The following is a 72,089-nucleotide window of genomic DNA, read 5'->3' on the forward strand; positions in this document are numbered from 1 at the left end:
TAATCCTGTTCTTCAGAGCCAAAGCAGGTATGGCCTGGCCGCGACTTCCACCTGAACAGCAGGACTAATTCTGAAGGTGATTTTACCTCCTCACCACCACCTCTGACTCATTCACAAGGGATATTTGGGTTATGTCCCCCCCGAGGGCTCCGTCTTGCCTGCCAAGATTGAATTGCTTCATATTGGGTCTAATTGAGTTAATTAGATCTTTGTGGACTAATGGAATTCACCTGCTAAGTGCTGTCCTTAATTGTACAAATTGAACCTATTGGACTCCGTTGAGTCCATTCAGTTCACTGTCATTTAATAGTTGCATTTTTCAAAATTTGTAATTGTTTTTTTGTTTTGTCTTATTTTGTTGTGGTATTTCATGCTGTGTTTGTGTGTGTGTGTGTGTGTGTGTGTGTGTGTGTGTGTGTGTGTGTGTGTGTGTGTGTCCATGTCATGCAGATAGATACTGAAGGTACTGAAACCTTTGTTTATATTTGTGAATCTATTACTCTCTATGCTGTTTTTCCAAAGACACTTTAGTCCAACAGTGAGATGTCATGGCAGGGTGGCCACTGCCCCGGGTTGTGATTGGACAAGAAACACAGCCAACTAGAAGTGGAATTGCCCAAAGGCTATTTACTTTCTCTGCTCTGGGGTGAAGGCAACCGGAACTAAAAACTATACAAAACGGGCCCCTCTGGTGAAAGCCAGGACACGCAAAGGTTTTGCCCAGGGCTTCTCCTCTGAAGGCACAACAGACTGTACCATTATTGCACTCATTATGGAGGCAATAAAAAGACACCTGGGCTGATTATCAGTGAACTCCAGGTCTGCATGCTCATCCTTGGGTCTGCCATGGTCCAGCATCCCCAGGTCCTCAATGTGTAGTGGATATGGGTACCCTCACAGAGCGCCAACTAATTATATCACATTTTTGTCACTTAGCAGACAGTCTTATTCAGAGTGACTTACATAAGTTATTATACACTTTATCTGTTTATGCGGCTGAATATTTACTGAGGCAATTCTGGGTTAAGTACCTTGCCCAAGGATATGGCGGCAGTGCCCCAACAGGGAATCGAACCAGCAACATTTGATTACGAGCCCTGCTCATTACCACTACACCACACTGCCTCTCTCTGGCAGGTAGAAACAAGGTATAATATCAGATCAATATCCGAACAAAATTGATCAATATCAATATCCAATACATCAACACTAATGCATCGGATATGGCTACCCTCACATGGGGCACCAATTAATGCAGTTAATCTAGTATTCCTCTTCCAATGTATTTCACTTAAATTTAATCCAGTGAGGAATTATTGATATCTGAAGGGAGAGGGAATTTGATTTGTACAACTTACTGCAAACTTTCTAAAGTCGTCTTACTGAGTAATCAGACAGTACAAGTCATAAACACAAATCACATTTATCCTCTGTCATAATCTTTACAAAATATAACGTAAATTCAAGATACAAGATAATCATAATAGCATAGATAGTCACTGCAGTTTGGTGTTTGGTATTATTATGAGAGAGAAGGAGTGAAAGGCATTGAGAATCTTTCAAATTAATGGGTTATACCCAGTCTTTGGTAGGCTGCCTCCTTGATTGGGCACGGCAGGAAGTTGGCCCTCTCTGTGTGCTGGGCAGGGATGGATCTCTGGCCCAGTTCTTTTGTGTGAGCTAGCACAGCTGGATCTCTTGCTCTCTGTCCCTCTTTGAACAGGCGGTCTATTTTTTTTTTCTTCTGTTGATGTTTTTAGTTCTCCTCAGTTGGACCCAGAGGCAATGCTCTGGGTCTGGTTTGGCTCAGAGTTCCTTCAGCTAAAGCTAAAATTTATCGTGTTTAGTTTCTTGTGAAACTAAGTCTCTCTAACCTAGTTTCCCTCTGAGGCTAGAGTGCTGAACAGAGGTTGGCACAATCTCACTCAGACTCTTCCTCAACAAGCTATCAAGACTTGAATTCTAGCTGTTTCGTTCACCGGATGCTAGCTTCCTGTTCTGGGAACAAAGAAAACACTCACCTTTTGGTGAGGGCTGAGTCCCTTGGTAAACTCTGGCAAAGGAGAGGAGGATCTGCACAAAAATTTGCAAATCTCTCAGGGATCTCCCCAAAGAATGTCCCTACATGGATGTCTCCTATATGTTGTCAGATAAGTCCAGTAATGGATTGAATGTCACCAGTGGTCACACCTCAGAAAGTGAGAAAGTGAATGTGTGTGTGTGTGTGTGTGTGTGTGCGCGTGCGTGTGTGTTTGCGTGTACACAGAAAATGGCAGGAGGGTTCCTTTATTTCTCTGATTTGGTGCATTTGGTGCACGGGAGGGGAATGGTTAAGTTCAGACAAAGACGCTTTAGGACATCAGCTTTGCCACATAGGCTTCAGACAGGAGCATCCCTCCCTCAGACCCCACATCACGGAGGGCAATGCACTAATGCAGTACATGTCCATAAAAGAGGCCTTCTTTTCTCACCAAGTGGACAGTGATGACAGGTCCTAGGTAGGAGAGGTGCTGATTATAAGGCGCGGCCCTTGTTCCTGGTGACAGAGACTAGGGAGCCAAATTAATACCACCGCACCCCCCCGCCCCGCCCCCTGCCCCCACACACACACACACACACACACACACACACACCTTTGAAGAGTCACCAATTGGCTGACTCACGGTGGGGCTTTCAGCCAGCCTGCCGCTCGCGGGTCGGATGTGAGAGTCTGAGGCCGAGCAGGCACCGCCCGCCTCCCTTTCACACAGTGAATTGTTGATGGCAGGGCCCCTGTTCCATTTCTGAAAGGAGACTGGTCTTCCCTGGGGTGGGGGTGGGGGGGCGAGTGCCACAGCTGGGCCCGCGGGCAGGAGGTTTGCCTGGAGCACTCCAGCGCACGTACAGCTATAGAAATGAGTTATGACCCACTGTGAACCGCACAAAAAAGAAAACAGCCGACTCTGTGAGGCGATGGAGACCGGCCCTCAGATACATGAAAGAAGCTCGAGTAGGTGCTCTGGGAAGTTAGACAGGTACCAGTCGTGTGAAATGTGTACAGTAAATTAGCACAGACGGGTGCCGAGCAGCGCTCGTAGCTGGCAGAGGCGTAGCTGTGACAGTCGTGTGACAAACGGTCAACAAATGGTCAGTTGTGTGAAATGTGTTCCATAGTGTTACAGGAACAGGTGCTCAGTATTCAATATTGTGGCAAGAAGAGCTTCCATGCAGTGAGATATGATAAATGATTAATGGTTCAGGCAGGAAAAACATGCCTAAGTGACACCAATCACTGATGTAGCTAGTGTGAAAACATTTATAGATCATTAGGGGTTTCACAGCTCTAAAAGTTAATCCACAGAGTCGGTTAATTGAAAACTGGATTTCAAAGCACTGTAGGTAGCCCCTGTATTTTTGTGGGTTGTTGTCCCAGAGAAGAGTGAGCTTAAGCATTGATGAACTGTTTGTGTGTATCCGCTCAACTCAGCTTGTGCTCTGTCAGGAGTTTTTAAAACTTCTTCCCTGGCCTCTTGTGCCCCTCCTCACACTGGCTCTGTTTGCCCTCACTACACTGACAGCTTTCCACACTGACACCGATGTTGCTTTTCTAAGAACTGAGGACCCTCCCTCCAGGATTCACAAGCCCACCTGGCTGTGCCTCTCAGACAGGGCCGTTCCGCAAAATCTGAACCGGGGCCAAACGGCCGATGTGGCTGATGCCCAGGGTTTGAAGATTGATCAGCGGTGTGATGGGGCTGTTAAGCTCAAGGTTTTATACTTGATGTGAGCGATAACAGGAAGGCAATGAAGTGAGCTGAGGAAGGATGCGATGTGATTATGTTTAAGAAGGTTGTAGACGAGCCGTGCAGCTGGCACAGGCAGGAAGACCAGCAAGAAGCAGTTGCAAGTTGCAGTAGACATGAGACCCTCCTCCGGGCCACACAAGCGAACCTAGCTGTGCCTCTCAGGCTGGGTTTTCAACAAAACCTGAACCAGGGCCAAATGGCCAGGCTTTGGTTATATGCACCACAGGTGCTTATTCTGGTCATGCTAGCAATGGGTTATAATATGAGGTGCCTCTACTATGATTCAGAGAGGGAGCTCCTTGGGTTTGTAGGCCCTGGTAAGTATCATCATTATCAGCGTTTTGATTCTACTTTCAGTGATGAAACAGCCTAAAATGTAGACATGGCAGTCTGTTTAAACTTGCACAGCTAATAATGAAATGCATTTTGCTTGCTGTGCTTGCACTTCCCCCCTGCCCCCCTGCCCTGCCCCCCTGCCCTGAGACCACTGCCAGTCAGGCATGCTGGTTATCAGTGCCTTTCCTTCTGGGAGAGGGTCCGAGGTCAAATCTGAAGTCAAGTCTAAATATTACATTTCATGTGCATTGTTTGTATAAATGTGCAATGAAGATTGCTTTTTTTTTTTTTCTTTTTCGAATCCGCGCTTTCTCCTGCTTGAACTTGCGCTCAGAGCTTAGCACCGGCATTATTGGTGTGATGAAACAGCCAAAGCAAGAAGAGCTAGCTCTGAGCGACAATTAAATAATTCAATAAGACCTTGAGGAGCTTACATTGTAACCATTAACTACAAGCTTGTTTCCCTCTGCAAATCAATTCATTTTCCCCTCTTCAGCTCAAGTCAATATTTGTTCCTTTACTAACAACAGTTATATTATCGTATAAGACACACAGCATATGGCTTGGAGCTAATAATAAAATGTTCACTATAAAAGAAAGGTAAGCCACATTCACAGGAAAAGTGTAAGTATTTTTCTAATGGAAGCTTTACTATTATCTGACAGCAAATATATAAATAAAATGGTGTGTCAGGGGCTGTTACATTACTTTACATTGCATTAATTTAGCAGACGCTCTTTTCCAGATCAACTTCTAGGGCAAGAGAACAGAAACTCCACCTGAGACAAAACCACCCAAGTTATATAAGCAACCGTGTCAGACCCGGTTAACAGCACTTCCAGACCAGCAAGTGCATACACAGCACTGTTCAAGCCTCGTTAAATTATGCCAATCTGAAACTAAGACAACCTAGCAGCTTTAGAAAGTCGTAAAATACATATAATACCATAAATCAGACACAGTGTCAGTACATCATACAATATCCATAGCTCCTGGCAATAGTACACGTAGATAGGAATTATTTATAAATAATTATAAATTAATAGAAGCAGTACAAGAAGGGGGTGGAGATGGAAGAGTAACTGAGATGCAGTCTGAAGAGGTGATTCTTCAGTCTGTTGGAATATGGCCAGCTATTCTGCTGTCCTGACCCCTGAGGGAAGTTTATTCCATTACTGGGGGACTAGTACAGACAGGCATTGTGGCTGGGAGGAATGAGCCCACCGGAAGGAGACAGTCAGTTGCCTCAAGGCTGTGAAGCAGAGTGATCTAGCTGGGGCTTAGGGTTTGAAGATTGATCAATGGTATGATGGGGCCGTCAGCTTCAAGGTTTTGTACTCGGTGTGAGCAATAACAGAAAGCCAGTAAAGTGAGCTGAGGAGTGATGTGACTACGTTTAGGAAGATTGTAGACAAGCCGTGCAGCTGCATTCTGGATTAGCTGTAGAGGTTTGATAGCACCGGCAGGAAGACCAACAAGAAGTAATTGCAAGCTGCAGTAGTCCAGACATGAGAGGACCAGCATCTGCTGACAATTAGTGTTGTGACACTAGGGCTGTTCGATTATGGCAAAAATCATAATCATGATTATTTTGGTCAATATTGAGATCACGATTATTTAACATGATTACTCATTGACTTTGGAAACATCCTGCGTTTATTGAACTTTTAGCCCTTTTGCATGTACAGTCACACCGGTGTGATTAGCCATTTAGTGCGTATGCTAAAACCAGTGCGATTCGAACACCAGATTGGAAAAATTCTAGCTAATTTTAGCTTTGAGGAAACAGCAACTTCACGTTTAAAAATATAGCAAGTGCTAAGTGAAAACTATGAGAAGCTTAATAACGCTAATGAAAACATAACAAACCATGTAACGTAATATGCGTGCTACATAGCATAAAAATAAGTTACATGCAAAAGGGTTAAAAAAAACTTGTCTTTTTAACAGTGGATTTTCTTGAACTTTAAATTCAACTTAAAAACAAATGAAAAGATAAAAGTAAAAAATGAGATACATAATTTATATTTATATATATATATATATATATATATATATATATATATATATATATATATATATATATATATATATAAATTTTCAATGAACAATGGGGCACAATGATCGTTTTATCTCGATTATCTTGTTTTCATAACTGAAAATAAAATTCAATTAACCGCCCAGCCCTATGTGACACTCATTGTCAGTGTTGCATGTAGATTTCTTCTCTAGTTTTTCTTGCCTTTTCTCCCTTTTTCACCCTTTTGGGATCACCAATTGAGCACTAACCTGCTTATCTCAAACAATATCTATACACCCACACAAGTGCTGAAGCACAAGAAATGCAATCCTCCAATACACTCAAACACAGGCAACGTTTTCACACTACAAATCCCACAGTGCATCACAGTGCAGAGAACACGGACTGACAGATAAGCGCATGTCCGTTGACACCATCCAATGGAATGTAATACCGCGGATTAATGTTGGGAGCTATGAATGCGTCGAATCCATCAAGCAGTCAGTCATACTGCACATTAGTGGCAGAGATGGCTTTTCTGCATCAGGGGTCTTTTTTTCAGGGTGTAGCTTTTTGTGCTTTGTGGCTTTGAATTTAGGTCTGTTTGAGCTCTCTCCTTTTTTGGCGTATGAATCGTGAATGAGAATGTACTGGCCCAATTTTTTGCAGTGAGGCAGCAGACTGTTCCAACAGCGTCACTAATTGATAAAATATTGAAGTTGCGAGAAATATAAAGTGGTATGTATGTTAATATTGAAAGACTGGACTCACATTACAGCTCTCCCTCAAACCACCTCCCCCGTTGGATAAAAAAACCCAGCACTGTACGTACATATGTACTCATTATTTCTTTCATTATTTTCAGAGTATTTTCAAATCATTAATGCATATCGTTCACTTAATCCCTTAGAACAGCCTGAAGAATTGCATAGAACAGTCCCTGAGATGCTTATTAAAGTCAATGAGGCAGGTAAATGTCTTTCCTTTTTTCTTTTTGCAGATGTGCTGATTTGTTAGCATGTCTGGGTGTGAAAACTGACTGCCGGTTTGGCGTTTTAAAGTAAAAATGATCTTCCCTGCCGTCTCTCTACCTCTCTCTACTTCTCTCTTTCTCTCTCGCTCTCTATTTCTCTGGCTGTCTCTGTGTTTTGCCCCTCGACTGTGCGTCTGTCCCCTGCTCATTGCTATTCATTATCCCTCTCCACCTGTGAGGTCTCTCCCCTGTGTTTACGTTAACGCTCTGCAAATGTGCTTTAATTGCTCTTTGGAAGGATTATTCATCTGCATTTCAAAGAACTGTTTGCTCTTCATTATAGACTCGCACACAAAAATTCCATTTAAATGCGGCAGTTCTCCTGATTTGCCACAGGGGGCAGCGCATTAAGGAGGCGTGTATGCTGAGTGTAATGTGGCATGCTAACAACTCCTTAGAGCAACAGGATAGGAACAATACGAAAAATCCAGCGATGAAAATATTCAGGACTGCCCCTTACAGACTGCATTAACTCGGTTCTTAGACGATCGGATGCTTTCTGCAAATCCTGTGTGGTCTGTACCTAAAGCAATGCAATGCGGTTTTGTCGATGCGGTTGCATGCATAACTGCACAACTGAATTAATGAGTAGGCCATTCCATTGATTGCTCCTTTCTCTGTCTGTGCCTCAGTGTTGCTGATCACTGTGGTGAAAGTCCCAGCGTGGGGACAAGTGTCAGCAGACTGGCAAGGTGAGCACACCGAGAGGACACAGACAAAAAAAACACAGTGCACCTCTTAAGAAAGACAGCACGGTGAAGTGGAGGAAAAGTGAGGATGCCGAATCCCTGAAGCACCCCATTCCGCAGCCTCTTGCTGGCTCTCATTGTTCCTTACTTTCTTTTTTTTTTAGAATTAGGAAATAAGGCCAACAGGGTTTGCTGAGTTTATCTGTTCAACCAGACAATCCAATTATACATGCTGAAGCCGCCCCAGACCTGGGTCTTTTGTTCTTCACCGAGTGACGACGGAGGGCAGGAAATGAAGAACCCAACAAATAAGTTGATTTGCATAATGGCTGAGGAACTATTTGAGGGAATAATAGATTCCCGGCCTCAACTTCATGGATTCTCTGGTCTGAGCTCTCTTCTCTCTCGGGTCAGGAGAGGGCTCTGTCAGGCCCTTCCTCACAAGCTCAGCCTCACCCTCTCCCTGCACTGCTTTGTACCTCACATGGGAAGAGAATCCGTGGATTAGACGAATCTCTTTACTAATTTGCATGGGAACGCAAGAGAGTGGGGGAGAACAAGGGAGAGAGAGAAACGAGGAGGATAAGGAGGAGAAATGAGAGAGGGAGAGAGAAACCAAGAGGGCTGCAATGTAAATTAAATCACGGTATTTGCATTCCCAAAGTGAAACAAATGAATCTACGTAACTGCGTCTAGTTATCTAGTAGAGTATAAATTACCCATCTTGAGAGTTACTTATTTGAGCTTTACTGATTTAACAACTTACTTACAGAGGGAAGGAGGTCAGAGGAAAAGCACTGCAAATCAACTTCCCATCCTCCCATGGGAGGAGAAAGGATGTGCAGCAGAGCAAAGATTAATAATATAATTGAGGGATTAATCTGTTAGTTTTTAATTAGTTAAGGGTTACATTATGCTGGTCAGCAGCTATGCCACACTGCAGCTCTCTCCTACCTGATGGCTTACCTGATGATTAGTGATTGGATGGGAGGCCCCCTTGGAAATCCAGGTTTGCTGATGGTAGTGGTGTTGGTGGTTCCAGTAGGGGGGAGTTTTCTCCAGACCAGAGAGAACACCAAAGCCCCAGTGCATCAATATTGGAGATTTTGGTTGAGATCATTTACTGTGGTCCTCCCATACTCTGGTTATTCAAAATCGCATGATACTTATTGCAAAGAGAAAGGTGTTCCTTTGTATGCTGGCAAATTCCCAAACTGGCTCTTTCTGCCTGGTTCTCAAATCATCCCTTACTTTTATTGGCTCAATAAAACCCTTCCCTTCCACCTAAGATGATGTATAATAAGCAAGATGCAATGAAATGGATGAGGGGTCTACACATTGAAGGCTTTTGTGGTGATTTATACCTCTTCACTATTAAGGCACTGAAGTCTATTAAAGGCCCTTTAACCAGACCCAAATTCCTTTACTATTAGTAGCAGTATTGTCATTACTATTATTTTTGTATCTCATCAAAATCTGACTTGGTTGAGTTCTTAATCTGTACTTTTATTGATTGGTGCTTTGGTGTATGTACTAACAGTATGCTATGCCAATAATGCATTTTGAAGAGAGAGAGAGAGAGACAGAGAGAGAGAGAGCAAGAGGGAGAGAGAGAGAGAGAGAGAGAGAACAAGAGGGACAGAGAGAGAGCGAGAGAGAGGAGAGAGAGCAAGAGGGAGAGAGAGAGACAGACAGAGCGAGAGAGAGAGAGAGCGAGAGAGAGGAGAGAGAGCAAGAGGGAGAGAGAGAGAGCAAGAGAGAGAGAGAAAAAGAGAGAGATAGAGAGAGGGATAGAGACACAGAGAAAACGGAGAGAGAGAAGAGAGTGTGGAAGGAGAGGAGAACTGCAAGACTAAGGTTTTGATGACGTCTTGTTAACATGTTCGAATGTTTTCTGTCCTCTAACTGTGGGACAGACTTACCTGTCTGTCAGCAGAGACCACATGAATGTTAGCACACTCCTGGCAGCCTGCTGTGTGAACCCTGAGTTCTGGAGGTGACACAGCACAGAACCTCTATTACATACTACGTTGTGAGCATGCACTTATGAGAGAAGCATTAGGAGAATTCGTAGGTCACTCGTCCCAGACATCAGCAATTGTCTTACTGCAGGCGACGGTTGCTGTACTGTACAGCCGTATCTATCTCACACCATATGTGTCTGTTGCCCGAGCAGCAGATGATACACAACAATGAGAAGGTCAATTAATTAAATTTAAAAAAAAAAAAAAAGCTGGATGTCTTGGTGAGAAGCAAAAACCAGGAATAATTACCTCACTGGCAGTATTAATCAACCAGAAAAAAAGACACTCAACACTGAGCAGGTCTCTTTTTCACGCCCCGGCAAAGATAGCAGCAAACAAACTTTCACAATTAGTGCAGTCGCACCACGCTCCCCTGACCTCTGACCCGCTCCACACTCATTTTAATTAGTACAGATGATGGAATAAAACCGCTGCTTATTCTCATTCTGTATTTAGGCTGCTAATTGGTTGTTGGCCTTCAGTGGGGGCTATGGTGTACAGCAGGTGTTTGACAGGACCAGCCTACTGGATGACAACCGATGACTAGCTAGATGCAGCTAAATTGGTCTCATTGTCGCCCTCTCCCGCTCCGTATTTAGCCACATCTTCTTGTCCTCCTACTGTGTGCCTGTCTGGGGATTTTGTTGTCTAGTCAGGCTGCACCAGTAAACTTGCGGTATGGCTTGAATAGGGCTATGCTCATACTGTCAGGACTCAGGCACGGACTCAGACGCGGACCACGAGTGCTCCAATTACAGGCGTTTAATAGCAGAATCCACAAACAAGCAGGCAGTCCAAAAAACAGGCAGGGTCAAAATACCAGGTAAGCAGTCCAAGGGCAAAACAGGGATCAAAAACGGAAACAGGCAGGGTCAAACCTTGAAGGCAGGCAGATCAGGCAATCAGGACAGAAGGGCAGGCAAAAACGAAGTCGAGGAACAGGCGAGGCAAAAACCAGCAAAATCCAAACAGGGTAAACAGGCGGGAAACGAGACAGGCAGAAAACACTGAAACGATCTGGCAAACAACACAGAGACAAGCAGGGTAGATATAGGGCTGGGCTGATTAGGAGATGGGAAGCAGGTGTGCAGGCAGGCGGGTGGAGACAATCAGGTGGGCGGAGACAGGGCGGAGAGCGGGGCAGGGCTAGAACACAAGGAAAACAAAGGCACATGGACAGGGAAAAACAAAAACACAACAGCTAGGGGGCGGGAGCCCTGACAGTACCCCCCCCCCCTACGGACGCCACCAGGCGTCACAGCAGGCGAGCCTGGGTTCCGGCGGTGGAAGTCCCGGATCAAGGCGGGGTCCAGGATGTCCCTGGCTGGGACCCAGCATCTCTCCTCGGGTCCGTAGCCCTCCCAGTCCACCAGGTACTGGAGACCACGCCCTCGACGCCGAACCCCCAGCAGACGGCGTACAGTGTAGGCTTGGGCTCCACCGATCAGGCGGGGAGGCGGAGGAGCCCGGGGAGCTGGGCAGAGAGGGCTGTGGACGACGGGCTTGATCCTGGAGACGTGGAAGGTCGGGTGGATGCGGCGAAGAGAGAGCGGGAGTTTCAGCCGGACCGCTGCGGGGCTGATCACCTTAGCGATGGGAAAGGGACCAATGAAGCGGGGAGCCAGCTTGCGGGAGTCCACCTTAAGGGGCAGGTCCCGGGTGGAGAGCCACACTCGCTGACCCTGGCGATAGCGAGGGGCCTTGGAGCGGTGGCGGTCGGCAAACCGTTTAGCCTGAGCCACAGAGCGCAGCAGCGTGTGCCGAGCGCGTCTCCAGGTGTGGCGGCAGCGTCGGATAAATGCCGCCGCTGAGGGTACGCCAACTTCCTCCTCCTGGGCCGGGAACAGGGGAGGTTGGTAACCCACACAACACTGGAACGGGGAAAGCCCTGTAGATGCAGAGGGCAAGGAGTTAACGGCATACTCCACCCAGGGAAGGTGCTGGCTCCACGCTGACGGTTCCTGGGACGTCAGGCATCGCAGCACCGTCTCCAACTGCTGGTTCGCCCGCTCGGTCTGGCCGTTGGACTGGGGATGGAAACCGGATGACAGGTTGACGGTGGCACCCAGTAGCCTGCAAAACGCCCTCCAAAAATGAGAGGTAAACTGCGGCCCCCGGTCGGACACCACGTCGATGGGCAGACCATGCAGCCGGAACACATGATGTATGAGTAGCTGGGCAGTCTCCTTGGCGGAGGGTAACTTGGGCAGCGGTATGAAATGTACTGACTTAGAAAACCGATCCACAATGGTAAGGATGGTGGTGTTACCATCAGACAGGGGCAGGCCGGTGACAAAGTCCAGGGCTATGTGGGACCAGGGGCGTCTGGGAACAGGCAGGGGTTGCAGCAGGCCGGAGGGCGGTTGGTTGGACGTCTTGTTCTGGGCACAGACCGAGCAGGCGGTGACAAAGTTCCGGACATCGTCCTCCATGGTGGGCCACCAGAACCGCTGGCGGATGAACGCCACCGTGCGACGGGCACCGGGATGGCAGGAGAGTCTGGATGAGTGCCCCCACTGCAGGACCTGGGAACGAACAGACTGGGGAACAAACAGACGGTTAGGGGGGCAGGAGCTCGGGCCCGGCTCGGCCTGGAGGGCGGTGCGGACGGTTGTCTCGATGTCCCAGCGCGCCGCTGCGACAACGCATCGAGCGGGCAGGATGGTGCTGGGCTCCTGGGTGTCCCCGGCGGGCACGAACTGGCGAGAGAGGGCATCCGGCTTACCGTTCTTGGTTCCCGGGCGGTAGGACAAGGTGAAATCAAACCGGGAGAAGAACAAGGACCAGCGGGCTTGTCTAGGGTTCAGACGTTTGGCCGACCTGAGGTATTCCAAGTTCTTATGGTCGGTCCACACCAGGAACGGCATGCTCGCCCCCTCCAGCCAGTGCCTCCACTCCTCCAGCGCCAGCTTGACAGCTAGCAGCTCCCGGTCGCCGATGTCATAATTGCGCTCAGTAGGCGAAAGGCGATGGGAGAAGTAAGCGCAGGGGTGGAGTTTGCTGTCGGTGGCCGAGCGCTGTGACAGGACAGCCCCCACTCCCACGTCCGAGGCGTCTACCTCCACAACGAACTGCCGGGCAGGGTCTGGCTGAGTCAGGATAGGCGCAGAGGTGAAGCGGGTTTTCAGGTCACGGAAGGCCTCTTCGGCTGCCGGGGACCAGGAGAAGGCCTTGTTGACAGATGTCAGAGCGGTGAGGGGAGCTGCTACCGTGCTGTAATCCCGGATGAAGCGGCGGTAGAAGTTGGCAAATCCAAGGAAGCGCTGCAACTCCCGGCGGGAGGTGGGACGAGACCACTCCTCCACCGCTCTGACTTTCTGCCGGTCCATCTGGATGCTCCCTGCCGTGACGACAAAGCCCAGGAAGGAGATAGTGCTTTGGTGGAATTCGCACTTCTCCGCCTTGACGTACAGGTGGTTCTCCAGCAGGCGCTGGAGAACGCGACGGACATGCTGGATGTGTTCAGGCAGGGAGCGTGAGAAGATGAGGATGTCATCCAGATAGACAAACACAAACCGGTTGAGCAGGTCTCGGAGGATGTCGTTGACCAGGGCCTGGAAGACAGCTGGGGCATTAGTCAAACCGAACGGCATGACCAGATATTCATAGTGCCCAGATGGAGTGTTGAAGGCCGTCTTCCACTCATCTCCCTCACGAATCCGGACCAGGTGGTAAGCGTTGCGGAGGTCCAGTTTGGTGAAGACGGTGGCCCCCTGTAACGACTCAAACGCAGAGGACAGAAGCGGCAGGGGGTAGCGGTTCTTAACTTATGGCGTTGAGGCCCCGATAATCAATACAGGGACGGAGGGAGCCGTCCTTCTTACCCACGAAGAAGAACCCAGCCCCTGCGGGTGAGGAGGATGGACGGATGACGCCTGCAGCAAGGGACTCCCGGATGTACCGGTTCATGGCCTCGGTCTCCGGGGGTGACAGGGAGTACAGACGCCCCCTCGGAGGTGACGAGCCGGGCAGGAGGTCGATGGCACAGTCGTATGGACGGTGCGGAGGTAGCGACGTGGCGCGGGACTTGCTGAACGCAGGTTTCAGGTCCAGGTATTCAGGAGGCACCGCCGACAGGTCTGGGAAGTCCTCGGGGGCAGGAGAGACCGGCGATACAGGAACCAAGGCATCCCGAAGGCAGTGGGAGTGGCAGTACGGGCTCCAGCCCAGGATCGTATTGCCCACCCAATCAATGTGGGGGTTGTGCTGGGCTAGCCAGGGGTGACCCAGGACCACGGAGGCTTGTGGGGTGTTAATAATATGCAACACGATCTCCTCGCGATGGTTACCAGAGACGAGGAAACTCACCGGAGGAGTGGCGTGGGTGATCCGGACCAGCGGGGCCCCAGTGATGGCGTGGGCTTCCAGTGGCGAGTGCAGCGGGACACGGGGCAGTTTCAGCTGGGCCGCCAGGTTGGCATCGATGAAGCTCCCGTCGGCTCCTGAGTCAATCAGGACGGAGACTGCGTGAGGCTGACCCCCGATGAGCAGCGTGGCCGAGAACAGAGGACGGACCTCAAGGGACTGGTGTAAGGGGGTGACGCTCACTTGTAACCCTCTGGCTGTGGGTGAGTTCTGGTCTTTTGCCGGGCAGGTTGCGATGAAGTGACCAGGCTGTCCGCAGTACAGGCAGGATCGGGTGCTGATCCTCCTCTGACGCTCGGCGGAAGACAGACAAGTGCGGACAACCCGCATCGGCTCTGGGGAGGCAGGTGGCGGACGTGCAGGGTTCCGTGCGCCTGGCGCGGGCGGATGTTCTCGGGTGAGGCTGAGCGGTCCACTGGCCCCTCTCTCCCGGCGTCGCTGCGACAGGCGCTGATCAACTCGGATGGCCAGGTCCACCAAGGCGTCAAAGCTAGCTGGCAGTTCCCGGGTGGCCAGCTCATCCTTGATGGGCTCCGAAAGACTGTGGAGGAAAGCGTCGTATTGCGCCTCCATATTCCACCCACTAGTGGCGGCCAGGGTGCGGAAATCAATGGCGAGATCGGAGACTGACTGGCGCCCCTGGCGGATCAGCAGCATCTCCCTGGCGGCCTCGTGACCGTGCCTGGAGCGGTCAAACACCCTCTTCATCTCCTCGGCGAAGGCTCCGAATGAGTGACAGAAAGGAGCGCGGGCATCCCAGACCGCGGTGCCCCACTCCCTGGCACGGCCTGTTAGCAGGGTGATGACATATGCGATCTTCGCCCGGTCTGTGGGAAACGTGGAGGACTGGAGCTCAAACACAAGGGAGCACTGGGAGAGGAACGATCTGCAGGTTCCTGGATCCCCTGCATACGATTCAGGGGGTGGCAATTGGGGTTCCCAGCTCAATGGTACAGGTGTGACAGACGAGGAGGCTGCTGCGGGAGGTGCGGGGCAGTTCTCCTGGCTCAGCTGCAGCTGCTGTAGCTGAGCAGTGACAGTAGCCATGTTGGTAGCGAAGCTCTCCAGGGAACTGCTGATGGCTTCCAGCTGGCTCTGATGGCTCCCCAGCAACGCACCTTGCAGCTCCAATGCCACCTTCATCTGGGGAAGGTCCGCTGAGTCCATACTGGCCAGATCGTACTGTCAGGACTCAGGCACGGACTCAGACGCGGACCACGAGTGCTCCAATTACAGGCGTTTAATAGCAGAATCCACAAACAAGCAGGCAGTCCAAAAAACAGGCAGGGTCAAAATACCAGGTAAGCAGTCCAAGGGCAAAACAGGGATCAAAAACGGAAACAGGCAGGGTCAAACCTTGAAGGCAGGCAGATCAGGCAATCAGGACAGAAGGGCAGGCAAAAACGAAGTCGAGGAACAGGCGAGGCAAAAACCAGCAAAATCCAAACAGGGTAAACAGGCGGGAAACGAGACAGGCAGAAAACACTGAAACGATCTGGCAAACAACACAGAGACAAGCAGGGTAGATATAGGGCTGGGCTGATTAGGAGATGGGAAGCAGGTGTGCAGGCAGGCGGGTGGAGACAATCAGGTGGGCGGAGACAGGGCGGAGAGCGGGGCAGGGCTAGAACACAAGGAAAACAAAGGCACATGGACAGGGAAAAACAAAAACACAACAGCTAGGGGGCGGGAGCCCTGACACATACTCACTGGCCTGGGAGTGTTGTTAGCCTGGTTTGACACTGTTACTCATTCAACTTGAATGGATGCACTGCTGTTCTCTTGTGCTGGAAGTCGCTCTGGATGCAAGCATCTGCTAAATGAATGTAATGTTATGATATTCAAATACACAAACACACAGTGACATTGATAGGGTTATGAGTTTTATGGCTTAGCTCCAGCAAACACGCTGAAGATTGTTTGCACAGGATCATCCTCAAATCAATAACTGCAAGGAGCAAAACACCTGACTTTTATATTATTATTATAGCGCATTACTGTAGTGCAATGAACATTATAGTGCCTTCTATAGCATACTGATGTACAGTATAAGAATAAATTAAACAAAAGTAGCAGTCAAAGGTTTGGACACACTTTTCTCGCTTTATAAAACATAGTGTGCATATATAAAATACATTATAAATAACTTCTATATTCGATATGCATATTAAAGTCTACCTTTAGATTATTATCCCATATTTAGTCAGTCAGCCATTTCCTTCGGGATTAGCTAATAAACGAGTAGCAGGGAGGCTAATAAAGTTATGTGATTTTATTACATCGTTTTTCAGGGGACTGGAGAATCCATTTCCATAAGCCAACTTTTTTTCACTGTATAATTTACTGCCAGGGTTCAGACAATTTATTTCAGGAAAAAAAATGGATGTGAACAGCCCAGGTAAGGTCACAGAGGTCGTGGTGGATACTGACTGTCCACAGCTTGTTGCAGCCTCAAGGTTTTTCAGGGCCACGTAAAGCGCATGTGTCTCCATAACATTTAGAGCAACGATTTTAGCCCCAAGATGTGGTAACATGTGGGTCAGTGCCTGCACTGTGCTACAGTCTGTTCCTTCCTGGTCACATTTAGATGAAGAGCTGACATGAGGTTGTATTGGCTTGGCTTACACCACAATCCCCTCACCGACTAACGGCAAGATTTAAAGACCTAATGTTTTCAGAGGGTTTAACATCCCCGCTCTCTGCCTAATTACCCGGGTCACTGTTGTTCCATTGCTGATAAATTGTCCTTTGAAGATGCTAAATGAATTGTCCGTGATGTTTGCGTTGCTCGCTATGACAGGCAATCTTTGTGCTTCCCCGACAGTTTTCCTGCCTTAACCTGAGCACAGTATCCTCTCTCTGTCTCTCATTCAGGCTCACAGTCTGACGCTTGCTTGATAAGCAATGACCTCTGAGGCTCTGAGGCTATTGTACTGCTTTCAGGTTATTTATTTTGTCATCTGTAACTTTCTGAATTTTGTATAAGCTGTCAGCTGGCATCTGTAGCGAGCGTGGAAGTTTGACAAATGATACAGAAGTGACTACAAGAGTCTCTGGACTACCGGGTAAAAATTACATTTTTCACATACTGATTTCATCTATATTTATTAGGCATAGAAAGAGCACCGGCAGAATAATAAAATTCACAGACGAAGGCCAAAATATTTGAATCTTACAGCCTCAGATTTAAAGACAAAAAGCAAAGTGCAGAGATTTTATAAATATAATTTCTGGAGTCAGTTAGATAATTTTGTCTCTTATTTTACATCACATTATTGTCATTTAGCAGATGCTCATATTCAGTGAATTACATAGGTTACAGTTTTATCCAGTTATAGAACAGGATATTCACTAAGGTAATAATGGGTTAAGTACCTTGCAGAGGTGTACAGCAGCGCCCCAGCGGGGGATCAAAGCCCTGCTCCTTACCACTATGCTACACTGCTGCCCCAAAATGCCACAATTAAAAAAAAATTTCTTCTCGTCAAAATTGTGTTAATTATTTTTGAGGTTGTTTTTGGGAGCCATTAACAGCATTGCTGAGAATGCCAGCACTGAATGCCAGTTCCTATCTAATGTACCTTAACACCGATGGTGACATTTTAGAGTTAGGTATGTACAGATACCCAAGAGAACACCACTATTCACCACTGAATACAACACGCTCAAAAGTTCCAATCTTGCTGCCTCTCCTTTATAGAAAAAAAAAAATTGAGCACACATCTTTTAAGAATGTAACCCATATTTAGTGCTCGCTGATGTTTGAGAGAGTAGAAGCACTTTTAGCACCTCAAATTAACATGCCAGGTCTCTTTCACCACACAGACGCTGATTTGGGCCACTTCCACAGATCGGCTTTTGCTGCCACGGTATTCAAGCACGGCAGCTGCTGCTCGGATGCTCGACCAATTCATCTACCTGTATGTGCAATGTGCTGAATCCATAATTGCTTCAAAGCACACTCTATGCAATGTCTTGAGTGTCCTGGTATTCATTAAATGAAGGAAACATGCACAGCTACCCAAGGCAGGCTCTTCCGTCTCATTCATATCCTTATTGGTCTCTCAATGCAAGGAGAGATAAATGATACAGAAAAGCTGAAATAATATAAAACATAGAGGTAAGTAAATGACCGGCTTCCTGCAGTTCTAGCATTCTGTACCATCAACACGCAGTACTGCAAAGGTGTCCACCTTGTTGGTGGACTAGGGGCTAAAATTGCTTCAGGAAACAAATATAGCTCAAATTCTATAGAGGCCATTCCAAGTGATAAGTCAGTTTCACAAAAATTTCAGGTACCGCACTTTGCCTTTGTAGGGCAGAACAGTACTTAGTTCACGCTTTATTTTACAGTCATGTTTGTATGATTATGAATCATGTCATACAAATTTTGTTACTTCAGTGTAACTACAGGTACTGTAACTGTAACTTGGTATTAAATAGATAAGATTGTAATAAGGTTGTTGACATAACAGTTTTGCCAGGAACTCAATGAATTGTATTTCCCCCAAATACCAATGCTAAGGTCTGATATTAATCCAAACCAACAAACATGAACATAATTTCTAAATAATTGCATACACTGAAATCAGAAATGTATAACTCACATGTATAACTTCACTACCTGCTCTGAAGTTGTTTGGTAATTACTTTATAAATGAATAACAATTTACATTACATTATTGTCATTTAAATGATGCTCTTATCCAGAGCAACTTATAGGTTATACTCATAGGTTACATTTTTATCTGTTTATACAGCTGGATGTTTAACTGAGATAACTGTGGGTGAAATACCTTACCCCAAAGGCACAACAGCAGTGCCCCAGCAGGGAATCAAACCATCAAACTTTTGGTTACCAACCATGCTCCCTACCACTATACCACACTACAATTTAGAAGTAGCACTGTACTTATCAACTGTTTTCTAACTGTGCAAACAGGCCCTTAACATAAGTGTGACTATGGTATGCCAATTCATATATGGTGGAAGTACTGCATTGGAGACTTAAAGCTATACTTATGTCATTCATAAGGTATCCGACTGGCAGTCACCAGATGAGAGTTTATAATTACAACATGTAAAATGTCAAAATGCTTACTTGTGGTGTAGGAATGATCAATTATCAAAGTCGCCTACCTGTAAATCTGTGTGGAGGAATGGATGCAGAACATAGCACGGTGAAAAGGCAATGTAATTACCATGCAGGATTTGCATTTGAGGTATAAAGAAGGAACTGATGACACTGTCAGCTGAGGATGTTAAATCTTCAGCATGATTTTTTTTATCTTTCAGCAAAGGATTTGTGGCAGGAGAAGAAGGGATGCGTGTGTGTCTGTGTATGTGCTTGTGTGTGTGTGTGTGTGTGTGTGTGTGTGTGTGTGTGTGTGTGCACGCATGCATGTGTGTATGAGTATGTGTTTCTATGTGTGTGTGTGTGTGTGTGTGTGTGTGTGTGTGTGTGTGTGACTGTGTTTGTAACTGTGTGTGCGCCCATGTGTGTGTGTGTGAGCACGTCTGTGCATGTGTGTTTGTCTGCGGGTGTGTGTAAGTGTGTCTGTGTTTGTCATTGTGTGTCCGTGTGTGTGTCTGTCCACATCTGTGCATGTGTGTTTGTGTGACTGTCTGTGCATGTGTGTGTCTGTGTTTATCTGTCTGCATGTGTGTGAGTGAGTGTGGTGGGGGGGGGGATTTATTCTAATCTTGGCTCAACTCCCAGCTGTAGCATTTTGGACCTGTAATCCAGCCCGTTGGGCCTTTTCTCTCCTGTTTCCAGGCCATCCATCGCTCCCGGTCCAGCTGATTTTCCCCTTTCATCCTGGGCCAGCATCAGGCACATCTTCAGCTGGTGATTGGACAGCTTTAGCACAGCGCGCTGACACTGAGCCACAGCTTGATGCAGCATGTTCCCCAGTCTGCACAGCTCTTCTCTGGGTCAAACTCTCAGTCCTGCACCCCCCCCCCCCCCCCCCACACACACACACACACACACACACACACACACACACACACACACACACACACACACACACACACACTCACACTCACCTTTCTGTCACCACCCCACCACCCTCAGCTCCACCCCCTCTCCCCACCCCCCGGTTCTTTAGCCTGTTTGCTCCCCTCCGTCCTGGCGGGTTGTGTGCTGCACTAACGGTGTGTAATGAGTGTGCTGTGGGTGCATGCTCTGCATTGTCGTGTTGCGTCGCACTGCGTTACATTGTTAAATCAAAATCCATCTCTGGCTGCCACCACAGCATAAGTATAACACAGTATAACGCAATGCAACTCCGCACCGCGTTACATTGTATGGCAATGAGTTCAGTCGAGTGGAGTTGCATTGCGTTATACTGTGCTATGCTGTGGTGGCAGCCGGAGATGGATTTTGATTCAATGCAAGACTACAACTATACAGTATTGTGAAGGATCACCTGTCCCCCAAAACTGATAACTGTTTTATTGTTAATTGTTTAAATCTTTAAGCATCATGTCTTTCAATTCTCAGCCTTTCAGTTGCATTGGAACTGGTTAATTGTGAATCAATGATTGTCATTTTGTAGTTGCCTTTGTCTGTCTTTGTGTCTTGTGATTACCACCTGGCTAATCAGGCCTGTTAAATTAAGGCATGAGGCTGCGATGCCGGGAGACTGAGTTGGTTTGGCTGTCTGCCCAAGGCTTCTTTTTGTGGATCTTTACAATAAATTGTTGTTTTTGTTAGTTTTGCTCCTTTTCTTTGTTTTTTTGAGGAGTGTTGGCCAGTTTCTTCACAAGTGTGTGCATCACCTGGTGCTGGCATCACATTATCTACCTTTGCCTGTGCCTGGCAGAGCGTGTAGTGCAGGGGTATTTCACCTGCTGTGCGTGTGTGAATGCACTGTAACAACATGGATGCACTAGCAGCTGGTGCCAAAGCCTGCCTAGTGCTGGTTCTGTCAGTTCCAACTCCAGTGCTTGCAATGAGCAGCTTGCGGTCGGAGTAATGCACAGGGATCTGCGTACACGCGGGCCACGTCGTGGTGTCCGTTTGCTGGGTCCCACCTCCAGAGTCTGAGCAGCCAGAACCTTGTGAATCTCCGCCTTCAATCAGTTCCACGGATTTCGTTTAGGCTGGAGACTGATGGTTATTCCTGCATCAAATCTGGTGACAAAGTCACATGACAAGATTTGCCAGGGTGACGTGCCTGGGTCGCACTGGTGTCCACGTGGACATCTTCCATATGCTCATCCACAAGGATGAATTCTTCTTTAATGTACGGCACCATCACTGTGAATGCCAGGAACCTGCGCTTACATACACTCAGTGTTATTCACTGATGACTGTGGTCACCTCTGCACTGTAGAGTTGTCCAAAATTATTTCAAGGCCTCGTGACTCACGCGCCTCATTCAGTGGCTTTTCTGCAGTTGTCTGTGGAATCAATACTGGAATGAATAGGAGTACAGCGAAAACTGCTGTGGTCCTGCATTTCAATACAATGAAGGCTTCACCTTCAATTTCATATTAGAACAGAATGTGTTCAAGAGAAGAGCTTCTGTGGGATTTCTCGTGAGTGTGAGTTTTCATAACCGGCATAAAAATGATGTCAGCCAATGGGAAAATTTCTGTCTCTCACTTTCTCGCAATGGCGTTATGCTGTCATTCAACTGCGAGGCAGTTGTGAGTCAAAATGAAGGAAAGAATTAAATCCAATGATTAAACAGACTACCAGGACTTCAGAGGAAGTCTGTGGATTTATCGGCATTTATGCCAGTCATTGTGCTAATCAATCATTGCACTTCATACATATATTTCGAAAGTCAATATTCCTGCCGCACTGTTATTCCATTATCCCCTCTCATTTTCTCCCTCCCTCCTATATACTGAGGCCCCGCTTCTAGCATGACTGACATTTCCCTCCTGTCAGTCAGCTTTTTGACATAGAGGAGGACAAGTGTGGCATTTTAAATGAATATTTTCCCTGCTTGGGGACAGTCATTGCATTTTAAAAGACCTTGTCTCAACCTTTCATGTTTTGCAGTGATCACAGAGCCTGTCGTCACTGGCCTGCCAGTTTTGCCTGTGTCTGCCCTGTTCACTTGTGCCCGGCTGTGATCATCCAGGCAATATTTGGTTAGGAACTCTGCCTCTGCTTTGCATTTTTGACCTTGGTCTGGACAGATATTCTGCCAGGGTATAATTTCTTTTCAGGGTATGATAGCATTCCATTTTTTTGTGATTTAGTGTTTGTTTGTTTCTATGCTCCAGATAAAAGCGGTTGAGGCTTTTTATTATTTGGTTTATTCTGATTGGAATTGTCAGTGCAGTGCTGTCTTGGGGCTGACTGATAGTGGTGTTGGTCCACTCAGTGAGCTACCAGACCAGCTGGCGGAGGTTTCTGGGTTCAGCTCATGGTATTGTAGGGCTTTTTAATGGACTGAGTTTGGATCACTGTGCTTCGATTGAGTCCAGAATTTTAATTCTCTTATTTTGTATGTTAATAACCAATGGGTTGCTATCTAATTCAGGCCTGAATGCATTGTTTGTAGTTTCTGTTTGTAATTTAAATAAATGTCTTTTTTTGCAGAATTCTACGTGCAGGGTTTCAATGAGGTGTTTTTCCCATCTTGTTTGATCCTGTTTTGTGATGAGACCTCACATCTGAATGCCATAAAGGAAAACTTGCTGAATGACACTTTGGAAAACTTTTAGCCAGAATTTAATTGGGGAGTTTAAAGTGCAGAAACTCTTCTTCACAACATAAAAAGCCCTCTGATCCTTCTTTAGTGCATTCCTTGCCAGGTCAAACTTCCCTGAAGCACTAATAGTCAAACCTAGGTGTGTGTAGGATCTCTCTCTTTCTCTCTCACTCTCTTGTGATTGCCTTGTGGTAAGATTAAGTTGACGCATAGCTGCAGACAATCTTATGCGTTGGACACAGAAGGCATCGGGCACCTGATTTGCAGCTCCATGTTAGATCAGACCTGGTTGTTGCAGCTTGTCTGACATGAAAGACCGATATTAAAAGTGTTATTTCTATAGTCGTCATCTGGTTGCCTGTGGCTGTTGAAGCCTAATTAGTTTGGTATTTTCATGCAGATGAAAGCGTGGAGAAACGGAAAGGAGTGGACAGAAGCGTTAACAGGCTGACATATAAATGCAGTTATTGGGAGCAGGGATGTTTTCGAAAAATGCTGGGTGCAAACCAGGCATTGCATTGTAGGTGTAATCACCTAAAAAACACTGCGACGGGTGACGCTGACCAACACTTAAAATGAACACTTTGTCCTCAAAATCTGACTTACAAATAGGTTCTACTCTACTTTTTTTTTTTTTTTAAACAAAAAATGCTTTTTGTCAATTCTGGTGATCGCTGAACTTGCCAAACTGTGTCTGAGAAGGAAAACTGTTGCTGTCATCCAGCCATGAGTCAGTTGTGAGTCACAATTATGGAAAATTAAGGACAAAAATTTGATCAAATAGATTACCAGCATGTAAGTCTATGATTTACATTACATTATTGTGATTTAGCAGATGTTCTTATCCAGAGCAACCTATATAGGTTACAATTTTAGATATTATCCATTTATACAGCAGGGGAAGTACCCTGCCCAAGGGTTCAACAGCAGCACCCCAGCAGGGAATCGAACCAGAAACCTCTGAGTTAAAAGCCCCGCTCCTTACCACTATTCCACACTTCCACCTATTTATTGGAATTTATGTCAGTCATTGTGCTAATCAATCACTGCACTTCATCTGTCATTGGAAGGTTTGTGTAATGCTCAAGCCCATGTTGTTTAGAAAGGTTTTGACAGACTATCGGCACATTTTATTGCAGGACTTCTTCCCCGGCAGCAGGGTTGGTGCAGAGTTCCTTCTCTGTCTGTTCCCCCTGACTCTGGTCTCTCTCCCGCTGGAGAGGAAGAGAGAGTGGTAGGGATGAGGGGACAGCCAATCAACAAGGACACAGTCTGCCCTTCGTCTGACCGCCGATAAACAATCTCTGAGCTGGCTGAGGCATTATCAGGAGCAAACACTCCCAAATCTGGGCCTCACCTCCGGGTCCCTGCATCACCATCCCCGTCGCCTCTATCAACAGCTCGGGCGGAAATGCAGAGATGGACATCGCTGGGGTCATTATTGGATTGGAATGGAAAAGCAGGCTGGTGATTAGAAAAATCTTTGCCTGAATTAAGCAAGGCCTCATTTCACCTCCTCTTTTCCCTTTGCCTCTCCCCACACACCTCTCCTCTGTGCCCGCACCTCCTCTGTTCCCACACACCACCTCTCCACCCACACCCCTCCTCTCTCCACACATCCCTCCTCTGCTCATATACCTCCTCAGTCCTTCTTTTCTGTCCTTCTTTTCTCTCCATTCCTCTCTCCCACCAGGGCAGCAGTGTAGCACGGTGGTTAAGCCTTGTAATTGCAAGGTCGCAGGTGTGCTTCCCCCGCTGGGACACTGCTGTTGTAACCTTTGGCAAGGTACTTAACCTAGAATTGCCTCAGTAAATACCCAGCTGTATAAATGGATAAACAATGTAAAAATTCTAACCTATGTGAGATGCTGTGGATAAGGGTGTCTGCTAAAATGACAGTAATGTAATATAATAATATCCCACCATCCCTCTCATTGCTTTCCTCTTGCATGCTTCGCTAAGCCGATCCCGTCTCTCTCCTCTTTTCCCCCTCGACTCCCTTACCTCCATCATTACACAACCTGTAAATACCTGGTACGTCGCTTTCAGGCGTCCTTTGCCAAATTAAAAGCGTTTATGTAATTTTTCACGTTAATTTCTTCTTGCATCATTTCTAATGTGATTAAGTGAATCTTTGGATGCCTATTAACTGTAATTGGAATCCTGAGCCCTCCCATTTTCGAAAGAGCTTTTTGCTTCATCACTAAATGCAGTTTAAATGGTTTCTGTCTTTTCGCCTCAGGCCATTTCGCTACAAATTTTGGACGAATTGTAATTCTATTACAGTACAAGGCACACCAGGAAAGATGGAACTAGAGTTTCTCCTTCCGGAATCCTCTCAGAGTCTGAATGGGAAGAGCAAAACAAACACTTATGAGCAGTAGGTGGCGGTGAGACATCTCTTTTCTCTCTCTCTCTTCTTCTTCACAAAAAAAAAAAGAAAAGAATGGAAGCTTTTGTCGCCTAATGTTCTCAAAGCAACAGATGGCAGAGCAGGGAGGGCAACGTGACATGCGAGGCATCTTTTCAAGCCTAGCTCGAGGAGAGGTCTGTTTGACTTACATTAGTGGTGTGCTAGCCTAACCATATGCTCACGTTTATTTCTGAGCATATGCGGGCAAGCTTTGTCTCAGTTCAAGTTCAAAATGAATGTACACCACAGCTTCCCGCTCTCTGATTGGCTCAGCAGTTGAACGGTCTTTGCTCAGGGCTGTTCAAGTTTGCGTATACATATCTCTGTGTCTGTTCACAGCCAGCTGTCTGGTTGGCTATCGTCTGCATTTTCTGTACGGGCATACGCACCATTCATGTGGTCATAATACAAATACCCTGAGCCAATGTAATATGTAACAGATTGCTTCCTCATTCCTGCAATTATACATAATGTGTTTTGTCCTGAGGATTAAAGTCATTGGCATATATTCTCTGTTCTGCTGAATCCCTCTCTGTTTTCAAGAAACATCTGAAGACACAGCTCTTCCGCTCTCACCTGAGCACCTGAAACACTACCCCCTAAAGGAACTTCTCATGTCTCAAAAGTGTTTCCTACTAAACTATAAAATAAAACTGAACAAAGAATGTAACCTAATGGGTTAACATACTCGTTAGCTTTATCAGCTAGTTTGTACCTTGCCTGGCCAAACATTGAAATCTGGTCATGCAGTGCTTCAAATATTGTTGACTCTGCATGGTTTTTTTGCTTGTGTTGCCTTGTACCTCACTTGTAAATTGTTTTGGATAAAAGCATCACCCAAATGATTAAATGTAAATGTAAATGTATTCTGAGGATCTATACAGTCTGTCTCTGGCTTGGAATCTACGGTGTCATCACTTCACAATGTTAATAAATGCTTGCCTTAGGCCACAAAAGATGTCTTACCCTTCTATTTAGGAGCTTGTAATTGTTTTTTTTTATTGTGACCTAGCCTCAAAAAGGTGAGTAACTGCACAAGCCAAATTATGATAATAATAATTATTATAATTTTTATCACCATCATCATTATCATGGCTGTCATCATCATCATCATAACCCATTACAGCACCCTCAAATTCAATGCAACTGTAGGCCTGCATTCTATGAACAAATGTTATCAGGGAAAGAGCGGATGCTGGAAGGCCCTTTTACAGAGAATTGAATTTCCTGGAATCTCTACAACACCCGCTGTGTTTAATGGGCTGATTTGTAGTAGATTTGACTGATGGAGTCGGTCAATCCAAACACTTATTGCAGGACGTAATTGAAGTTAAAAGCTTGTTAGAATATTTAATGTTTGATTCAATCAGAGCAATCGCCCGGGGCACAGACCAGAACTGCAGCTAGTGCATTTTCGCATTTCTCTGTGCCGATAGCCTCCTTTTTGGGGCAAAGGCCTGAAAATGCAAAAACTGGAATGCAACGGAGGTGGAAAAATGTCGGTGCCTTAAAAAAATAAGTGTGGAAGCTAAATTGTCCGACTTCACTGTGTTGGCTTTCTTCGTTTCTATCTTTTAGATGACATTTGAAAGCACCATCAGAATTATTCATATATTTTGGTTCAGGTTTGAAGTTTTCCCCTATTTATTGGAAAAGTTGCAGCCAGTCATGTTAGTGTGGGAGAGAAACAGCAGAGAAGCGAGTAAGGGAAAAAGAGAGGCGGAAAGAGAATACCCTCCCTCGCCTTCATTCTGCCTGGGAGTCAAAATCTAATAAAACTCAATAAGTTATATATAACGCAATAAGTGTCAAATCAGAATAAATTACTTTAATCCTTTCAAAGCTGGTGGCCCTTAGTGGGAAAAAAAACCTGTCTTTTAAATAATGTTGATAAACCTCCAAAATTAATTTTCAGATTATCCAAAAAGCAGATTTTGAACTCATTATATCACACCTCCTGTGGAACAACAGTTTTTTTTTTTTTTTGTGAGGTCAGGTCGCCCCCGCACACTCCCACCTCGAGGCTAGTCGGGCATTAGCTCTGGACGCCTTAGCTGAGCGATGACATCACAAGCCCAGTGTGAGGGATGTCTATGATAAAGGACACACAGTGGGGTCCTGGCTGGAGTTTCTCCCCCCTGTCTTAAAGCATCACACACTGGGCAGGTGAATCCAGCCATGCAGTCCAGACCAATCAGCTTCTGCACTGCATGCTCCCACTGCCTGTCATGTCCTTGGAGACAGATTATCACCTCAGAGATGGGGGAGGAACCATTGGGCATTCCTCTCCAAGTAAAACAGGCAGGCTTAGGCGGTGTTGCTGCTGAGGGCTGCACTGGGACAAGGTTCGAATAGGTTATACGGGTGGCAGTATAGCATAGTGATAAGGAGCAGGACTTGTAAGCGAAAGGTTGTTGGTTTGATTCCCTGCTGGGCCACTGCTGTTGTACCCTTGGGCAAGGTACTTTACCCAGAATTGCCTCAAGAGAGATCCAGCTGTATAAATGGGTAACACGTGTAAAATTTTAACCAATGTACGTAAGTTGCTCTGGATAAGTGTGTCTGCTAAATGCCAGTAATGTAGTGTAATGAATGACATGCAGAGTGTGAGCTTCCAGAATGTCCACCAAATGCTCTGTCATTGTTCACAACATGAACTCCTTCTGAAACAGGGGAAAGCAATCCTGTTCATGCACAAAGAGAAGAGAACCACAGTGCTACGAAATTAACACACACTGGGGAGATTTTTTGGGAGATCTCTCCTTCCCACAGATTGCTTTGAGTAAGCGCTTAGACACCACCAGACCACTGGGGTTCTAATGTGTGAATCAAAGCGAATCAAGGTGAATCAAATCAAACTATAATGTTGCAAATGTTTAAACTGTAGGCATTTGTCTGAGGTACTGAGGCTGTGTGCTTGTCTTCCTTGTGATGGTATTTAGGATGGAATCCCCACCCGCCCACTGCAAGAGACTCTCCTTTTCCTCTGCTGCCTGTATCAGCCCACAGGGCGAACGGGTGGTTGAGTCTTAGTCATCTTAGCTGTCTACTCCCAAAAGCCTCGTGTCCCGTTCTGAAAGAAGAAGGTTTCTGAAATTCAATCTGAGCTTGTATTCCCTCACAGCTCTTGAAAAGGCCAAATGTAATTACAGCTCTGATAAGCAGGCCTTTCTAAGCTGCTCAGCGATGAGTAAAAAAAAAAATCAGCCCATGAGAGAAAAAGTGGGAGTGCGCTACAAAGCCATGCTGGTGACCTTCTGCTTCCCTCTCTCTGGGGAGAGCCACACCTCTCCTCACCTGTCAGCTCTTCTTCATAGACCCGGGACCCTACACTTGGTGACAGTCGGGGACCTGCCATTGACCCAAAGTCTTGTGTCATTAGAGCTGTCAAACCTCCTGCCGTGTCTTTCAAAACTGACAGCGTGGCATTTAATTAGTGAGTGAAAGCATTGTGACAATGCGTCTGTGACTCTGTGTGTGTATGTGTGTGTGTGGTGTGTGTGTGTGTTTGGACGTGTATGTTTGAGCGGGGTATTCATTATCAGTTATTTTGGAGTCATACTCCCTTCACAGGGCACGAGAAGTGAGTAATCGATTTTCATAGATTAACAGTCAAACAAGAGGGGGGTTGTAGAAGGGCAGGAGAGGTGCTCCGAACTCTAGAACAAACATTGAGAAGTTTGTGTTTCTGCTGCTGAGGCGGTACAGAAAGGGGGGGGGGGGGGCTTGTGACCCTCTAGTTATGCTCACTCAGGTATACTTACACACCCCTATCTTCCTCATTGTCCTCACAGATTTGTCCTCTCTCTTTCTCCACATTGCAGTGAAACATGGCTGCCTTTTTTCAAGCAGAACTGGTGGCTTTCATCATTTTTTTTTTTTTTTTAACTTCACAATTTTATTCAAATCAAAGCATACAATGCAACATTTTGACCACAGGGCCACAAAATATTTCATCATCGGTAACATCTGGCAGTTTTTTTTCATAATATTTACAGTGCAGATAAAGGAGCCACAGGGCTGAACAATGTTTAATCCAAGAAACACTGATTGCAAGGGCAGCGGCTTACTGCACTGTGTCCTGATGTGTGCACGGTTATCAGCTGTACTTTTAATTGTTAACTCCACAAAAGCGCAAATATAAAACACTGCAGCCACGACATAAGTAAAGAGTCCTCGAATATATCTGTGCTACTATATTTTCTAAAAGCTGGAGAAAACATTCATCAGATGAAGTCTGTGCAAACCTTGGGGCTGAAGAAAAGAAGAGTGACCTTGACATTCTTTCCCCTCCATCTACCCTTTGAATTCCAGGCATATACAGAGGACAATAGTTACAGAGACACTGTTTGTTACTGTAAGTGAGAAAAAAAAAAAAAACACAAAATGAAAAACAGAATGTTGAAAATAATAATGAAAATAATACCGTGGCAAAGTTTCCGTAGTAGCTTGATGTTCTCGCTTTGGAGATGATGAAACAGCAGACAAATCCAGGAAGAATGCACGAGCATGCTCCAATGGCACGTTCTGGGGAATGTTAATTACTTTGGAGACTACATGCTCTGCATTCCTTCCTGGTGTCAGCCAGGGAGTTCCGGTCGTCATTTCAGCTGTTGATGAGTTATGGTATGGAACTTTCAGTTCAACAATAGCAAAGGGATGGAATTTTAACGTAAAGATGGCACAGAGGCACATCTCGGTGCTGTTGAGAATCTTTGACAGTTCTCCTCTGATGTGGGAAGGGAATGTTGTAATGCTGGCTATGAGTTGCAGGTCCCCAGTCAGTTGAGCAGGCGCTGAGCTGACGCTTGGGGGCACAGGGATACCCCGCAGCGGTGGATGAGTCTGAGAATACCACCTGCCCGTTCTGGGGTTTGGAGAGTCTCTACAGCTCTACAGGGAATGAAAAGGTGTGCTCTCAGTACTCTCTCAGCCCACGTCTCCAGTGCTGAAGAGCTGGGGTTTCACATCATGGAGGGGGCGAGGGGATTGAAATGCAGGGCTTCGGCTGAGGGAGTCAAAATACCACTACAAGATATTCCGATGGCACTGTTCCGCTGACCCTCCTTAACTGTAGGTCATCTACACCAGAGACAAGCTGGAGGCGGTTCCATAGGCATATTGACTCAGGTCAACAGTGTGTTAGCTAACCCCATATATGATAACGGATTGGCCCCAGGCCCAAGTGAGTCAAATGGGAATAAGTACTAGTGAATTTCTCCTGTAATTCACTATAGCCAGAGAGAGTCATTAATGAGGCTTACTCTTAGGCACCAAGGCCTTCTTCACATTTCATTCATAGAACAAACAAATATATATTATATATATGAATAATTATATATATATATATATATATATATATATATATATAATTATTCATATATATAATATAAATATTATAATTCTTCTTGTGCGTTAATGTTGCCCCACAGTAACATCCTCCACATTCATGTAGGGGTGCTGAACCGTGACGACCGCAATACGCTTGATTGCAGTGAGCAGACCCACAGTGCACCACGGTGGAGCAAGTTTTGAATAGAGAACAGGAGCGTATCCCTTGACATTGTAACTCCCTGGTGTCCCGCAAGTCACTATAGGTTTCTAATGAGCAGTGGGGATGAGGAGAAACGGCCGACTTAACCCACCCCACCCCCAAAGGAAAGAAGCCTGTGTTCTGCAGCAGACGCTCAGCCTTTGTCGGCTGACAGCACAGCCCGTACTGAAACCTGCAAAGTCATCGGCTTTAGCATTCAGCCTGCGCTTTTAACAAGCATCTTCACTTGGCTTCGGCCACTCGGGAGTTCGAAGATGTCTCATTTGAAGATGTCACTTAACACATCTGCAGCAAATTGTTAGCAGCTTTAGAGAAATAGAAGGATTTTCTGCCACACGCACAACTGAGGATGGCATTTACTTTTTTTAAGCACCCCAAATTCCCTCCCCGCTGTGCAATTCCCTTTTTTATCCACTGAACAGTATCACTTTTCATTTAAAAGCTGCCTGATAATTGCTTCATATTCCTCTGCCATTTTGCTGTTTGTACTTTTAGCATTCAGCCACGCCCACGGTACATCTTGCAACAGCCTTCGGATTTACGAAAATTATATTTACAAACAAACATTTAATTTCTCAAGATGTTCTGAGATCAGCAGCACTTGAGCCATGGATATCTAAGAAATGTAAACCGCCAGATCTGGTCACGTTAGAACAGAACGCATACAGCTAAAGTGGGTCAGTGGAAGCAGAGTTTTATGCTGCACTTCAAATAGTCTGACAGAGGAAAGAAGAGAGGGGGATTTTCCAGTCAACTGTAAGCAACCATGTCTGAAGCACATGGCAGGTATTCTTGTACCTAAAGTCATGCGTCTCAGTCAGAGTAACCAAACCTATATAAAAGGCACTTTCACAGAGAATGATTCTGCCAGTGTGATCTGATTTTGAGTGTACATATTTGGGACCTCTTAAAGTGTTGTTCTGCTTGGAAGAGACAAGGAAGCAGGTGTTCTAGAAAAGCCTCCAGTCTACTGAAATCTGAATGGATTTTGGTATCTCAGACTTGAAATGAAGGGATTAAAAAAATGTATCTGAATTTGAATTTGGCAATGTGCTTCAGCGCAAAAAGTAATGTACGCCTGTTACAGGGCTAAGCCTGAATTTATTCTTCACAGTATGCATGTTTGCTGTGTGTGTGTGCGTGCAAGTGTGTACATGATTTGGTATGTGCTGGACACTCAGCTTTACCTTATTTTTCCTTTATATCTTCTGTTTTTCAAAGACATTAATGCTTATCCATCAAAGATGGCAGCTGGCTGTCCCAGCTTCTCCCTGGTCCAGCACAGTCAGTATGGGATCCAGTTTCAGGAGCAGAGGTGAGCAACCTGCACAGGATGGGAGGGGAGCAGTCAGTGTGCCCAAAGTGTCTTCACTTCCTGTTTGCCGCTCGGAGAGGGGTCAGGGGTCATGGCCGGGGATGGCAGAGCAGCCGCCGGTAGGGGTTCAGCGTGCAGATGGAGGTCAGCGGAGTGAGATTGTGAGGTTGGAGTATGCGGCGCTACCTTCAGTGTGCAGTGAGAGAGACAGACAGAGAGAGAGAGAGAGATAGACAGAGAGAGAAAGAGAGAGAGAGAGAGAAAGTGCAGAGTTTATAGCGTGGACTGGCCAATCACCACGGCCCCTGTAGTCTGAGGCTCCGCCTTCGAGTTACCACAAGGCTCCAACTGGATGCCCTGCAAAGACAACAGGACAGTTTTAAAGGCATGGTAGGTGGCAGCTCCCACCCGGGTAAGTCCCCGTGTACCGCATCGTGTAATGTGCTCAACCGGCCTGACAAATGCAGGCAGCACACAGCAGCTGTGGGGCTGGAAGACTCTCCTGATTTTTTTTTTTTTATATGAATACTTGATGCCGCATTTTCACAACCATTAAAGCCAAGAGGAGGCTAACTTCATCTGCTAAAAAATGTCAATGAGAAAAAGAACAAACGAAAAAAAAAAAATCACCATCAACGGTCCGGCAGGATTTTAACTCACAGCCCTACCATCGCCCACCTACCATACTGATCATGACCTTTTTGTTTTGTCTGACAATCCCTGCATGGCAAAGGGTGACCTGAGCACTGGCCTTCATGTCTTGTGTGTGTGTGTGTGTGTGTGTGTGTGTGTGTGTGTGTGTGTGTGTGTGTGTGTGTGTGTGTGTGTGTGTGTGTGTGGTTATGTGTAATAAGGGAAATTGAGGACTGTAGGAAAGCTTTGATCACCAGTCTTCCCACAATCCTGCTGGGTGAGCTGAGTGGCCAGGCCAGCTCTGTGTCTGGCTGGGCAGTGAAGGCGGTTACCTGTCCAGAATCAAGGATTAATTAGATCACTTTGAAGAAAGGCACACAGTTACCAACCCAAATATGATAAGCAGCACTCCGTTAATTTAGACAGACCACTTTCTGTCATTTCAAAAACCTGTGAAGCGTCGGTGAATGTTGCACTGATTAATTGAAGAAAGTCACAACTAATTGTTTTTTTTTCCATTTCAACCAAGCTTCTTAAAAGCAATCTCACTTAAAGCACATATTCCACTCACAATTAACAACTCTAATTAAGCAGTTTATAATGAAAAAAACATTAAATATAGACAAGCTGAAACTATCTCCGCGCTCCCATTCTTTGCCTGTTAGCTGTTGAGCGATGTACCGAGGCTACGCTACATTAAAATATCTACTTACTCACACAAATGAACCGTCTCCACAATGGTTCTCTTTCATCCAGCATTTCAATCTGTAAATAATATATCTTAATTACTTTGGCAATGTCACTGAGGACTTACAGCACCCTGGGGGGGTGATTGTGTTTGGTTTGCAAGAACAGGAGGACTCAGAGAGTTCCCCCTCAGAAAATATGTGTCTCTCCCATCAGCAGGATATAATGTCTCAGTTAGTCCTGCCCTCCCAACATATTCAAATCCAATTCCAATCCTCTTTCCTTTCCCATCGGGAAAAACAATGGGGGCTTTCCACTTGTGACACCAGTACGAGGCAGAATCTTGGGAGTTCTGGTTCCAGCCCCATGCCCGTGTTGGTTATATTCTCTGTTGGTTGAAAACAAGAACCAAGGGGTTATGGGAATGTGTCAGTTCAGCCCCATACCGAAGCTAACATTAGCAGAACAATGTGGAAACTTCTACGCCACTCCACTGCACCAGTAAATCTGAGCACTTCCTGGTCTGCAAAAGTGAACCGCTGCCCTGACTGTATGCACGCACAATTACAAGCAAACACAGGCTTCTACTGTTTACCAGTTTTGCTGTTGTTACAAGGGAATGCAACACAACACATCTCTTTGCGAATTTTACTTGCTCTAGTGGAGTCTAGTTCAACCGCTGCTAGCATTGAAGAGTGAGATAATGAACATCTAGATGAATATCTGCATGTTTCTGACATGGTGAGATTATCTCAGAAGAGGCCCTGATCAGCTTGCAGTCACAGTCACCCCAAAGGGACTTTCTACAATGCAAGCGTTCATGACCCGTGGCCAGTCTCTCTTAAAAATAGCCCTGGTCCATTGGTCCGCTGGGCCAGCGACATTGCTTAGCTCTGCTCTGCCAAAGGCCCATCTCATTCCCCACTGCCAAGTACCAGGTGAGAAAGAAAAAGCATCAATCTTTAAAAATCTGGCAGGCAACAGTAGCTTTAGAAATATCTGCTCTCAGGCTTATTACAGTAGTGAATATTTTGACTTTGATTTATAATCTGATTAGACTCCACAAAAATGTGCTGATAGCTTGCAATTTGTAATAGTCACTTCACTTGAAAATTAGCTACTGATTGCTGCAGTTTAAAACTTCAACACTCTCTCCAGTACCAGTGTTTAAGCTGACTTTGGTCACCATAAAGGGGAGTTTTACCATTCCTGGCAGAGCTCAGCAAACACCAGCTTACTGGAATAAAAAAGCTTCTTAGCCAACTTAGCTGGAACAGTAAAAACAGTAATCAAAACACTTGGGTGAGCAGTTTAAATGCTGGCTATGCAGGGCAGTGGCCACAGTGTTCTCTGTTACAATTCAAGAAAGCTAAGAGCATATATTTTAGCTAATACCGCTCTTTCATATCATATTTTAGCAATAACCATTTACTTTTGTGTTATACAGACCAACAGATTTTCTTCCAACTTGATGCTGGAAAACCTAATACCTCTGAATCTCTGATTGGCTGGCACTGCAGGTGGGTAGAAGAGGCAGCCATTCAGGTTTCGAATACCTGGTGGCTCAGGTTCCAACTGAGGAAAAATGGCTTATGTGGTAACTTTCAGGTGGCACCCGAAGCAAGAGAAACTGATGTCTCCACAAGGTCATCAGTTTTATGTCCAGTGCTTCCTTAAGACTCGATAAGGGGCGCCTAATTCATCTATCAAGCAGACAAATTCACAGGCAAGCTGTTGGCAATTGAATTATTTTGAGATATTTCAGCCGTGGGATAGGTCAAAGTTTACAGGCCGTACCATACCAACTCTGTGCCTGCCAACCTCCTCTTCCAGGTTCCCACGATGAGCAGCTAAAATGGCTCTTGCTTTCTCACTCTCTCGCTCTCTGTCCCTCTCCCTCTCCCTCTGCTGCTCTCTCACTCACTGTCTCTCTCTCTCTCCCTCTCTGCCTCTCTCTTTTTTCTCTCTCTCTGTATGTCTCTCTTTCTTTGCTCATGTGGGTGTGAAATGAAACATATTCAGAGACAGTGGGATCCACTCCCTCACATGCTTAGCTAGTGGACATCAAGCAAGCACATAAACCACTGCAGTGCTTGTATTTGACTATAACAGACACGGCAGGAGGGCTCACACTAATTCACTGTATTGGCAGGCATTAACGTAACCCATTTCATAGGCACAGATAGGCTGGGACCATAGACAGCCTGTAGTCACAGGCAGGCTCGGCGCCAGGAGAAAATGCAGAGTGTGATTGCAATCAAAAGGGGTGCACAAAATGTCATAAATACTATAAATACTGTAACAGACTTTGGGATATAAGAAGACAACTGGGGGTACACTGATGTCTTTCTGGGGGTGCAATACAGTCCTAAGCATCCCCATTGCTCCGGGTCTGGTCACAGGTGGTGCGCATCAGTGGGTACTTACAGTCGCAGTGGGTATAACAAATACAGACTCAGACACTGTAGGTCACCATGAACACCAGAAAGTACAATCTACCAATCAGCAGGAGTGTCCTCTACAGTCTCCTCTTGTCAAAGTTTTTCAGAAACACTACGCCTTAACAGTGTGTCAGTGGTCCTGAGCATTTGACACCCACTGATTTTCGGGCAATCTACCTTGTATTGAGAGGCGCGCCTCGTACCTGGCTGTTCTGTACGTGCCCGTTGAAGTCGTGGTTCCTCGGGGAAAGGAAGGAGTCGTGGGTGGTGGTCTTTTCAGTGCGGGGCTGGCTGGGGTCCCCGTCCTCCACGCCGTTGGCCTTGTGGATGCAGAGCACCTTCCGGAAGCTCTGCTTGAAGTTGTCGGAGAGGAAGCCGTAGAGCAGCGGGTTGGCGCAGCTGTTGACGTAGGAGAGGATGACGGCAAAGAAGTAGACGCCGGCCATGAGGTTGTTCTCGGGGAGGATGAAGACCAGGTTGACCATGTTGATGATGAAGAAGGGCAGCCAGCACAGTACGAAGACCACCACGATGATCACCACCATGCGCGTCACCTTGCGCTCCGACCGCCGGCGCTTGGTGAAGCCGGCCCGCACCCCCGCCGACTTCACCTTGACCACGATGAGCAGGTAACAGAGGCAGATGACCAGCAGGGGGCCGAAGAAGCCCAGGATGGCTGTGTAGAGGATGAAGGCAGTGGACCAGACAGCCTTGGGCTCCGGCCAGTTCATGTTGCAGGTGTTAAACTGGTCCTGCACGTCGGAGAAGATGATGACGGGGAGCACCACCACGAAGGACAGCGTCCACACCGTGGCGTTAATGACCTTGGCTACCCGGGGCCGGCGCCACTTGGTGCTCTTTATGGGGTGGACCACGGCCAGGTAGCGGTCAATGCTCATGACTGTCAGGCAGAAGATGCTGGTGAACTGGTTGATGGAGTCGGCCGTCATGACCACGCGGCAGAGGAAAGAGCCGAAGGGCCAATAGGAGAGCACGTTCTGGGTGGTGAGGAAGGGCAGGCCCAGGATATAGAGCTCGTCCGCCACTGCCAGGTTCAGGATGTAGATGTTGGTGACGGTCTTCATCTTGGCATAGCGCAGGACCACGTAGATGGCCAGCGTGTTGCCCGTCAGGCCGATGACAAACACAGTGAGTGAGATCACTGCTGTTACCATGGTGCTGCCACCCTGGAAGGGCATGCTCTGTCCAGAGATGTTCATGGAGCCGTTGCTTAATAAGGTGGCAGTGGAACGGTTGACGTCCCCAGGAAAAGGGGCCCAGTCAGTCCTGTCTAGGGGCTCCATCACAGATATTTTATGCTCTGACCAGATGTTCAGCTCTTGTGTTTCTTCAGTCCTCCGTACTTACTTGTCTACGTAGTTCTGGTCGGTAACAGTAGGTTCTGGTGCTGTCTGTATTGCTACAGTTACTATGGAAGTTCTGCCTTTGAGCACGCCCTTTCAAGAATGTTCATAATGTACCAGAAAACAGGAACATATGTAGCTTTGAAGGTGTAAAGCACACAGAGCTGGCTATCTGGTCAATACATTGAATGTCTATGGCTCCATCTTGTTACTGAAGCTGGGGGAGGGTTAGGTGATCTGCAGCTCCTCAGTCACACCCACTTGGAACAAAATGTCTGCAAAGACATTGAGAAGAGAACAAATACAATTCATTTATCGACTTCACAAGAAGATAGGGAAGTTTAGTGATGAGAACAGGCCATTCAGCTCATCTGGAAGCGCTATTCCCTTCACAAGAACTTCAAGGACAGTGTTTTCCTCAATAGAATTGTGTATGCTGACATGCTAATATACCAGCATACACTGCAGACACCGTTTCTGTGCCAATGAGGATTATACTGGGGAACAGTCCCTGTCAGTGCTTATTTGGTGCATCCCTGTGAGCTTGTTTTGAAATGCATCTCTGTGACTCCACTTTCACAGCTGAGGGAATGGGGGGCCGGCACAGAGCATCACAGTTACCCGATCCCTTCCAGCAAAACACAGAAAACAGAAACCCTTAAAACTATGTCACCGTCCTATAATGAAACATTTCAGCTTGTCTTTTTTTTTTTCCTTGGCTGGGAGCTACGAGTCATTTAAAATTCCTGTTTGTAGCCCTGGCGTTAGGCTCGCAGGACAGACACTACAGAGAGAAGAAATTCCGACACAGTTTGCAGTTCACACATGCACAGACGTAATGCATACCGTGCGCGCACTTTTTTTTTTTCCTTTCTACTCCATCATGCATTTAACCCGATTAAACCCGTTACTCATTAAGCCGAAAACAGTCTTTTATTGTTGTTTGTCTTCCCAACAATGCTCCACAGGTCGGATATGAAATAAGATGATAATTTTTGAAGGCAACAACACTGAGCCTGAGGGGAGTATGCTCATTGCTGATTGTTTCCCATATATTACCCTGTATCCTGCGCATAATGTTTTGGTTGCTGAACATTTCCATGGCCATGAGTGTGAATGTATTTCTGCCTATTTTATTACATTTTTTTTCTAATCTATTCAGCTTTGCAGCCCGCATTGCTGTAGGATATTTTGCATCAAACCCATTACTTTTCAAAATTACCTTCTTTCAAGAGTACTCTTGGTAATCTCATCAGGCCCAATATTGCATTTTCTCTAACTTTTTCTATCAGGCTGTTATTTTTGCTGCTATTGTTTGTTAGCAGATAGCCACGCTTAGAGCAATTTCCAAATCTTGGATTTTATATTTTCCCTTGATGTATTTATATATAGTTGGCTATGTATCTCACTGAAGCAGACAATAGCAGTAATCCACTCTGTATCTCAGCAACCCTTTGATAACTCAGTTTTGATAGCTTCCTACCACTATTCTACACTGTTGACCCACAAACTCTGATACGTTAAATGCAGAATACATTTTATTAAATAGTTCTATATTTCAAATAAACTCAAAGAGATAATTGTCAGTTGCTGGTAAAGGAAATTCAATGCTTGTTTGTACTATTTCATCATTATATATAATTCTGCATTTTATATAATGAAATATTATATATAATATTTATATTCATACAATTCAAACCTATTCAATTTACCACACATATTTATATTTAATGTGGGAGAAGGGAAAAGACATCTTGCTGTAGTGAGTTGATTGGGTTGGGATATACAGTAGATATGGTATGTTAAGATAAACAGATTATAAACCTGACAGTAGAGGAAATAAATTATTCACAGTCTGTAATAAATACATTACATGTTATTATGGTATCACATATAACATATAGTTAACTCATTGAAATCATTTACCATTTACCTCAAATTGTGTTTCCTTAAATACATCATATTTGAGGTACAAATCTAGAATATAATCATATGTAAATGTTGAATGTTTAAGACGTGCAAAAAAGAGACGTCTTAGGCAATCTTATGACCTGCAAGTCGGCCTTTCGCACCGAGGATCTCTAACCGTTTAGCCCTGTGTAATATGAAACGTGTGCATCGCATACAAATTTAGTGACTAGTCAAAAGAGAGGTTGGTAGGCTTTTGGGTACGATCTGTACGCATACATTTTCGTCGGGGAAATTTGCCGGTGCAGAATCCTGCTACATTGCGCTGCATGTGTGCGCCATAGGCATTGAATGTATGTGGTTCACAGAAAAAAACGGTCTATGCCCACAGTGTGGGGCCATACAGTGATTAAAAACATTCTGTTTGAACTGTCACAAAGTTATTCATAAGCCCACATTGTAAATGTTGGACGTGGCGATTTAAATTTTGCTCTAGAAAATAGCATGTCTCTTCTCTGCCTCGTGTTATTTTCATGTTTTAATTTATCTGATCTTACGACCTGTTACTTCAATCAAATATCGTATCAGTCTCTGATCCAGGCTTCCAATCAAGTCGATTACTTCATGAGATAATACTGCAAGTGTATTAACCAACAGAACGCACACTAGAATACACATGCATAGCCTACAATATGCTAATCCAGGATGAAGTAAAAGTATTCGTAAGTAAAAGTATTATAAGTATTTTGCCACTTCTTTCAGTGAAGAAGGTAAAGGACGTGTTTCAGAAGCGGTTGAAGACGGTTGTCTTGGTACAGCGTTTGAGGGTTTTAGGTTTTCCGAAAGGAAAAGTATAACCTAAAATGGATTACGTATAAGTCTACTTCAGATCAGTTCCGTGAGGAAACGCAAAGGACTTGCGTCGCTCCTCTGCGTTTAAGATAGCAGACACGGCTCTATAGCCCGATAACTATTGTGTCATCCCCAGAAGCGCATGGGTTTAACTCCCAGGCTGGCAACTGCGCAGCGGAGCGAGGACCCCCCCCCCCCCCCCCCCCCCCCCCCAACCCAACCCCACCCCCTCGAGCATAGCGTTTGTATTTTTAATGAGCACACTTAAGGAAAATCATTTAATTTACTGCCCATAAAATTACAACCATGTGACGCGCAAATGCTTTGATGTTTGCCACTGGCGTTTCCACAGGGAATCTTCTCTCCGTGACTGTCAACTCCATGCACTTATTATGTGTGACTGGGTGCTGGCTAAAATGCCATTGCTCTGTCTGTGTCTCCTCCAACCACGTAACTTATTTTGCTTCCCTGCACTGCTGGAATCAGGTGCGTCTTAACATGCGTGCGCGTTTAATCCCGTCGTTGGTTAAGGTACAAATGTGGATCCAAGTCAAAACTAACAGTGGCTGTTTCACAACAGGGCATTAACGTTATTTTAATTTTTGATTCTTATGAGCTTTTGTCTCTTCCACGGGATTGCGTTACATACGTACCTTCCCATAAACATGCAGGAACATACTGATGAGATCTAATACCTGGATACATATGCGGCAAGTGGATAAACTATTCGGCATGAAAATAATGTCACATGCCTTGCACGAGAATTTCATATCTTATGATGTCATACGCAAAATGTATCAAATGCACGCTCCGTTCTGAAAACCCAAACCTGTATCACTACATAATAAAATACATTATTCTGCGAAGGCAGAAATAAAGACAACATTTCCATATTCTATAAAAAGGAAGTTGAAACAAAAGCATGGGTTCTTTATTGACTGTCTGTTCTATAAATACACTGAACGATTGTAATTATTTCCAAATGCTTAAAACGATTATCGTGCTCATGTGTATTTAACCCGAATGTATAATTGTCCCCTTAGGAGCTGTCTTTTTACGCACGACACTGGGACTGACAGAGGGCTTCCTTATCTGTTGCCGATTAATTCGAGATACGGTACAGTTTGGGTTCGATCCGGCTGTGGGAAAATAAACCCAGTTGGTCCCAGTAAGTGTTATCAAAGAAGTGCCAACTATCCAGGGAACAATCCCCAAGATACCGAAATCACACCGACGCTCTCCTTCAATCAAAATTCAAATCTTATCTCTTATATCTCACTTAAACATCACTATGCAATGCAAGATAACATGTGGCGTGCATAGATGCTACATGTCAAGGGACACGCTATCTATAAGGTAAGAATTGTTGGTATAATTGGATGTTTTCTTCCAAAATCGATATGGTAGCAATGGCACGGAAAATGTCAGAATAATTCTCAAAAAAGACAATACATGCAAGCATAAAAATAAATTAAGTGTAGCAGTCCTGTTAGAGACAATATATCCTATCATCCCACAGACAGATTACCCTTTTGCGCTCTTCTGTCTCCACTGACAGTTCTTATTTCCTTACTTCCTCTGTTTAGATTATTCGGAATCTCACAGCAAGAACATCTATATAGGCTATAAAGCGAAATAGACGGGACTTCGAGGAAGCTGCGCAGATAAATTGTTTCTCTTTAATCGTTGTTCTGATGCCACATCCGTATTAGTTAAACGCAAGAAACATATGAATAAAATACTGTTGAAATGCATTATCATGAAGGATAAGTCTCTCAACGCTGAGGGAGAAACGAACCTTGTTCTGCCATCATTCGCTGTCCATGGTACTTCACATTTTGTCACGGGGTGCAGTCGGGGTGGTAATGCCGCTATCTCACGTTCTCAACTTTCCATCCAGTTTCTCTACCGTCCTGTCCGGGCGTTCAATAGATTGTGGTTAAAGTGTAGGTGTGGGGAGAGTCGGAACAGCGTGTGCTATACAATCCGGCGACAACATCATTCCACCAGAGCCGGGTGCTGTCACAATTTCCCGAAGACGCTTCTGCTAGACAATTACTCGACGTCGAAGACTGAGAGCCAATTAATACATGTTGCTGACTTCCCGGGATTTTTTTTTTTTTTTTTTTGGAACGGTCAAATACAAATAATAAACCTGCCGCACTTGTAATTGTTTGTGATCACTGTTGACGACACGAAGTCTGGCATTGCTGATAAAAGTCTGCCAGATGTTAAGTTTCTTGCTGTGCGTTCTGGCATCTTTGGCGATTGGCTGCTGGATTTGGACAGGGGGACGGCCGCTGCACTTGCATTTAAAACATGGAGTGGAACGTGACAGCGCTCCGCCCACGTCACGATGTTGCCGTGCAGGTTTTAACTTTTGTCATCAGGACTACCCAATACCGAGACGGTCTTCGCCTGTGCCAAGCACCTACCTACAGTATCGCAACCTATTCCAACGAACGAGACTGTGTCTGCTTTTCAGCGAATGATATATTGAAGCTCTCACGGCAGCATCGAAGTTTCACTTATGTCACTATCACATTCCCATGAAGAGTCGTGTTAAATGTGATTGATTGATTGACTGACTGCGGTTCATACCGGCATGCTCTGTCCATTACCACGGGGCCACCCATTTTGTCATGTTCAATGTGCAATATGACGGTGGGGAAAGAGGCCACGCGATCACGGTCAGGTATGACATGATCACCTCGGACTTAATGGTCAGTTTGCATCAGCCTGGGGCAGATCTGATGGGTTATACAGAAAGACCGCGTCTGGGAGATCGGAAGGTCGCGATTACTCAAACAGATGCAGGGTGAAGGGGGCGGAACACTGGTGCTTTGAGAGCGTGAAGCGATTCCATCCGTTCCATTGCAGAGCTGATTGGACAGCACGCTGTTGAAAGCGGCGTTGTAACATAATTTAACGCTCCGTGGCTCTTGGGTGGCACCGAACCTTAGGCTTGTGGTAGTCATTATGTCTCCATTCTGCACTCGCCTTTTCAGATGTTGAGAATGAGTCAGTACTTCATCCATGAAAGCAAGCATAGGCACGCACATCTGTACACACCAAAACACACACACACACACACCCAACCTGTGTTGCACCGCTGTATCTCTCAGTGACAATTGAGCACTTGGGCCAGGTGGTGTCTGCTTTTAACTGACACCACCCCAATCACTATAGACATCTGATTTATCAAAGAACCCTCCTGTGAGGCAAATTATTCCTTGAAACTTGTCTTGGAAAGAACATACTGCACGCGCGCGCGCACACACACACACACGTCTCCCATGTCTTATAGACAAAAGCCTTTTCCTCAGTCTTGCCAGTCAGCAATGGATTGAGGGTTCTTCGTTTTCTTTCACAAATATATGGGTGCACAGTTAAGCACTTTGGCCAGACTGCCAGAACACATCACTGTCAATAGCTTAAATGCATCTCTTTCGCTCACTTTCGCACTTTCTCTCACCGGACCCCCCAATTGATTTTACCTGGCTGCGAGGGTTAAAAGAGCATTTACTCTGTGATAAGACATTTTTTAAAAACACTTTCAGGTTCTCGAGCTTAAAAATTTTTCATTTTTTTAAACGACTCTCCCTCGGCCACCACTTACAAACACCTGTTGGATAACATAGCCCACGTCCAAAGTACTGATGTTCTCGTTCAGGCCAGAGAACTTTTGAAACTTCTCTTGCAAGACGCACACGCTCACACGCGCGTACACGGCTCATCAATATGTTCTTCTTTTACTCCCTCTGGTGGTTGAGATGGAAAATTGGATTCTTGTAGCGCTCCAGAGGTTATGCTGTATTTTATCGAAAAATCAAGCCTTCGGAATATAGTCATCTTAAGGAAAAATGAAAATGAACTAGTTGGCGATGTTTTATCGCTCATGTTGCTCATTTCTCTGTCGCTTTAAATGGTATCACGGAGAACTGGCCATCTTAACAGAGCCCCACAGTTAAAATGAAATTACATATAAAATTCCATGTAGTCATCCCACCGGAATGGTACCTTTTATCGGCATCCCTGAAACAAAGCCACATAATGAACTCTATTTGGTGACAGAAGTGTTTCAGAACACCCGCTTTCGATGGGACAGAAGTTATTTCTGAGGTAAAATAAACGATCAAATTACAGCTTAACGAAAGCCGTTATCTGCCTTATACTGGTGAAATACTGATGAGACACACAAAATATGAATAAACAGACCCTGAGAGAAAGATAGAGGGACAGGCATAAACGAGCCCTTCCCACCCGGGAGGGGGCACGGAGGAACTTGGACGAAGGAATGAATGAAAGGCTACATTGCCGGTTTATGATTACACTGTTAATGTCTGTAGATGAAATCAATCTCACGACGGCAATTCTATCGTTTATATCAGTAATACCGAGAGCTTCGAACCGAACGGCATCCCACGGAGTTTCCTCGGGGAACACTATAATGTTCTGCGGAGGTGCTGCTGATCAATGCGTTAATTGGTCCGCACACCGCCGCTACTGCTGTGCTCCGCGATGACGCAGACCTTCTCCTGGAACCTACCGTCTGTTGGCAAGAGGCTGAAACGCACACTCATTCCAGAGCTGAGGCAGTTGTGCCCCCTCCGAGCTACTGTGAGCTACTTTAAGTTATCTTAAAGTCTGACTCACTTTGTCTATGACCTCTCACTCGTTCCGTCTCCACTTGCGCACAGCGAGTGGTATCATGTAACCCAGGGGCAGTAGCGTGGAATAGAGGTAAGGAGCAAGGCTGCAAGTGTGAATAGCGATCCATGCTATCCAGCTGTTTCACTCAAACAGGGATATTACGGTGGTTAATGTGTACGACTGAAGCACACTCCACATCAACCTGACAGACCTGAACTAGGTAGTACTGGTGATTCTTGTGTTCTGTTTGCCATTCATCACCGTTCTGGAGCACCAGGACACCGCAAGACTGTTCTTGAATCCACTTTGACCTTCAGTAAAAACTTCAGTATTCAGTAAAAACTGTTCATTCATTGAAGGGAAAAAGTGCTATTCAATTAAAAAAAAAACTGGCAGATTAATTTAGCACAGTGCTGCAAACATTGCATGCCTTGACTCAGTGAAAAACAGCAAGTTATTCACCCCTGTTGTTGTTTACAACTGAACAGTGCTTTTCTGTAAAATGGCTTGGTAGTTTTGACTGAATCCACAGGTGAACGTGTGTGACAAGAACAAAATAAACACCCCAGAAGGCAGTGAATCAGTTTTTTTGTTTTTTTTTTTACTCTGCAATTGAGGGTAGATAAATATGTCTGAGTCAAAAGTCCTCCATACTTCACACTCTGGGAACAGCAGATGGTAATGGCTTTAGCACCAAAGGCAAAGTGGTGCTGGGGATCTGTTTTGTACTTTATCTGGAAACTGTTTAAATTTAAGCAACAACTCACGCCAAGCTGTGCTTTTGTATTAGAACAAACCACAATCGACTGGTGTGATTTGCTGCCCTGGAGCAAGGCCAACAGATTGGTAACCACCATGAGGAGGTGCTTTTTGGAGAAAACATCCTCTAGCCAACACTTGTGCCCTGCGGTGAGAGACGAGGACAAAGACCGACATGGAGACATGGAGAGTGAAAGCTGTAAGGGGCAGGAGGGGATTACTGGATTTAGACAGAGGGGGGAGGGAGACATGCTTTGTTACCATCCCCACAGAGACAGCCACAGGTCTGCGGTTACTGTGTCATTCTCTGACCGAGCAGCCATTGCCACAAACAGTTCACTTCACATTCTGCCCGCAGTAGTTACAGACATGCATCGATGTACAGGCATGTATAGATGGATCAGTAGTAGCAGGCTGTATGAATGGATAACTTGTTAAAAGGAAAAATGTGATGTAATCTTTGTAAGCCCAGGCTGACTTACAGAACAGTGAGTGAAAGAAACAAGGGCAGTGTGGGCGACAGTGTGAGATAGTGGTAATGAGCAGGGCTCGTAGCTGAAAGGTTGCTGGTTCAATTGCCCACTAGGGTACTGCCTTTGTACCCTTGGGAAAGATACTTAGCCCAAAATTGCCAGCTGTATTTCAGCTAGTTTGTGGCCCCTGGTGGTGTTGCTCCATAAGGCCTTGAGTATTCCTGCCAGTATCCACCTGTGACTACCTTCCACCTTGGCCACTCCCTGCTAAAGAATAGAATGAACTGAATATGATCATACACCACAGTACCCCTAAGACTTTACTAAATGGAGAAATCAAGGGACGTTTCACCCATGGAAGTCTCTGTCGGGTAATGGTATGCGTCTGGGTTCTTGCTCATCAATATGCCTCCACTCCCAGCCACTGGGTCATGTCACGGCCTATCTTATAGTGAAGGCAGCGCATGTCACTCGCCGGCCGCTTACAGCCTAATGTCCGCCAAGCCACGCCCCAATCGATACACCTGGCACACCTTTTCTACCACCTCTGGTGCTGCGCGGAGCCCTTAGGAGGGAAGGACCCCCCCCCCCTTTAAAATTCAAATAACAGCACTGCTACGCCAGAGCTGTTGCAGACAACAGCGCAGGAAGGCACAGCGGGAGACGCGGAGGAAAGGCAGGCGTGTGCAGCGGCTCCGGGCGGGGCGGAGCGGAGCGGAGCGGCGTCGGTGATGAGGGGGGGAAAAAGCGAGGCGATTTCGCCTCCGCTGCGGCGAACGGAGATAAAAGGTGTGAGAAATGAGAAATCACGCCCATTCCCACTTTCCCTGATAGCCTTGAAAAAGGAAGTGGCCCTGGAACACATTTCCCATTAGAGAGACAGAAAAAAGAGCTGCAAAAGACATTATAGTACATTGTCAGTGAATTGCGACGGTACCTGAAATAGACTGTCATGGTTTGTTTTGTTTTTTTTTGACACAGCTTTCTCGGCACCCTGCCCAAACATTGAAGTTGAACTCTCTTTTCACTTGGCACAACTGTTGTTTGAAACAAAAGAAAACACGTTTATCTTTTATACTTTTGTGTCCTTTTTGGTGTTTTAGCAGTACAACAATAATTCTGCAAACAGAGCAGATGCTGGATTAGCATAAAATTGAGTGTGGAAAACCTAAGGAGCCAATACCTAAGACACACCAAAGGGTCACACAGAAGTTTTCAAAATCACTTGAATGTCAGCATCCACAGTTTAGGTTAAATACTGGAGACAGTTGCATTTCTAACAAACCAAACACCTAAAAGTCAGACATTCTATCTGGCGTTATTTTATGCTGGGCATTGCTTTGGCTGTCAGATCTGGACACAATGATGCTCAAGCTTAATTATTTTTCTCTCAATCTCATCTGCATTTCTTTCTCCTCTTTTTGCTTGAGACCCACGTTTCGTGGGTCGCCTCTAGAGGGAAATGTTTGTCTAATCAGTCGTGCCACATTATTTTTCATCTAATTCCAGCCCAACTGTTCAGCGTCTTAATTGAAGAATTAGTGGACTGGCAGCCTACTTTCTTGAAACATGTTTATGTTAATTCATCTATTTACACAGACTGTGAAGAAATGAGATTTGAAAGCTTTTAAAGCGGGAGATCTCTAATCAAATTCTCAGCATCTTATGAGTTACATATGCAATATACAGACAATGTAATACATGTAATATATTTTTCTCCATGTTGCAGAAACCAAACTTCTGATGTTATTTAGTCTGCAAAAAATGTAGACAACAGAGCTTCAGTTGCACTTATTAATAGTGTAATGGCTTTAATAGTGAACTGACTTCAGTGGATGACAGAAATCACCCTAAGGCGGTTAATGATTCTGCGATGTAGTGTCTTCCTGAGGTTACACCTGTCGCCTCCTGGTGGTAGGTCTCAGAGATCAGAACAGGAAATGTGATTTGTCATTAGTCAAAAGTGATTGCTGGAGATGAGGAAGAGATTGAACTCCGCCCCAACCCCAATAGCACCACCATCTCTTCTGAGAATATGGATGAGTTTTGATTTTGCACCAGGTGGTCAGTCTCTTCAGTCATTGGGAGAGGGACCACAGAACAGAAAGGCAGTGTGTGTGTGTGTGTGTGTGTGTGTGTGTGTGAGAGAGAGAGAGAGAGAGAGAGAGAAAGCAGCGAGAATAGGTACCTAGCCTAAAGTGACTGACAAAAAAACTATGTGATTGTGGAATGACAGCATTAATTACTGATTAATGTCAAGGTTTACCAGTATATCATAACAATATGAGGCGTGTAACCAGTCATTCTTTTTTTTTTTTTTTTAATTTGCCACAAGGGTAGTGTGTATCTTTGCTGCTTTGCAACACTGAGGCCCAGTGCATCTGAGATGGGAGCGGCAGAAACGGCTCCATAAGACAAAGTCAAGAGCTGTGTCCCACTGGTCAGCCCTGGGTGATGCCATCTTCAGATCGACTGCACCTTTTATCAGCGGCTCTGCGTTTGGTGTCTCTGACAGTGCTGCCCTATCTCACGACCCCGTCAGAGACACAGTCATTTTGGACAAATCAACTGCAAGGCTTATGACCTCTGTCTGAGCGCAGCGCACAGTATAGTCTGCACCTTGCTTATGACTCAGACCCAGCTATAGCAGTTTTAAGTTAATTTGGAGGTGGGGGGTTTGAAAGGATTGTCAGTTGAAAGGATGTCGCTACAATGGCCACGTTCGGGGGCATTTTGTTTTTTGCTTGACCTCACCGGCCTTTGAGTCGGGTGGCTAACTGCAGAGCTAGTACACAGTTTGATTCCTTCTGTCAGGAGGCTCTAACAACAGTCTGACACAGGGTTACCTGCTCCCTTGTTGCCATGGTATCCCTCTGCGGAGGAAAAGAAGGGCAGCCCGGGCAGGCAGAGGAATTTCAGCGATTCCACTGGAAGTCTATTTGCATCAGCTCCGTTTGTGGCCTGGGCCAGACATGACGTCTCCATTAGATTTTAGGCCGATGATTGACAGGTTGTTAAATAGTTGCAAATTTCAGGTCACAGACACCGAGTCCTTTTGCTTAGGCATCAGACAGCGGGGATCAGGCCTCGGAGAAAAAAATTCCACACGGCTGTAAGAATGACCTTCTAGCCTGTCAGAGGGTATTACTGTGGATGTCTGGCTCAAACGGAGCAATGGCCCAAGCTATTTCTGATTCCTCTGGCCAGGCAAATTAAATGAGGAGAACATGAGATGGGTAAAGTACGGGTGTGTGTTTTTTCATTCTCGTTGTAGATTCCAGCTATTGGTTTCTTTTTAATAATAAGAGTGTCATTTTTCTGCCGAAAGACAAATAGCTGGTTTTATGTCTGCCACTGTTGGTAATAGCAATGAATTCCCCCTGCCGCACGCAAACACACACACACACACACACAAACACACACACACACACACACACACACACACACACACGCGCCCACACAGGAGACCCCGTAGTAGAGAGCCCTGGGACCAGGTGCAGCCACTTGCATAACCCTCCCAGCTGTCCTGAGGTTCAGCACCGGGTCATTCGTCACGGTGAGCAGACAGGTGGCAGTAATGCGTCCAGGTGGAGCACATTGTGCAAGCTCGGTACGGCAAGGTTTTCCACATGACTGCCCCGTGAGGTACAGTAAAGGAAGGCGGGAGGGAGGGACGTGCGACCTGCGACAAGAAGGGGTCACCCGTGAAGCTCCATAGTACCCAACGGCACCTGGGGCCTCTGCTGCATCCAGAGGCCCGGGGGGGGGGGGGGGGCTGTGATTGGTGCTTGAAACACCAATCACAGGTGTTTCAAGCAATTGCAGGTCCTTCAAACATAATTCAGCCCCAGAGGGGTAGCGATTTGGTAGAATGAGGACTTCAGACTAGTAACTCACCATCTGAGGGACAGGAGGGAGGGTCCAAGGAGCCCTGTGTATGTACAGTGCTATACCCACAGCTGGTGCACACTCCTTGGCAGCCATGCCGTGACATCACTTCCCCTTTGCAATACTTCAGCCTGGCAGGAACACAGCCTTGGCTTCCCCAGCGACAACGTCCTTGACGTGAGCTGAGTCCCCACGCTGTGTCCTCACACTAAAGCGCTAAATGTAATTGTAGGGTAGCCGTGGGCAGCTCTCACAGAGCTCTTAGCTTGAATAAATCAAACAACATTTCTGCTGGGTATCCTCAATGTGAGACATTAACGCTGTGTATGCACCCCCCCACCGCACACATACACACACCACCCCAGATAGGGCCTTGTGCTAAGCAGATGAGACAAACCGGAATAATGAAACAGCTCAGCGTGGATCTCAATCTGAGGATGCTCTGAGAGAGGCAGCCTTCTCACGCCACCGCCCCAAGCACCGGGGGTAGGAGATGCCGCCGGTGGCGTCTCTCGGCGAGAGAAAATAAACGCACTAATGAGAGCGCGTGAGGGAGAGGACACATTCTCTTTGGCATTAATGAACGTGGAAGAGGCTACAGACTCTGACTCATCCGTGTCTAAATTAAACGGGCTGCCGTTGTGTTTTCTGGTCAGCGCTGCTTGTTGTGTCCCGTCCGGCTCCTTTTGCGTCTGGGTTTCTGCAGGTTTGCTTGAGTGACAGCTGACGGCAGCTTCGTGTTTGTCCACTGACCGTCATGCTGCTTCTCCATCATCTTTGCAGCCAGTGAGATCGAACACCTGCGTCCAAGGATGTAGAGATCGTCCTGCTCTTCCAACACACAACAGCCGCTTCCATAAGCAAAGAAATCACACCCCCCCCCCCCCCCCCCCTCCCAGCTAACCTCAGCCAATCCAGCTCCATCTACAACTACAACTGCTGCTGGGCCTCCACTCTAACAGGGCACAGTGGATGCATTGGCCACTGTGTGGGCAAATACAAAATGTTAACAAGCCCAAACATAAGGATGTACACTCCCACAACAAGTCAAAATAAATATAAATGTATTTAAGAAACCGTTTTTTTTTTCTTTTCTTTTTTTAGTTTTCAGATAAGGTGAATGATGCTGTTCACATAATGTAGGCGGATACACTTTGGTTCTGTCGCGCTGGAAGTCACTTTGGATAAGTGCCTGCTGAGTGAATGCAATGCCATGTAATGCAGTAGGCAACACAAACCTGTTTCAGTCCCACGTGTCTTCTTCAGTGCCCAGACAGGTGCAGCGCTTGTTACCCGCTTTCTATCCCCATAGCGACAAGGGGAGGAGAGGCACCGCTGAGGTCATACCCTCCCCCCGCCCCTTTCCCCGCATCTTCTCTGCCCAGGGGGAGAACAGTCACGGCTGCAGTCCGACAGAGCGGCCCGCAGATATAAATAAAGACGCGTCGCTAAACGGGTGGGACCTTTGCTGAATCGCGGTTAAATGTTTTGTGACAGAAGACGGGGACTGCCGTCACAACGAAGCAACGGCATCTCCGGGGTCAGCGTGAGTGAGGAGAGGGGACCACAGTTATGCAACATCATACTGAAATTAAGATACTAATTTTTTTCTGGTTTTTAATATAATAAGGCAAACAGACCCTGTTACGGGTATGTGGCATACCCGTAACAGACCCAAACAGTCGTGTTAGGAGCGGCTTCTTTTACTCTCTTCTGAGAGGGCAGACAGGCATCTTTCAGCCTCATGTACCTTCTCTCCATCTGCAGCCAGTGGATGGAAAGTTGAGGCTCATTTTAGATGTGGTTCTGCTGGTCTGCAGTATGTAGGGTTCAGATGTTAACAACCAGACCTTACATGTGGTCGAATAAATCAGACAAGCGTGGAGTAAGCGTGCAAGTTTAATTAATACCATAATAATCTTTTCCTCAGCACATTATGCTTGGGGTGTGACACAGGAAGCCAGGAGGTGGTCTCTGTGGCGATGGTCAGGACACACCCTCTTGGGGGCGCGGGGGTAATTGGGGAGATAATTTATCTTCGCAGAGGTACCCCTTCCCTCAGCGGCTTTCACAGAAATGACCTTCAGCTATTCAGCAAAGCAACAGGCAATAAAAAGATTAAGTGCAGATAACTACCCACAAGTGGCTGTGTCTGTTAGTTAAAAAAAAAAAAAAGAAAAAAAAAATCTTTAAAGAACAGTCGATTTGTGGAAAGCAGTGGTGACAAGCAATCATGGTAAAGTTAAAAAGCAGAGAGGCTGTTAAGTGTTTGAGCAGCAGGGAGTACTACTTTCCACAGGCTCTGGGTCTGCAGCAGCGTTCTCTGCCCTGCAATTATTCCCTCAATTTAGCATTTTTCGCTCTCGCAACCTGCAAAGCCACCGAGCGCTCCCTCCCTCGTCCAGCCAGCGACGGATCAGTTGTGCACACAAACCTTATCCGAATTAAATATTACAGAGCGTGAAAAGACAAGGTTATCTTTGGCAGGCTCTGGCATTGTGCTTTTTTACCAGCTAAGAAATAAACAGCCGAAAAGCATTATTCCTTCTTTGCTGCGTGAATGCCAAGAGACGGACTGTCACTGCACCAGAGAAGAGGAGTATTGTGAGGGAGAACTCAGCATAAAAAAGAGATACCACAGCCAGGAGGGGTGGGGTGAGGTGGGTGGTGGGGGGGGTGGGCGCTGCCTTCTTTTGAATGCTCTTCAAAAATGTATCAGCCAGTGAATCAGCAACCCCCACCAGAGTGAAGCACGTCCCCAGACCAGTGGCTCCACTGGCTGCCTGAGTTGATGCTCCACATGAAATATAGATCACATGACAAGCTGGAACTCTGTGCAACCTCTGGGAGGCCCCGGTCCTGGTCTCTCCAGGATACACTACGGACACAGAGTACCCAGGATTCTCTTTGCTGCTGTATGCACTAATGTTTACTAGGCCGTTCTCCCGACACCCATCCAACAGCCCTGTCGTTGTTTACAACAAGAGTTTGTGTTACCTAGCATGCTCAGGTATTTGCCAGATGACTGTCACCACAGTGTCTTAGTCACTCCATTTAACAACCATGATGGCAAATGTGTGTGAGTGTGTGTGTGTGTGTGTGTGTGTGTGTGTGTGTTTGTGTTTGGTGGGTGGGAGATTTGCATAACGATGGAGCAGCCAGGACAGGTGTCCACTCTCTCCTCCAGACTCCTGGGAAATGTTACATATCGGAAGCCAGGTTCCCGCTGTGATCAGGCCGTCATCTCCAGTACCCATGGCACAGGAGAGCAAAGGAGGATGAAGACATCTGTGGCTCTCCCTACAGGGATGGTGTAAATGGCATTCAGGTATCTCTGGTGAGCGTCCAGGGTCTGTTTCATTTTAACTTAGAAAAATAACACTCTATCTCCACCCTATCTCTCTCTCCATCTCTCTCCGTCACTTCATTTTAGAAGAGAACTGTTTGGTCAGCTTGTGGTGGAGAGGTCAAAGCAGAGGACCACAATTTGACAGACAGCTGCACGAGCCACGAGTCCCTTTATACTCTCGCAGCGGTCTGTCAGAATCCGGCAGAAGCAAAGGGCACACGCCGGAGACGGAGGGAGATAAAAAGAGGCGGGAAACCAACATCCGGAGAGAGTGAAACATCAACAGCGCCGGACACCTTTGACTATTTTTCCAGGTTGGGCTGGATGCCGTACGGTGTTGTACTATCTGAGGTGCACCGGTCTGATATGCACCAAGCAATTTATTTATTTCCCTATCTTTCAGCCCAGCCTCATCACAGTCCCTCATATCTTGGGATTCTGAGCCTCTATCAGATCCTCCACCCATATCTTCAGCACCAGTCCCCGGTCAAAACCGCAGGAACAGCTAGGAATAATTTGTTGAACATTACAGACACTCTTTTTTTTTTTTTTTTTTTTTACACACGAGAGGTGGAGTGACAGATGGAGGAGGGGAGAGGCCTTCTTTGCTCTCTCTATGTAAAATAAAGTGGAAGGGGTTGGTGACGTGACTGGGGTGCCTCGCACTCTCTGTCTTCGGCGATGCTGAGTGGATGTGGTGAATAATGTATCAACCGATCTGCAGCCCCACTCCCGAATCTGCGTTCAGCTCGACTCTCTTAAACCCACAGGTCAGCCCGTCTCTTCCGCTCGTGATTGCCACTGCATTTCTCATCGCTTCTACGCCGCTGTCACAAGGAATAAAAGATGCAGAGCTGTCTCTCTTTCTCTCTCTCTCTACCCCCGCCCATTTCTTTTGGAAAGGGTGAGCAAAAGGAAATGAAGAGAAAAGAGGAGGAGCGGGAAGGAGAGCCATGAGGTGAGAGAGGAAGGGGAACGTTCCGTGAGGCAGCTGCGTGTACCCTCCAGCGGATGGCCCGCTGGGCACCTCTGCTCCTCTTTCCACTCTCTCTCCTTTAGAACTTTTTTAATTTACCCAGAATCCACTTCTCCCAACAGAGGTGCCAGATGTGCACCAAAGACTAGCATTCCTGATACACCGGGATCACCTCACTGAGAGTGGCACAGCATACCCTCCGTTAAGACAAACCCACAGTCGTGCACACACCCGCAGATACGCACGTATGCATGCACACATTTCATTACACAGGGGGTTCTCACCCCCCCCCCCCCTCCCCCCTCCCTGCCCTGGAGTACGGGGCTCACCAGGAAGAAGCAATCTAATGGTCAATGAATGCATCTGGATTTCAGACATATGCTCACTAATTTATGCATTGTTCTAATGTTTATTTATAAGCAGCAGTGACCAGAATTAAATTCACTGAGTTATTATTTTTTTCATCACAAGTGCTGTTGTTTTCCATCTTTTCTTTACTCTGTAATGCCTGCACTTGCTCTGCAGGCCCTCTCTCTCTCTCTCTCACCCCGTTCCCCCCCCCCATCATAGGCAAAGATAATCTCTGAGCTGTCACGCACCAAGAGATAGATACACAGTGACGATGGAAGACAACAGTGCGAAGTGAGAAAGAGAGGGGGGGGAGAGCGATAGAGAGGGACCTTGTTCCCAAATAACTGTGGTTACACGATATGCAAAGCATTTTTAAACAGTACAGAGGATTGGAGCAAGGCTTCCCCCCCCAACCCCCCCCCACCACCACGCATCCACTCACACACCCACACATGCATGCTGGAAATTTTGCAGCTAGGATAGCATTTTATTGGCATGGCATGAGAAAGACGAGCAAACTGACATAACGGCTCCATACCATAGAAGTCCAATAAAACTCCTAAAAAGTGCTTAAACTGGGTTTTTCACTGTTTTGTTTTTGTTGCTGCTGTTGACACATGTGCACTGCCTTTTGATGGACTGAGAGCAATCGCCAGATACATTATGCTGGCAAGACAACACAAGTTTTTCTGGTGCACTGCAGTGGAGGCTAGGGTTGGAGTCAATTCCATTTAAATTCAGCCAATTTAGGGAATTGATCGAAATTCAGTACATGAATTGAAAACTGGCTGTCGTTTTCCATGAACGTTTTTCAGTTAATGCGTTGAATCTCAATCAATTTCGTGAAATACCCGAACCGACATGGAATTGACCCTGTCGACCCTGGCTGGACGCTTCGGTTGTGAGGCCGAGAGATGGACCACCCCACACGCAGGGGGTCTTACACGGCCTGTCATGTGACCCTCAAGACTCCCCGCGGCAGCCTCACCGATCCTGTTTGTTGTAGAAAAGGACCCCCTGGTGATGGTAGGAACGAGGGAAGGGGTGAGGGAGGAGTATTCAGAGAATGGCAGATGGTCTGAGCGATGCCATCCATGTAGCCTAGAGCTACAGCTAGGGGGGGAGTGGGGGGTGTGCTAGGGGTGTGTTGGGGGGAGTGGGGGGGGGGGGGGATTAGTTGTCACAGGTCATCAGGATATCTGCTTGTCCCATGCCGCAGGAGTGACAGATGAGCAATCTCTTGCTGTCACCCGCTAGATTACCATCATGTTTCCGGGTGGACAGAGAGCGATGCGTCTCCCTTACAGGAGACATCCATCACTCCCTGGGGACATCAGTACTGCAATAATAATCCTGTGTGGGTGAGGAGGGGAGGGCATGGGCCACTGCCTGTTGCACGTGGTTTCTCTTTCCATTCCCTCAGTGCCATGCCGTACCTCCGCGAGGTGGAAGAAGCCAGACCACACATGCAACCAGGCTGTTATCTTCAAGGAGCAGTGAGAAATAATTTGTAGAAAAATCACCCCACCCCTTAAAGGGGGGGGGGGGGAGGGGGTGATCCAATGGTTGGGGCTGGTCGCGAAATAGCTGTGCGTTGTTGCGGTTAAGGCTGGAAACCGCGATTAGAAGGGGTTGCGAATCTTTGCTGAGGACGGCGCTGATGTGCAGCGAAGCAAGGTGGGTTGGAATTGTTTCGGTGAATATCCAGAATGTACGGACGGGGAATGGGAGCAAACAAAGGTGCTGTCCTGGATAAGGGGCGCCTCCAGAGAAATCACAAATTCATGTAAAAGCTGTGCGTTTAATGCTTGGAGTAGCGCTGGTGCTGCAGCGGAGGACGGAGCCTGGCTTCTGAACAAAAAGCACCGAGTTTGGGACTTCAAGGCGGCACGGATGAATGTGTTGTGTGCGACAGCCAGCTCTGAGACATCAAAGGAAGGCCAAACAGCTATTGTCATGACCCAATACGTTTCAACTAACGCCGTCCGCGCACAAAAGAGATGAGAAATCATTGAACCCAAGACTATTCCACAGAAACGTTGCTTTGGAAAGGGGGGGGGGGGGGGGGGCGAAGGGGCTTGTTTTGGCTGTGAAATCAGCAGTTTTCTGACAGGAGGCCGCAGATTTGAATAAACCTCTAAAATAAAAACAGGCTCAAAGTGCGTCAATGCCTGAGGCCTGTTCGGGGGTTTGTTATCGGGCTTGTGTGGCTTGGTAATGAGGCTCCACAGGCAGAGCCCGTGCCTTCCTCCTGGGAGCCCCGGCACCCCTGCCTGCTCAGAGCACACCGGCACGGCCTGCGCTCTGCTGTGACTCCATGCAACTCCGCCGGAGCTCCGCCCCACTCAACGCGGCGCGGGCCGCCTCCCGCAGCTGCGCAGCCTCACGGACTTTGTTGCCCATCTGCAGCTGCGCAGCTGACACATCAATCGCCTCCCTCTCCCTCTCCCTCTATCTCTCTCTGCCTCCTGCAGGATTCTAATCCATTCATTAAACAGCAACACTCCTGACTCCAGCTGAGAAAATAAAAACAGAGAAAAGAGAACGAGAGAGACGGAGAGAGAGAAAAATGGGGGCCCAGAGAGACAAGTACAGAAACAGGTTCTTATGTATTAAAAAAAAATAAATAAAAAGCTTGGCCCCTTTTTCTATTGTAGCCTCGCATTCGTGCAGGCCCTGGCTGCTGCATTAATTTGGAGGGGACCTCCCCAAAACAAAACAAGCAGCTATCAACCTTCGGTAGGGATGAGAAAGCTCCGGTCCAGGGCCAAAAGTTGTCTGAAAAGCCAGCGGACCCGTTACTCTGAGGGGGTGGAGGGAGGCCAACACAAGCAGAACAGGAGCGGCCCTCTCGCGTGTCGCAGCTGGAGATGGGGAAACAGAAACCGAAAGGAGCTCATGGAGTCTCGGCTAAGACTACGCGACACAGAAAGGGGGGAGAGAGATGCAGGCCCGAGATGGCACCTAGAGGCCTAGAAAAAGCAAAGGCAGCACGGGAAAGAACAGAGGTGCATTGTGGGAAAGGGCTAAGCACAGGGCAGACCTGCAACAGATAGGAACAGCAGGGGAGCGCCCCAGCAAACTGAGGAGCATTTATGCTAATGCGAGAAACAGGCCTACCTACTGCTGGCTCGTCAGCTCGCTTTAAGTCACTCGCGAGGCACTTTAAACGCTCGAAAAAAAAAAAAAACATGGAGGAGTGACTGAGCTGTCAAATGGGTTTTTGAGCTGTTAAATGCCGCACTTTGATGCCCCCTTTAATGCCCACCGTGTGGTAAAAAGGATTCTAAGCGACATTGATCTTTGGAGCGCGCCTGTGTCGTCTCCCTGTTTCTGTCAGACGCACGGAACAGCGCATCCAGGTTTCAAAGACCACTCGGCGCCGGTGTTGACTTTTGTGGAACAGCATGGAACTGGGCTGGAACAGTCCTATTTGCCAGTGAGGACCCCCCCCCCCCCCCCAAAAAAAAATGTCAGGTAGGCTGCTCTGCTGTTCCTTATGCAATGAGAGATGGAGCAAGATAAAAAAAAAAAGCGTGTTCTCTGCGTCACTGAAAGTGACCTGGGGGAAAAAAATACACTTTGGTGCTGTCATAACTGAGGAAGCAGCATATGTCATCTTAGAATATATTATTATGATCAAATAAGATCAAATAATTTAGACCGCACACACACACAAGTTTCATATTAGAGAGAATGAGTAGCAATGAGATCAACATTTGACCAACTTTGACTCACGATTAAATGTCACTGTTACTTTTTTCCCCACAGTCACAGCACAAGGAGTTCAGTTATCATCACAATTGATGTAAAAAATTACATTTATCAGACGCTTTTATCCAAAGCGACTTACATAGGTTACAGTTCTTTACAATGTTATCCATTTATACAGCTGGATATTTATTGAGGCAATTGTGGGTTAAGTACCTTGCCCAAGGGTACAGCAGCAGTGTCCCAGCGGGGATTGAACCGGCAACCTTTTGGTTACGAGTCCTGCTCCTTAACCACTATGCTACACTGCCGCCCCCAAAAATTGTGTTTGCATTGAAAAAAGTAACACTTGCATTGCACTTCCTTAGTTAATACAGCTGTTGATTGAATCCAGTGATTGAATCCACATTGAATGAAGTGTTGTTTTGACATTCTGATCTGTTCATTCATTTGTAGTGCATAGCGCTGTAGCTGAATTTCAAAAGCAACTGGAAATTGTGCTGTTTGCCAATTTCGGTTTGTTTATAGTCAACCTTCTCTCATATTCATAGAGATTTTTCATAAATCCTGCTATGTTCGTAGTGTTGTCGGTGATCATAAGTTCCTCACGCAGTTCCTGAATTTGCTTGGAATTGAAACTATGTAAAAATATACCAGTCAGAGGTTGTTTTAATGAGCCCAAAGCTTCTAATCACTCTAAACGCTCTGTCATATGGTAGCAATTGCTCTTTTTTAAGTATGCACACAGTTAATGCACATGGAGTTATATAATTTGGTAATACTATATGAGGCAGACCGGCAGTTGTACCTGCTTGGGATTCAGACAGTGCAAAAGTGTTGCCAGTCAGAGGCTTTTTGCAATTACCCCGAAACTTCAAGTTTCACTTTTCAAAAGCCCCGCAGCATGAAACAAGACGAGCTGTTGACTTGACACAGAATTGGAAAGAGGATAAGAAATGCACCGATACAGCTAGAGAGCAAGTGCAAGAACCAACCGATAGCCAGCTGATTACTGTGTACGGCGTGTATTTGTGCATCAGATCATCTCCCTGCCCTGCCCCTGCCTAAACACACACACACACACACACACACACACACACACACACACACACAGACACAAACACATGCACATGACCATGAACCCACAGACACCATGCTACACACACACAACCCCCCTCCCCCAACTGTGAGCGCAGACCACTTGTCACACATGTACACCGTGCAATGTAACAGCTGATCAATAAAGGGAAAGAAGTGTTGAAGAGTAATCAAACATGTCCATGAGATCAGGTTGTGAGTGTAAACACCCTACTGACTGTTGTCGTGTGAAAGGATATGCCAGGGTACATGTTCAACAGTTCGCTGTGGTGAGACGTCAGGAAAGGGGTGTGATAACTGTCAAACGTGAGCGGTCCCGACAGCCATGACTGCTGTAAACTACATGTGGAAGTCAAGGTCACGCACAACGTTAAGTGAGTTAGTTCCAATGAAGCGGCAAAAGTGAGAAGAAAATTCACCCTAACAAGCGTGTCATATGGGAGTCATAGCTCTTGGTTAAGAGTGCATATGGAATTATATAATTCAGACACGTAGGCCTAAATGCCTGTTGTACCTGTTCAAGCCACAAACTGCCCAAGGCATGTGCTGCCCAACTAACGCATGAACAGGGACACACACCTGTAACATTACCCATGTCAAAGGCGGCAGCTAACTTGCAGCTGGCGTACATGAACACATGTTGCTACAGACTGATGACATTTAAGGACATAGACAGAGGACAGACCAATGGTGAGAAATGCTGTGAGGTACTGGAGGATTTACAATTATATAAGAGAGAGAGAGAGAGAGAGAGAGACAGAGAGAGAGAGAGAGAGAGAGAGAGAGAGAGAGAGAGAGAGAGAGAGAGAGAGACAGAGAGAGAGAGAGAGAGAGAGAGAGAGACAGAGAGAGAGAGAGAACAGGGACAAGAACTCAAATTTGGCCATTTATGTGACGTTATGAAGGTATGACCATATTGTTTAGATTGCAGATGTAAATATTTGTAAAGACTCAGTCCTCAGGATATGTGTTAATTTATGTATACAAAACCCTGGAAAGCTCTTGACTCTGTCCTATATAGGCATGGCATGCCGATCGTTAACATGTAACTTGGCTAGATTGAACACGTCATATCTAAAGCCACTTAAACTCTTCTAGGTATTCCTCATTCTGGGTTGTGTCTCTTCATGAAAGTACTGCTGGCAATCTACCCAAATGTTACAGGGGGAATCATTAATATTGAGTCAGCTTAACTAGTGAGCTACTTACAAACTCATAGTGATGACAGCTAAGGATATTGGAACAAGGAAGGTTATGGAACGAGCTCCAACAGCTTCAGTGCCGATAGGTAGATGGCTGTCCAACAACAGCAGTTAGCCAGCCCTGCTAGGTGCTGTGGCTGATTATCTTGAATAAAAATATGCATAGCGGCCAATCCTGCAGGAGATTTTTCTCTCACAGATAATGTTACAGAGCATGTTGTTGTGATGTAGTCTCTGCTGCTTTGAGATCTTGCTGAGATTCTTCTCCCATGTCTATAGCGTTAGCCAGCTATGTAGCAAGCTACTGCTAGATGTAATGGGACCTTGTTTTGGGTTGTTTCCCTAACACAATTCAGACAGCTGACTGATGTTGGAGTGTAAGCGTATGTGCTCTTGCCTTGTTTTGAATAACCCATTAAAAGTAAAGATATGTTCAGCAGGGAGTGTTTGTAATCAGCATAAAGATCTCCAAGGGGTAGTCATTAGTCATTCGCTCTGTTTTTTTTTAATTGCATTCTTATTACTGTATTATGCAGATATTTTATATTCAATTGAAAAACACCTATCAGGTAATGGTAGATGTTGACATTAAATTTAACATTACTTTCTGTTTTCTTTATAAACTTACGTTACAACACAAATGCCCTTACCCAATGCTGTTAGTTATGCCTGTCTCAGCAATGCTGATTGCCAGTAAGTTATGCTGTAGCACTTATATTAAAAACATTTGTATTCAGATCAAACAGTGGAACGAAATGATGTTCCCCGTGAGGTACGTACACGCTAATGCCCAAGGCCTGTGCTTGTGCTTGGCTCGTTAACGTCCTCCAGGACATACACATACCGAGGATACAACCTAGAAGTGAGTCATGGCTTCGCGACGAAAATTAACGTCATATTTTGCCCATTTAAACAGTTCGTCGTTAACATATTTTTCTTTTTAATTAAGTAGGTAGAGGAGCTGTCCATATGGTGGTCTATCGGAGTTCATGTTCGTGTGAACGTTGAGCAATGTTTTTGAACATGAGCAGAGGGGCCCATTCTTACCTCCCAATAGAGAATTAGTATAAATGTTGTTTTTTACATCTTTGTATTTACCCAGGTTATATTGGTGCTACCCAAGGTATAAATCGTCATTGACCCGTGGGAGAAGATAAGTGGTTAATAAACAATGTTATAAATTAAAGAACTAAAGAACAGCTGTAGGTTTTTAATCACTGCGGTAGAGTATGTCTTCGATGTAAACCGCGTATGATAAATTGTGAAGTTTGCAGTAACATGTTTATCTTCCGTTTATATGAATTTTAAAGGAGGTTTGTAGGCTTTAAACAAGGAATATATGCTTGTTAATTACGCAGACAGCAAAAGCCAGGTTCCACACAATCAGCAGTTTAACTGTTATTTTTTTCCCTCACTTAACTATTTCAAATTCACTAGCCTCCACTGACCCTATACAGGAATAGTTTACTGGCAAAGCAATTCATGACGGACAATAGATTTCAGTATGAACAAATCTTCACGTCCTTTCTGATTCACGTCCTTTCATGGAGGAAGCCTCTAGTTTTTATAACTATTAATTCGTCACTGTGTAACTGGTGTGGGAATGATTCGTTTCCCACGGGTCCTGTCCAAAACACATTTTTATAATAATGTCTAAACCTGTAAATAGAATTTTTCTATAACAGATGTCAGGTTAAAATACAAAAACAATACTGTGAACAAATTAAATAATGTTGTGTCGTTGTGTAAAATATTTTTGTTACCTGTCAGTTAAAGTATTCGATAAACTTTGAAGAACTAGGCCTACTTCGCTAGATCTGTTGCGGTGCTGGCGCATGCTGTAATCGCAAATTGCTGTGGCGCACGCAATCTAGAATAGTCCGTTATGGAGCATCACCAACATTGTCGGGAGCGAGAGCTTTGGAAATCCCAGGAACACACTGTATACCCTAGTGTTGACTAACGGCATTACAACACGCGAAGGGGAAGAGTAAAGGAAGTTCTTCGGAAACTTTCAGCTGAGGAGTAGGGAACTTTTTCTCCCCTAGAAGTTGTGCGAGTTCCGTCGATATCAGAAAACGGGGAACGGTTGCTAATCGGGGGGAAAGAACTTCGAAAGTTTGCTCTTTTCCGTTTTTTTATGCAAACTACAGGAGACGCAGATTTCCCCCCTAGTCCGAGACAAATTATAACATCAAGGGCGATGCGATGTGAGTGAGCTATGCCTTATAGAAATGGACAGACTGTATCCAAGCGAAAACATGGCGTCTATTTCTCCGAGTTTGGACTTTTTTCCAGTCTGCTATTTGCACTGTGCTGCCTCGAAGCATCAGGCTCGTTGGGAGACGGCCGAGGCTGCAGCCCTTGTCCGAACAACTGTACGTGTTCGGTTGTGGGACCCCAGAATTCTTGTGTTGTTAATTGTTCGAACATTGGACTGGACCGGGGACCTGCGGCGGTGGATCTCCCGTCTGACACAAACACTTTGTAAGTATTCAAGAATATATTGTCAAAACGGAAAAGCCCGGATCTTTCATCTTTGACAAAGATGTTCTGATCTTTTGACCGCTGGAAACGCATGGAAATCTGTCGGACTTTTAAATTTTAGCTATGAATGTTTGCGTGTGTTACTTGCTATGAAAATCACTACCGTTATTCCCCAACAAAATGGCAAAGATGGTCTAAACAGGGAGGCGTGCGCCGTTACTTCTTCAACAGCGCAAGTTTAAATCTGAAGTAGCTAACGTTATTGTGTTTAAACGGATGAACGTTTGCTAACTCCGATTTTCAGTGGGCTGATATTATTGTTGTTGTTAGGCTACTGTGTTAAGAAGCTGTGGCCAGTAATCAAAAACGTTACGTGAAAAAAAATAGGCTAACAGAAAGCCTAGGGGTAGGAGTAAGTTCATTTTAAAGATGGTAATTAAGAAACGACGAAGAATAATGCTCATGTTATTAAAAAAAAAGAAGTATTGTGGAAAGTATTTAAATTATTAAACCCTGTTAGTGATGTATTTTATTGAGCTAGTTGAGTTAGTAGGCTGCATTTTCTATTTAATGTGCATGTGTGTGGTATGAAATCACCCTGAATATCTGAAAAATATAAAGCGCTAAAAACTTCTCTCAAGTACACACGCTATTAAAACTAACAAATTATGGAATTGCACACGTTATTAAATCCTTTCTGCAGGCAGCAGGGATTCAATATAACTTAAAGGCCAGTCAATCAAACAGCGATTCCCCACTGTGTATCTCAGGAAGGGCTGCTATATTTATCATGACCACACATCCATCAGAGCTTCTACCGTTAATGATGTGAACTAGCATATTGAATATCAAGTGTTGTGGTATTCACCAGACAGACTACGGGACTGAATGCCTCTAAATTACTTCTCTACCAGCGTGTAGAATGGGACATTTTGTCCCTCGCCGTCTGACTGGTGTTATTCTGCTCAGATGTTATTGATTTCTTCCCTCGTATGCCCTCCATGTAAAAGACGGCATTCCATATTCAGAAAGTTGTTCACAAGTTGTAAAGAAACGCGCTGCGTCGATAATCATTTGTGCATTCACAAGCAGTTGCCTGTATTTTTTGTAAGTAAATGTAATGCTTTTTTTGAACGACTCAGTGCTGCCACTACTGCTCCTACATAACAATAATGATAATAATATATGTATTTTTTTTCTGTTGTGTCAAGCTATTAATATAAAAATCAGACAAATAAATGCTGGAAGTGCACTTGGCTAATATTTAGGTGATTTTTTTTTTCATGCGTCAGTCATGCTCCAGTTAAATGCTTGTTTGTATACATTTGAAGGTCTGTGACAGCAGCTATACAGGCCATTCTTTTGCCAAAGAATCGGTGACTGGAAGCATAATTGTGGGTGATTCATTTTTGCAGAGTTCGCGGCCAGCAACTACAGGCTTATTAATTGCATCAAGCAGCACGCGCCTCGCGGCTCTGACAGGCGTTTCTTACGGAGGACAGTGAATGTTTCAAAAATATTAGAATTTCACGTTTTAAAAAACGTGACCAGGTCACGCACTATCCAAAAAAAGTGAATTGCCTGAAACTAAGTGTCTGTCAAATTAATTCTTACAGCCCAGTATGCATGACATCTCTCTCTCTCTCTCGCTGCAGAGTTTCTCGTTACCTTGGGGATGCATGTCCACTGAGAAGCGTTTTGAGGATAAGGGGGGCTAAAGGATCACAACCTTTGAATGAGGGATAAAAAATTGAAAAAGATATTAAAAGTTATTAATTTGGTGTCTTCTGCACCTTTTATACCCCAATAAGAGAGATGAAACACTTGGCTGATAGCCATCAGCTGTGTTAAAGAGTAAGAGTTTAATTGATTAACTTGTCTCACAGATCTGAGAAGTTAGCTGGGGAGATAAATGATTGATGGCAAGTCTCTCCTGTTTTTTATCCCGATGGCTGTGATATCCTTGGTAGGTAGACAGACTGTAGAGTGTACTGTAACTCATCAATGGTGAATTTTAACTTTTAAGTTGAAGTCGTTACCAAGACTACTGTAGCCAGCTGTTATGTCGATGGGTGTGCATCAAAGCAATCTTGTTCTTAGTTGGTGCCTAGAGAATCTCTTCTAATAGACTTCGAATAGTACTTTTATATAAGTTGATTGCGTTCGATACCATTAGTAATTGCTCTCAAGTTTAAGGTGTATGACACTCAGCTGTTTTTGGGGGAAAAAAAAGCAGAGAGGCTATGTGGATCCCAGTCAACATAACATCTCACCAGAGCACCTCTCAAAGATTTTCTTTATGTATGATGAAATTATGACAAAGGTTGACTTAAGAGGACTTTTTTAACCATCACTGCTGACATTCTCAGTTAGGATCCTGTAGTCGGTCCTGCAGTTATTTTTGCGTTCACGGGGGGAAAAAAAAAAAGACAAGGAGTCGAGGCACAGAATCAATTCCTCCTGTTTCAAAAGGCAGTGATGTCTGTTGGTGTTTGTGATCTGAGGGATGCTGATGTGGATTGCAGGTGACAGCACTATTTGGTTTAGATCTAGGCCTTCGGCCTGCCTGAGAATTGACCTGTCTGGTGGTCCACGTCTGCTCTGATCTATGGCATTCTTCTGTGCACACCCCTTCCCACCCCCACCCCAAAAAAAAAAAAAAAAAAAAAAAAGCTGTGTTCAAAAAACTGTCTGTGCCACTCTAGATTATGAAAGCTCGGAGAAGGAGAGCGGGAATGAGAGCGCTTCCGTCTGCAATGTGATCTGCTGGGCTAAAAAGGAATTAATGGAGGCAACTTCTGAAGTTTGCCGCCTTTCTGCTGCTTTTAATTCCGCCGTTTTTAATTCTGCTCACGCTGGGAAAGGCGAGAGCAGCACTTTATCTGAGAAAATCGCTGACCTCCCGACACTTGCGCTCCTCGTCTCTCCCTTGATTGCGCCGTGAAGGATGGCCTTCGTCGTCCATTTACCGAGGCCAGGCCTGCGCGGCCCTCGCCGTCGGAGGACCTCAGCTGGTTTTCGGCTCCCTTTAATTCATTGAAAGGATAAGATGAGCTCCTGGTGGAAAAAGATCAGATCCTTTTTTTTTTTTTTTTTTGCTTTTACTCAGCAGCTAAACAGACAGAATGCTGTGGCAGCCTTTTCATTGCGTTAGAAGCTAGAAGGCAAGAACATCGTAGAAGAGGAACGGTTTGAAATGAATTATAAATTTGTAAGAAAAAAATGGCCTCTGCTTATCATAATTTTGCAAAAAAGCTGCCCTTCAGCTCTTGTACTCCTTATCTTGTCCTCCCTAAGACATTGAAGGATGGCCCCTATTATTTTCCAAATAGGCAAACTAAAACCTTGTATTTGGGGCTCGGGCTTGTGATTTGTTGATTCGGGTGGATAATCAAACTGGTGCAAAGAAGAAGGAAGCGTGGATCAGAGTAATACAACCATAAGTAAGAGAACAATAAAGGAAGGTCACAGTCTTTTCTCCTTTTTAATGCATTTAGTGTGGCTGAAATAAAAAAAAAAGCAAGAGGAGAAAATAGCATGACCTTTTATTGCTGCGAAAAGTGGACAGGAAATTGGGTAGAACAAATAGGGTGTCGACAGCGCATCTCCCCAGGTACAGTGTGTCAGTTCCTGAAGGCTTGAATGCGAATAACATTTGGGAAGGGCCCTCGTGCCTAACGGAGGCAAGTGGCGTGCTCAGTGGGTCTTTACATTTCACAAGGTGTCGAGTGGGCCTGTGTTGTCTGAGACAGACAGACACACACACACGCTGACACCGGTAGTGGATGTGTCAGCAGGCCGGAGTGTGCTGATAAGGCCAGTGGTTGTAAACACTCTGAATACTCGCCCCGTTATTAATGCCGCGCGCTTGACGCAGCTTTTGCTTTGCACTGTCGCCAAGGCAACCTCTCTGTAACAATCGGGCCCCGATACAGAGCCAGGCCGGAGATGTGTTCCTTAAAAATAGAATATTTATAGAGAGCACTTTTTGGCAGTACATTCTGTCTCTTTGAAGGCCGACAGCTGTCACACAGAGACACTCTCTTTTCCTTCTTCCCAAAGTCTCTTTGCCTCAGACATTTTTCTGGGTCTCTCTGTGGTCACATCCCCTCATCCTCCCCTCCGTCCTGTCGGAAATGAGCAGCCTCAACCGCAGTGAACGGGGGGGGGGCTGGGGCGAGAGAGAAGAAGAGTAACACAGAGGTGGAGGGAGATAGGAGCTGGAAGAGAAAAGGAGGACGAGAGAGCGTGAAAGCGGAGGAGAGAGGGACACACACACACACACAGAGAGGGAGAATGGAAGGAGAGGTGGAGAAGAAAGAGGGGAAGAGAGAGGCAGACCAAGAGGAAGAAGAAGAGACATGGAAAGAGAGTGGAAGCGAACGAGAGAGGGGAGGAAAGAGAGAGGATCTGCTTTATTGCAGGGTCTGGGGCTCTCTGGCTGTGGTTGTTGGAGCAGTTCCACAGATCACAGCCATCCACAAAAACACCACCGTGTCTCAGAGAGAGAGCCCCTCAAGTAGCACAGGCTTTTTCATCTGCTTTACTTATAATTGGTTGTTCCCCGTCTTTTTTTTTTTTTTCTTCATTTCAGAACCGATATTCAAATATGAATGAAGCGGTTAGAAGTTGGGTATTTGATGAATCTGAATTTGAGGAACGCACAGAGCCCCATTTTAGGCGCAGCTGGGTGATGTTATACAGCGGGGGTGGTGCTTTCGGGAACGCTGTTGCAGGGTTTGCGGGAATGGTGGTGTAACGTTTGTAGGTGCACTAGGGTGATGTTTTTTTTCCAGCACGGTGGGGGGGTGACGTTTCGTGCGTAGCGGGGAGGTGTTTTTGGTGCACAGGTGGGTGACGCTTCGGGGCGTAGCGGGGGAAAACGTTCTGGACGCAGTCGGGCTGCGTTTCGCTCACAGTGATGCAATGTTCTCAGCACACGGCCGGCTGCGTGTGGCTGAGTGTGTGCATTTGTCAGCGTGCGGCTGCACAGAATCGTGGGAGTAGGGCCCTGTCTGTGTCTTAACTCCCCGCTTTACAGCCCTATTCCCTGCTCAGCCAAGCGCCTGGAAAAAATACCCAGCCAGCCCAGCGCCCGGAGCTGAACCCCCTGAAAACGGGAGCAGTGACACACTTCGTTCCACCGCAAAAGTCGCCGTGAGAATGGAGTCGCTCGCTGGCCCGCGGTCCTGCCAAGCAGGGAGCGATGCCGTAATGCCTGGGTTTGTCCCGCCACGGTGAGACGGCTTTAACTCGCAGCGCGGTAATCGGGTCAGGAGAGGAGGGACGTCTGGGGGGGCGGGCTTCCTTGGACGGCGTGCGAAGTTCGCCGCGACCTCGTCGAGAGCGCACCCGGTCCGACACAACCCTGAAGGCAGAATCCACGGACCATATGCGGCGGGACGTTTGTTATGTTGCCGTGGTAATTCAGCATGATGACATCATTCCTTCATGGAAGCGGAGACATTCCACCAAGGCAATAAATAAAGTGCAAGTGAGGCAAGCTGGATGGGGCTGGACCTGACCGACCCTCCACTCCCCCCTCCACCCCTCCCCCCCTTAACTCATTCCACGCCAGGGCTCCCAGGGGACGGGGGTGCTGCCGCCACCCTCCAATCAGATTTTATCTCCCTGGTCTCTGCGTCCCACCCCCTTCCCTCTCTTCCTGTCTCCCCCTCTTTGCGATCACCCCAGGTGCCCCTGGCGCCTCATTTTTACTGTTTCTCCCTCTCCGGTACGCCCTCTCCTTCTGTCTGATGGCTCCACCGTTCGCTCCGTGGTCTCCCTCCTCACTCACTCTCTCACTCACTCGCCCACTCACTTACATCCTTCTTGTTCGCCCCCTCTCTCTCCCTCCCCCTCCTTCTCACTACTCTCTTTTCTCCTTCTTCTCTCACTCTCCCTCTCCCTCTCACCCCCCCCCCCCTCCCCATCCTCTCCTTCTCCACTCCCTGCTTCCCTCTCTCCTTCTCTCCGTCCTGACCTGGAGAGTTCCCAGAGAGGGCCCGTACTGAGGGTATGGAATGAGGAAGTACAAAGTGCTAAAACCACCCAGGTCTCTCCGAGCCCCGTCCTGGATGCCAGCAAAGATGGCATATTTACATACCAGCCCTCAACACCTCTGCTATCCCTCAAACCCAGCCCTAAGCATACCGCTGTGTAGGGATCGTACAAGTGTCTGGAGTTATTATCAGAACTGTGATCCATTTTCCCTTTATTTGCGTTTTTTTTTTTTGGTTTTCTGGAGTGTGTGATGTAATGTCTTGCCCGGTGATGTGTTCTGTAAGTAATCTTTAACTGGTAAGTGTTTGGTTGAAGTGAACTCCTCGTTCATGATTAACCTCATGTACATGGGAACGAGGGCCTTGTCTGTCTGCTTGCCCTCTCTCCAGACCGTGGACTGAACATATTGCAAGTTTCATAATGAAATGTGAAAATATGTGAGATGTATCCAATCTGTCTGCGCACCCACACAAATACAAACCAGCTTAGCTACCGTTTCACTCTCATCTGATTTAGAGAAAGTTGAGAGCATCATCGCCTCTCCTTCGGAAAAATTATTTAGCTCTCAGCTTGTCAACACCATAAACTATTTGCAATTCCTGCGTCTGAGAAAACGTTCTTCCTGTCCCCTTTTTTGGTGCACGTGTTTAAAAATAACTCCTGCTATTTCCAAATCAAAACATCATTTTTCAAGAGCGGAGATTTTCTTTCCCGTGCTTCTCAAACGGCTCGATTTCAGTCTCATCACCCCACTGCTGCGGAAAGCGTGACTGAATCCCGGCCACGGTGTCCTAACACTCATTTTCCTGTTTCTGATCACACCCCTGAAAATGTGTGACTTCCTCTTTCCGGAAATACCTACAAAACGCGAAAATGTATTTTTAATTTTTAATATCCCGCAACCCCTAGGAGCTCTTGGTCTGGAGGTGGAGGATGTGTCTGCTTATTTTATCTGCATTTTTTTTTTTTTTTTTGCTAATGCACAGGGGCAGTGAAAAAATAATAATGTAGCAATTTAATGTGCAGCCCTCTAGTTTCCTAATTAGTGTTCATCGTGCCACAGCAGCCAGACTCTTCATATTTCATATTTCAGTCAGTGGATTTCATCATCTCGGTGTCATCAGTCAATCAATCAGATTTTATTTGTTACAGTGCCTTCTAGATCGTCACAAAGAGCTTTACATTCTGGCAGAAATCAGACCCCATTTTCTGTGTCAGGGATAATTGAGCCATGCCCAGCTGATGGGTCGGAGGGGTGGTGGTGGGGGTTTGGGGGGGGTGGGGGGGGTGAAATCAAAACAGACAGCACCCGTTCACTGAAAGGGTGGCACAGCCCGGCGTGGAACCTGCAGGCACAGTCGACTTCCTGTGGACTTCCTGGAGTGGAAAGGCCCCGTCTGCTCCGCGCTGTAGTGCGGCGCTCGCCGCCCTCGGAGAGCACAAAGGCGCTTTTGTGTGCCGAGCGGCGGCATGGGATCGCATACCTTCAATTTGGGATTTTTATAGGAGATTTGAAGCTTTTCCTCTGCACTCCAGGGCTCGTAACGTCTCCTGTGTGCTGCGGAGGCCTCTCGGCTCGGTCGGGCCTGTGTGCTGGTAGTCATTAATTTGTCCTAACCGCTCCAAGTTGGCCTGGCGGAGCGGCACTCGGTCTGGCTCCCGCACCGTCCAATCGCTGGCCCATGAGCTCACAGACTGCTGCGGCTTCGCTGCTGCGGCTTCGCTGCTGCAGCGAAAAACGAAAAACGCCGGAGGGAGGGAGGGAGGGAGGGAGGAAGAGAGAGAGAGAGAGAGAGAGAGAGTCAGAGGGAGAGCGAGAGAGGGAGAGAGAGTCAGAGGGAGAGCAAGAGAGAGGGAGAGAGAGTCAGAGGGAGAGCAAGAGAGAGGGAGAGAGTCAGAGAGAGAGAGTCAGAGGGAGAGAGAGAGAGAGAGAGAGTCAGAGGGAGAGCAAGAGAGAGGGAGAGAGTCAGAGAGAGAGAGTCAGAGGGAGAGAGAGAGTCAGAGAGAGAGTCAGAGGGAGAACGAGAGAGTCAGAGGGAAGGAAAGAGAGAGAGAGAGTCAGAGGGAGAGAGAGAGTGAGAGAAAGAGAGAGTCAGAGGGAGAGAGAGTCAGAGAGAGGGGAGAGGGAGACAGAGGGAAAATAAGTTGAAAAGGTAAGAGAAGGTAGTGAGAGCTAATTAAGGTTTATATACAGTGTGTGTCAGCGGGGTAGTTCTGCGGGAGTGCGGGAGAGCTCTGTGGTTTCTCAGAATTCTCCTGAACATGGGCAGTAAACTCCTCTGCCTCAAGCAGCGCACATACTGGCGTTTCTCCCCGTTTGATTTGAACAGCAGCAGCTGGGAAAGTAAATGGGGGAAAATTGGAGGCTTTTAGGATGTCCTGAATTCTTTTCCAAATGCATCGCTGTGAATTTCCTCCCTCTACTGTCTGCTGTCACCTAATATTCTGCACGTGTGGTGTGAGAGAATGGCTGGATGCAGGCTTGTGTGTGGGCAGGCGTGAGTCTGTATGTGTGTGTATATGTGTGTGTGTGTGTGTGTGTGTGTGTGTGTGTGTGTGTGTGTGTGTGTGCACATGTGCAGGTTTATGTGTGTGTTGGCTGAATGCTGTCTTCTGTCAGCTGCCACTGGCTCACCTTCATGTGCCTCCGCATAGCCTCTCATGCAGTTTTTAGCTGGACGTCCCATGTGTGGAGGTGGGGTAATTAGTGACATAGCTTCACCCCTGTGTCCATTTGGTTGCTCTAACCCCCTCCATCAGAGCCGCTAATAGACAGTTCGCATTTCTGTGGGTGTCCTAGCTAGCTGGCATTGGGATCACAGCTGGGCAGCGAGGAGGCACATGGCAGCAAGCTCATGCCCCTCCTGGCTTTCAGCCGCGCTGGCGTGGAAAACAAAAGCCCTCTCTCCTCCTCCTCCTCCTCCTCCTCTCCTCCTCTGTCTTCCTCTCCTTCCCCCTCGCAAAGATGAATAGATCTGAAAGTGACAATTTGATTCTCCGCTCCGTAATTAGAAGAAAACACAGGGCCGCGGCCAAGATCAACAG

The 72,089-nt window shown here is 46.3% G+C and overlaps 2 protein-coding genes across 3 annotated transcripts in view; one reads left to right on the plus strand and one right to left on the minus strand.

Annotated features, from left to right (window-relative positions):
* Positions 1–30,755: 30,755 nt before the first annotated feature.
* Positions 30,756–42,423, minus strand: LOC118791218 (somatostatin receptor type 5). Of its 2 annotated transcripts, none has more exons than XM_036548517.1 (3): positions 41,893–42,423; positions 36,174–37,609; positions 30,756–32,395 (listed from the first exon to the last, which is right to left on the minus strand). In XM_036548517.1, exons 2-3 carry the CDS (start codon positions 37,272–37,274, stop codon positions 32,243–32,245), a joined length of 1,254 nt encoding a protein of 417 aa, XP_036404410.1. In that variant the 5' UTR covers positions 37,275–37,609; positions 41,893–42,423; the 3' UTR covers positions 30,756–32,242. The 2 variants fall into 2 exon arrangements, with proteins under 2 accessions (XP_036404410.1, XP_036404418.1); XM_036548525.1 differs by lacking the exon at positions 30,756–32,395 and adding an exon at positions 32,461–32,566.
* A 20,120-nt stretch (positions 42,424–62,543) lies between these two features.
* pkd1a (polycystic kidney disease 1a) overlaps positions 62,544–72,089 on the plus strand; it is an 87,993-nt gene continuing 78,447 nt past the window's right edge. Inside the window, exon 1 of the mRNA XM_036546869.1 lies at positions 62,544–63,041. Within this exon, the coding sequence (XP_036402762.1) occupies positions 62,776–63,041 (266 nt within the window). The 5' untranslated portion in view covers positions 62,544–62,775. The remainder of the gene's footprint in view (positions 63,042–72,089) is intronic.

Source organism: Megalops cyprinoides, chromosome 1 (assembly GCF_013368585.1).
Source record: "Megalops cyprinoides isolate fMegCyp1 chromosome 1, fMegCyp1.pri, whole genome shotgun sequence".
Lineage (NCBI taxonomy): Eukaryota > Metazoa > Chordata > Actinopteri > Elopiformes > Megalopidae > Megalops > Megalops cyprinoides.

What these genes read in the sequence shown, in the direction of transcription:
- LOC118791218 (XM_036548517.1), bottom strand. Translation starts at nt 37,274, where the DNA reads ATGGAGCCCCTAGACAGGACTGACTGGGCCCCTTTTCCTGGGGACGTC. An exon ending in GGCACGTACAGAACAGCCAG is followed by an intron (nt 32,396 to 36,173) that starts GTACGAGGCGCG and finishes TGCACACTGAAG; the next exon opens with GTAGCGCCGCATACTCCAAC.